General features: G+C 28.9%; 6 protein-coding genes across 9 annotated transcripts; 3 read left to right on the forward strand and 3 right to left on the reverse strand.

The window, feature by feature from the left end:
* The first annotated feature begins 10590 nt into the window (after nt 1-10590).
* Nucleotides 10591-16718, forward strand: LOC110626794 (rust resistance kinase Lr10). Of its 3 annotated transcripts, XM_043962040.1 has the most exons (6): nt 10591-10607; nt 13745-13847; nt 13938-13994; nt 14133-14171; nt 14271-14300; nt 14507-16718. In XM_043962040.1, the coding sequence occupies exon 6, from the start codon at nt 14641-14643 to the stop codon at nt 15631-15633; it is 993 nt and encodes a 330-aa protein (XP_043817975.1). In that variant the 5' UTR covers nt 10591-10607; nt 13745-13847; nt 13938-13994; nt 14133-14171; nt 14271-14300; nt 14507-14640; the 3' UTR covers nt 15634-16718. The 3 variants fall into 3 exon arrangements, with proteins under 3 accessions (XP_043817975.1, XP_021628575.1, XP_043817974.1); XM_021772883.2 differs by lacking the exon at nt 10591-10607 and having other exon boundaries at nt 12969-13847; XM_043962039.1 differs by lacking the exons at nt 10591-10607; nt 14133-14171; nt 14271-14300 and having other exon boundaries at nt 12969-13847.
* LOC110626796 (rust resistance kinase Lr10) lies at nt 10637-12863 on the reverse strand. The gene is made up of 3 exons (XM_021772885.2): nt 12095-12863; nt 11964-11990; nt 10637-11882 (listed from the first exon to the last, which is right to left on the reverse strand). Exons 1-3 carry the CDS (start codon nt 12861-12863, stop codon nt 10762-10764), a joined length of 1917 nt encoding a protein of 638 aa, XP_021628577.1. The 3' UTR covers nt 10637-10761.
* A 13203-nt stretch (nt 16719-29921) lies between the features above and the next one.
* Nucleotides 29922-32314, reverse strand: LOC110625888 (rust resistance kinase Lr10). Its single transcript, XM_021771576.2, has 3 exons — nt 31430-32314; nt 31258-31284; nt 29922-31171 (listed from the first exon to the last, which is right to left on the reverse strand). Exons 1-3 carry the CDS (start codon nt 32151-32153, stop codon nt 30057-30059), a joined length of 1866 nt encoding a protein of 621 aa, XP_021627268.1. The 5' UTR covers nt 32154-32314; the 3' UTR covers nt 29922-30056.
* A 5319-nt stretch (nt 32315-37633) lies between these two features.
* Nucleotides 37634-44168, forward strand: LOC110627132 (rust resistance kinase Lr10). Of its 2 annotated transcripts, none has more exons than XM_021773378.2 (5): nt 37634-38799; nt 39415-39486; nt 42117-42155; nt 42253-42282; nt 42470-44168. In XM_021773378.2, the coding sequence occupies exons 1-5, from the start codon at nt 37947-37949 to the stop codon at nt 43594-43596; spliced, it is 2121 nt and encodes a 706-aa protein (XP_021629070.1). In that variant the 5' UTR covers nt 37634-37946; the 3' UTR covers nt 43597-44168. The 2 variants fall into 2 exon arrangements, with proteins under 2 accessions (XP_021629070.1, XP_021629071.1); XM_021773379.2 differs by having other exon boundaries at nt 42120-42155.
* Nucleotides 44169-45899: 1731 nt separating this feature from the next.
* LOC110625667 (LEAF RUST 10 DISEASE-RESISTANCE LOCUS RECEPTOR-LIKE PROTEIN KINASE-like 2.2) lies at nt 45900-49135 on the reverse strand. The gene is made up of 4 exons (XM_021771304.2): nt 48317-49135; nt 47918-47989; nt 47665-47787; nt 45900-47513 (listed from the first exon to the last, which is right to left on the reverse strand). The coding sequence occupies exons 1-4, from the start codon at nt 49113-49115 to the stop codon at nt 46381-46383; spliced, it is 2127 nt and encodes a 708-aa protein (XP_021626996.2). The 5' UTR covers nt 49116-49135; the 3' UTR covers nt 45900-46380.
* A 17625-nt stretch (nt 49136-66760) lies between these two features.
* On the forward strand, nt 66761-69889 carry LOC110627161 (cytochrome P450 71B10). Its single transcript, XM_021773422.2, has 2 exons — nt 66761-67715; nt 69190-69889. Exons 1-2 carry the CDS (start codon nt 66795-66797, stop codon nt 69802-69804), a joined length of 1536 nt encoding a protein of 511 aa, XP_021629114.1. The 5' UTR covers nt 66761-66794; the 3' UTR covers nt 69805-69889.
* The last annotated feature ends 2200 nt before the right edge of the window (nt 69890-72089 follow it).

The raw sequence follows: 72089 nt of genomic DNA on the forward strand, positions 1-72089 counted from the left end.
TTCTGGAAGCATCGCTTCCTTTTATACCAGACAACATCATATGCACATCACATGCATATAAAACTCAGCTCATAACAACAATACGACATAGTTTAGATATTCAGTATAAAATAATAACAACAAGCAGTAAAACGATATAGTTTTAACAGAGGCCTTTCGTTAATGTGGAAGAGTCATGGGTCTATTTCTGTGGTTAACTTTTCTTCAAATTTTATTGATTCGGTTGTTTCGGAAGGTAATGTTCAATGGAGGTTTACTAGTTATTATGGGCTTTCGGAATTACAATGACGACATTAGTCTTAGAACATTATTCGAGACTCTCTTTCGTGGTTTTGTTCGGAAAATTTTAATGATTTATACTCGAGAGATGAGAAAGAATGAGTAGTATTTTTGCCAAATTATCTTATACAGGGGTTTAGACAGACACTTGAGGAGCATTTTTGCCAAATTATCTTATGTAGGGATTTGATTTTGAATGATTATAAATCTTTGTTATATTAGATGAATTCGACGTAATACTACTCTAACTGCTAATATTTTGACTAGAGAATCAATCAGATATAATTGTATCTCTTTTAAAATAATATTTCTCTTTATTTAATAAAATTTTATTAATACAATCATTAATTTTATTTTAAAAAAATATAAATATCATACATTTATCTAAATATAAAATAATTAATAATGACAAAAATAAAATTTAATAACAGTATTTAGTGTTTTAATTAAATCTAAACACTATTTTTATTATTTATTATTTAGCGACTACTTCTCTACATTAGTGTTTAAAAATTATCTAAGTGATTATTGAAAAGTTATATTTTTTATAATTAATTATATTTTTTTAACACTTATATTATTTTTTTATAAATTTATAATAGTAATTTTTAATATATATATACTTACTTATTATAATTTTTTTATTATTTTATATTTTTTTATTATTTTATATTTAATGGCTAATCTAATAATTTTGTTTACAGGACATTCTGTTTTATTTTCCAACTAAAGACATGGCTGTATTGTCGGGGCCATGCTTGTTAATTCAGCCTAACACGTCTAAGGGCTTTCCAGCGCTTTTACTTTAATTGTTATATGTGGTGATAAATGATGCATATTGAATTTAAATATTTAATAAATTTTTAAAAAATAATTAATAATTAATATTCAATATATATAATATTTATTAACAGTATTTTATTTATTAATTATAATTAATTATTAATCATCAATTATCCAATATCGATTATGAATTATATAGTAAGGAAGAAACGAATCTATCCTAAAACAGTAAAAGGTAAGTTTCATTTTGATTAATCTTTTATGTTTTGCATGAAAGCCATGTAGCTTTCTTTGTATAAAAAGAAAATGCCAGCTGTATACGGTTTGTTTCAAATCTCTTTATTGTATTCTGCCCAATTCATTAATCTCCGCCCATTACTAATAACTTTATTAATTACAAACATCTTATTATTTTTAAATTTTTATAATTATATTTTATATTAATTTAATTATTAATTAAATTTTAACTTTTATATATTATTTTAAATATATTCTATTATTATTTTTGTTATGTTATTTATCACGTCATTATTATATTAATAAATTTTAGAACACAATAGATAAAAATTTAAAATTGCTCGGCCATAACATCTGTTCTATATCTCCTACTCAGATCGCCATTTCTACTTCTATCACTTCACTCCCTTGGACTACCATATTCACTTATATCAACTTATTATCTATTATAACTTTTTTTGAAATTCAATTAAAAAATATAATAGAAAACTCATTTAATTAAAATAAGATTTTTAATTCATAATTTTAAATAAAATTTTATCTATGGAATAGATTTGAAATTTAAATTTAAATGAAAAACTTATTTAATAAATTAAATTTAAGATTTTAATATTATTTTTTAAAACCAATCACAATAAAGAAAAAATATATAATTATCTAATTTAACTAAGAATTTTAGGTAATCTCAGTATTCTGTCTTTCTAGTTTTATATATAATATAAAAGCGGTGATAGACGCAAGGCGCGAATATATTTTATGAGGTAATTTGAGAGTTCAAAATATTGTTTTAAATAAAAAAATTATCGAATCGAATTAATTTAAAATTTTAATTTTTTTTTATTTATTTTAATTTAATTTAATTTAATTTTTAATTTTAAAAATTTTGATTATTTTAATTCAGTTCGATTTTAATTAAAAAAAATTTAAAAAAATTAAATTAAATCGATTAGTGATTATAATATATTATTTTCAATAATATAGAAATTAAATTCTATTAAAATTAAAATATTTTAATTAAATTTTAAAATATTAAAAATAAAGTATAAAAAATAAAAAAATTATTAAAAATTTAAATCGATCAAATCGAATTGAATCAAATTAAATCAGATCAGTTCAGTTCGATTTGATTTCTGATTAAAATCAATTTGATTCAATTTTTATAAATACACGATTCAATTTTAAACTAAACCAACTGACTGATGAACTCTAATTAATACTAATATTATTTAACATGAGTTGGATATTTAATATTTATTATAATACTGCAAATTATATATATATATATATATATATATATAATTATTTAATAATTTTATAGTCACTTCTTATTTTTTAATATTATTTAATGTTTACTTTTGTTATTTTAATAATTTTATACTATAAATTTAACTTTTTATTATTTATATATAATTCACAATTTAAATTTTTATTAATGATAAATTAATTTAAATAATGAAATTATTATATGTTTGAAAAATTAATTTCAATTATAAAATTACCATTCATTTATAAATTTACATATATATAAATTTAAATTTTATTAATTTTCATAAAATCATTATCTACTTAAATTTTAATTATATATTTATAACTAATTAGATAAACATAGATTACATAATATATAAAATTTTTAAATGTTAATATTTATTAAATTTAATAAACTATTTTTAGTATAATAGGTAATTTAATTTTACTAAACTTAAAATTAATAACAGTAAAAATTAAATTCACTTGTATGATACTATAAATATTTTTTATTCTAAATAAAAATTATAATAAAAAATTGCTATGAATATTAAATAAATTAATTTTATAATTATTAAATATCATATATTATAGAATAAATAATACAAAACTTATAATAATTATTAATTGTAGCTACATTAATATTTATATTATTTTTAATTTATTTAAAAAAATATTTTTTAATCGATATAATAAAAAAAATTTAAATAAAAATTAAAAAAATAATATTAATTCATACCTTTTGCCTACCTGACATAATGGTCAAAAGCAAATCATCAGTTCCTCCACCAATATAAGAGTAAAGATTCTTTAGAGAAACTGTTCAGCTATCATCACATTCTGATTCAATTATAGAAAATGCAACAGGTAGCACACCTCTATTTCTATCCGGTATAACTGCAGCTAAGAAAATTTCTTTATATGGACCCTTTAAGTGACAACCATCTAATCTTATAAAGTGTGTGCAACTATTCTCAAATCTATACTTTATAACATCAAACATAATCCATATTCTTTGAAAAACAAAAATATCATCTTTATTAACCCTTGGAGCTAACTGAATTTTTACAACTATATCTGGGCTATATATTTGCAAATGATGGACATATTTCTTAAGTGTTTTGAAACTTTCACAATATATGCTCATATTTTCATCTCTAGCTTTGCACCTAGCTCTATATAATTGTCACATAGGAACTTCCACACCCTATTTTTCCATCAACTCATATTGCATGAGTTCATAACTCATGTTAGGGTCTACTCTCAGCTTTCTCCTAAGTTTTTCTACTATCTACTTGGTGTTTGAATTCAAATTTTGATTTCTTAATAGACTTATGCATGTGTATTCATTATGCAGAGTCTTAACCATGAATGTGACTTAGTCAAATAAAACCGATGCTTGAAACCTCCAGGGATGTACTGGAACACTTAGCCATTAATCTAGTAAAATCATTTTTAACTCTTGCAATATTATATCCACTTAATAGCATAATCTCTCATAACATTCCTCAAAGTTACAATATCCTTAGAAACTTGGTCGTCTTTAAACAATATCTCTTCCCCTTCATTGTGTTGAAATGGATCATTATATATGCCATAATAGAGATTAATATATTTTTTCTTTCTATTATTGGGATTATAACATCTTCAGGTAAATCATCTCCATCCTTACTCTCATTGAATGATACATCATTTTTAGAATCAATTTGTGGTGATTCATTAGTCCCTCTTCCTAAGAGCCCACTTTCACTATCCCCTTCTTGTCTTATCCCTCTACCTCTTATAAAAGAGCATATTCCTCAGTCCCTCTTCCTAAGAGCCCACTTTCTTATCTTATCCCTCTACCTCTTATAAAAGAGCATATTCCTCAGTCCCTCTTCATAACTGCCCACTTTCTTGTCTTATCCCTCTACCTCTTATAAAAGAGCATATTCCTCAGTCCCTCTTCATAAGAGCCCACTTTCTTATCTTATCCCTCTACCTCTTATAAAAGAGCATATTCCTCAGTCCCTCTTCATAACTGCCCACTTTCACTATCCCCTTCTTGTCTTATCCCTCTACCTCTTATAAAACTGCATCTTCCTCCCTTTCCTCCCCTCTACCTCTTATAAAAGAGCATATTTCACTATCCCCTTCTTGTCTTATCCCTCTACCTCTTATAAAACTGCATCTTCCTCCCTTTCCTCCCCTCTACCTCTTATAAAAGAGCATATTCCTCAGTCCCTCTTCATAACTGCCCACTTTCACTATCCCCTTCTTGTCTTATCCCTCTACCTCTTATAAAACTGCATCTTCCTCCCTTTCCCCTTAATAGCATACTCCTGCCCTACCTCTTGTGGACCCATCCCTTTTTTTTTTTTTTTGAAATGGGGATTAGGGATTGGGGGAGTAGAACTTGAGACCTCTCAGATTTACTCAAATGCACTTATCACCATGCTAAGCCTGCAAGTGTGGACCCATCCCTACTTAATAAGTGAGTGTTTCTACCTAATGCATCATCAAGGTTAATATCCTCACCAATATTATCACCCTCACCAATATTATCACCCTCACTAGTATGACTGCCCTCACCAATATTACTACCCTCTTGATCATCATCAAGCATTTTAGTATTTAGAGGGATCCCCTTTAAATGTACCGTCAAAGACAATCTATGAGTAGGTTTGTATAACTCAAAAGCCAACATTAAATTATAATCATTTTCTACTCTCATCCCATTATCAGCAACAAAAATAATAAATGATGCAGTTATGTTAAACATCTTATAAACATCAAACAACAAAGATATGTATGAATACCTTGCAATGGGGATATTAAATATTTCATCAGTTTTACTTTCATATGTCAACACCACTGTAAATCTCTTATCCACAGCCATATCTACAGATTTATACACATGAATCGTGCATTATTTTATTCGTCAAAACCGAAAAAAATACCACTAAAATCATCGGTAACAGTAAGTGGTACCCACATGCTTTAATAAAATAGAAACGTTATGGTCACACATTCATAAAAAAAATAAATAAATAAAGAAAACTCGATAAATTACTTTTCCCCACTTGTTCGACAGAAACTAATAAAATAGGGACCACAACTTCTCTTCAAGTTTGATAACTCTTGTCAGTCTTAACCTTATATATATAGACACAAAAATATAAAAGCTTTCGATAACTCTATTTCGAAATGGGAAGAATCAAATAGGATGAACTTCTGCTGCGTTATCGACAAAATGAAGAAGGGAGGATTTAGGGAAAAAAGAGAGTTTATTGATTTAGGGAAAAGAGAGAAATTAGGGATTTGAGTAGAAATGTTATCGATTTAAGAAGAGAGGTTATCGATTTGGGAAAAAGGTAACTGTGATTTAATTTACACTAAGGTTATTTTAGTCTTTTCATCTTATTTTTAATGGAAAAGAGGATTATAATGGATATAAGGACTGATTTGTTAACAGTTTGATTATATAAGAACGTTTTAATACGTTTTTTAAAATCGAGAGATTGAGTTGTTAATAATGACAAAATTTAGAGACTAAATAATAAATCTTCCTTAATTAAATTAATTGATTTATTTGAATTTGATCAATCGATCATATTGAATTTAATTAATCAATCAGTTTAATTTAATTTGATCAATTGATTAAATTGACATTCATGAGTAAAATATAAGTAAATATATTATTTACCTACGAAACAAAATTAAAGTTACAAATATAAATTAATTGACATATGCAAGCATATTATTTTTTGAAATTTGTAATACTTAATAGATGAGAAGAAAATTTGTTATTTATATTTTAAAATCTGCAAATAATTTTAGAAAAATCTTGGGTAATAATGTAAAACCACAAAATAAAATTACACAAATGACCCAATTGATTTATATTTATTATGAATCAAATTCATCCCTAAAATTTTATCCTTGAATAAATATAGAAAATAATATATTCCAACTATTTTTTCAGGACAATAATTAAATGATCAAGTTAGATCCACATTTAATATAGATTGATGAAGTTTTTTTTTTATTTTTTACTAACTAAAAAAAACTTTGATCCAAATCAATGAGGACATTAAAATAATTTCAAAATATTTTTTTATTATATTACCCTTTTAAAATTTTTCTTATAATATATAAAATTTAAAATGCAATCCTTCTCATTAATTAAAGATTACAAGTTTCAAAAAAAGTTTACCCTTCATGTACATACTAATTAATTAATCTACACATACCATTTTAATTGTTCTCTATATAATTAAATTTTTTTATATTAATTTAAAAAATTATGGATATAAAATTTAAATCGTAACACTCAATTTGAATTAGACTAATCGATTAAATTAAACTGACTGGCTGAATCAGAATAGTTGATTAATTTGAACTTTTTTCTTAAATTAGAACCACCAACTATACTATATTGTGTTTTCAAATTGAACCGATATATCAAATCAAACTGATATAATGTATTGAGTAGTGGTCTGGAGTAGTGGTCTCGAGTAGGGGGAGCAGTATTCGGTTCAAACCAAAAAAACCGATCGAACCGATTTAAAAATTTTGTTCGATTTTTTATATATTTCGGTTCGGTTCGGTTTTTAATTTTAGAAATTTCGGTTACTTCGGTTTGGTTCGTTTTTGATAAAAAAAAACTGAAAAAATTGAACCAAACCGATTAGTGATAATAATATGTTTTTTTAATAATATAGAGAAATTAAATCATATTTAGATTAAAATATTTTAATTAAATTTTAAAATATTAAAAATAAAGTGTAAAAATAAAAAAATTATTAAAAATCGAAACCGATCAAATCGAACCGAATGAATCAGACCGGTTCGATTCGATTCGATTTCTGATCAAAATTGATTCGGTTCGATTTTCATAAACACTTAAATTTTGATTTTCGGTTTATTCAGTTGGTTCGATTTTAAACCGAACCGACCGAATGCTCACCTCTAGTCTCGAGTCAGATCGAACTAGTATCTTGAATCATACTGCTATATTAAATCGAATTGAGATATCGAATCAAATCAGTCAATTAAATTATATTGTCCTCTCAAATCATGTTGATCGGTCAAATTAATTAAATTATTGATTCAAAATTAAAATTTAATATGATAAATTGCTATAAATTATACATATCATATTTATATATACAAACTTAATATATGATTAAGTAACATAAACTCTTAAATTAAATTAATTTTATGAATTTATACTATATACAAGACTTTAAATATAATTTATTTTTATTTCATATATTTTTAAATTAAATTAACTCTACAAATTATATAATTAAATTACTCGTATATATTATATGTTTAACTTAATTTATAACTTTTTTTTTGTTACACTCAAATTAAATAATATGAAACAATATAGATGGTAATTAATTTATGATCACATTACATTTATTTCAAAATTTTCTGCCAATTTGAATTTTGTTCATATTTATTTACAAAAATGCTTGAAGTTAGAAATGTAATTTTGAATTGTTTGAAGCATCCTCCTCAATTCTTTAAGAGAATTACGTTGATTTATCGAGAAATAGAGAAAAATAATATTGTGATGCAAATTTTTTTAATTTTAATTAAATTTAATTGCATGTAGCAAATATAAAATAATTTTAATATTAATTCGCAATGTGTACTGAAAGAATGGAAAATGTGTATCTGAGAATAAAGTTTGTAAAATTATGTTTTAAAAATGATTAAATAATTTATTATTGTTTGTTAAGAAAATAAGATATATTGTTATAGAGAAATTAATATAGAAAAGAGAGTAATTTAGAGGAAATTTTATCTAAAAACAATTAAGGGCAAATTAGACATTTGACAGAAAAGAAAAATATTTAATGAAATATTAAACTCATAAGACACCACTTATTTTAAAAAAAATTTTATTAAAAAAAATCCCAGCGAGTAGGTAACAAGACGGAAGGAAACGTTAGTGACAGCTGGCCGTGGTTGCTGTCATTTTTAATGTGAGAGAACTCTCTGTCTGACTGTCTGTTCATTCAATTGATTTGCAGGGAAACAGCTAATTCTCCGCGTTATGGGGATGGTGCCTAAGCATCCTATGAGCCAACGTGTTCGATGTGCTTCCTGAGTTGATTAGATGTTTTCGGTGGTCATATTATGAGCGCATGGGTTTAGAATTAAAAATTTTATGAGAATTTAATTTAATTAATTTTTTATTTGAAATAATAAAATTTAATTTTTTAATTAAAAATAAATTAAAATTTTATAAAATTTATTTATTTATTTATTTATTTTTATGTAATGAATCACGCCAAATAAAGATTTAGACATTCAATTGCTTTAAAGCTGTGATAAGGATGTTTTTTTTTTCTTTTGTTAAAATACAACTCATTTGTCCTCTCCAATTATTAAGGAAGCATAGCCTGAAAATCTAACTCATCTCATTTCGCGTGTGTCTTCTTTGATGAACGCTGTATTTCTTTACTCTGAGCTCTGATTTGTCACATCGGGATGGTTCGCGATTTGGAGGCCTCAAGGCTTCCTGACTGAGTCCGGTCCACTCCACTTAGCTTCGAGACCAGACTCCTACTAAACCCCTCAGTTAGACCGGCCCAACCCATTCGGCCCTGAGACCAGGCATTTCCTGGGATTGGCCTCTTTCTCTCTAACCCTGTCATGGAAAGAAAGGACAATAAACCCGGTCACTGCAACCCTGTCCGCTCGCGCGCCAGAGAGAATTAAATGACCGCATGACATAGAAAGAGTCACTGCATTATTCGTACATACGAGTCCATACAGAAGAAAAGATGGACCTGTACCAGAAAGGGCGTGACACGCCACGGAAAAAGTAAGATAAAGGGAGAGAAACACTCCCCTCTCGGATTAAATTTTTCAGAATACTTTGTAAACCCTATTTTCTGAATTTCAGATTATATTGATCAAAATAATAACTTTGTAATACTTATTTTTATTATAGTATTTTGTTATACTTAGGCTATTAAATATTCAAATTAAATAAAAAAATAAAAGTGAATTGTATTAAAATAAAAAAAATTAATATTATAGAAATTTTTAAATAGTATTTTATTTATTTTATAAAATTAATAAAATTACTCTATTTATTTATAACAATATAAATTAATATGGCCTGGTCCATTTCAAAAAAAAAAAAAACTATTTATAAACTAAATTATTCAAATGTAATATTAAGATTATTTATTTAAGAGTGTAAATAATTACTGTAATATTTATTGAAAATTTTATTTTTTTAATGAAAATTTAGCGGGGTTAAATTTTAAATTTTTTTGTGTTAATTTTAATAATTTAAGAGGTGAAAGAATAATTTTATTTTATCGAGACTTAAATAAATTTTGACAAATTCTTTTGCTACACCGATTGGAAGAATCTTAATTTGCCTTTTTTTAAAAAAAAAAAGGTAATGCTATACATAATTAAAAACCTTTTTAATTTCGCAACTTGTTGAATTGCAGCAGTTCTATGGTTTTTCCAAGCAGGTTTGGAATAGCTGTTGTTGTGAAATCTCCATCAACTGCAAAATGAATTATTCTAAAATTAAGAAAGTAAAAATATAATTATGATTTTTCACGAGCAAAAGGTGAATAATTTTTATCGTTAATATTAATATTATGAAACGATTCGTAAACAATAAATAATTTAAGTCAAGAACCCATTTTTTATAATTTAATTAATAAATTTCATTGTTTTTTAGTAATTTTACATAAATATAATTAAAAATATGAAATCTAATTGATTAAATTGAATTTTCAATGAATTTAAGTTGAATTAAATTAAAATATGAAATTATTTCAAAAAAATTAAAATATAAAATAAATAAAAATAAACCTCTAAATTAAATTGATTTGATCACTTTTTTCATTTATTTTTATTTCTATTTTTATTTTTCTTTTTTATAGTTTGAATTGAATTCTTGTCGCCCTTATCTAATATAGTGCAGCTTCATTTTTTAACCAGCTTCTGAGTTCCATTACCCATTAGGATCCAACTTTAGTCCTCTCAAGTCTCAGCTCAAGTAGGAAGAACATGGTCATAGAGAGCTTTCATGGAAGGTAGTCTATCTTGAACGTGCAAATTTTCAGAAATAAAAATTACTTACTTTTATTTTCAATTTTGATTTGTGTGTGAAATGGACAACAATTTTCCAATGTTGAGTAAATTCATAAAACTACTTAGGATTTCTGTATAGAACTTTACTAGTAACAATTACTCTGTTTCTCTGATGACCTCCAAGGCTTGATGAAAATTTCTGCCTGGAATTTTAAAGTGCATTCTCTCAGCAGGAGCTGCACTGCTAAATGGATTAGAAGGGGTTGTTAAATGGCTTCCATCTCCTTCCAACATTTGCACAACAGTTTTCATGGAAGGACGATCAACTGGGTTCCACTGAATGCACCAAAGACCCACAATTGCAAGTTTCTTTGCAATTCCAGCATCTTCCTCTGCATCAATTTCCAACCTTAGATCTTCTCCTCCTTCCAAAATATTATAAATCCAATCTGGAAAGTCTATTTGATCATTTGTTTTTTCTTTATCATCAACACTAATCTTCCTTCCTCCAACCATTTCTAACACCAACATTCCAAAACTATAAACATCTGACTTGTAAGAAACATTCCCAAAGTTCCTTGAGAACACTTCAGGAGCAATGTAGCCAATGGTTCCTCTTGCTGTTGTCATTGACACTGTACTTTGATCTTTAGAACACAACTTTGCCAGGCCAAAATCGGAGATCCTGGGGTTGAAGTTCTCGTCGAGCAAGATATTACGCGGTTTTATGTCGAAATGGAGGATTCTTTGATTGCATCCTTGGTGAAGATATTCAATCCCTTTGGCTATTCCAAGAGCAATATCTTGTAGCCTTTTCCATCCAAGGAAATGGTTGTTATCATATGGTAGTGATATAAATTTCTCAAGTGAGTCATTTGGTAAGTACTCATAAACTAGAGCTTGTCGAAATCCATCAGCACAAAATCCAATCAAGCGAACCACATTAACATGGTGGATTTTGCCTATTGTTCTCACTTCATTTACAAATTCCTCTCCATTTCTTTTGGAACTGTTGAGAACCTTAACAGCTATAAGAACTTCATCAGAAAGTTTTCCTTTGAACACAGTTCCATAAGCTCCTTGGCCTAATTCCTCCTTGAAATTATTTGTCATCCTCTTGATGACTGCATAGGAATATCTTCCAGGCTTGAATGCTCTATAATCATCTAAAAACTTTTCAATCTTGGATTGATATTCTCTTTCAATTCTATTGAAGCTATAGACACGGTAAATAGCAACCCCTACTACGACTAGAAGAATCAAAACCAGGACAATACCTGCAGATGGAATTTTTCAAGTCAAGAACACCCATTTAAAAAATAAGTAGAGAATCGAGTTTGAAGTTGAAGACAACTAACCTGTGGCCAGAAATTTTGGAGATGACCCTGCAAAAAGGAAAATAAATTTATCTTTAACAGGTTAGCTTTTAGCATTAATACTATTGCAAGTCTTATATTGATTGATATATGGTTGTGGCATAGAAACATACATTTGATGTGCATGAGCTTGCCATAACATTCAGTTTCCGGTTCAGTGGTGTTAGCCTTCAATCTGCAAAATTTACCTTGTGCTGCACAAGATCCACAGCTTGGATTGGACCAATTCAAATGAAGAATATTGTCATTTCCATCGATCATGTCATCTGGAACTAGTGAAACATCATACATCTTGGTACAATGCAAAAGGGCAATGTTGTCCGTGGAAACTGACGAACCAAACACAGCAACTTGGTAGCCAGGGGCACTGAGGCAAGGCATCTGAAAGAATGAATCTCCTCTTCTTCCTGAACAGTTGAACAACGACACATCGTTAAAGATGCCCACATCCCTGAACCGGAATGAAGAAGCAGATAAATTTAAGTTGGAAAACTGTCTTGGAAGGCAATCTTGTGGATCACTTGTATAGATCACTTGAGCTACGTAATCTATCTTTTTGACAAAGAGTTTCACTGAATTTGGCAGCTCCAGCACCGTCTCATTTGTCTCTGAGCAAGATAGATCAAACCCAGTTTCTGGGTAGCCACAGTGGTCAGGTTGCTGGCCTTTGATTCCGAAAGGGAATCGGACTACTGGACCATGAGTTCCACATTTAGATTCTTTGCACTCATCCGTGTTAAGCCCTAATCCATGGTCTATAAGGACCAGAATCAAGAAGTAGAAGAGACACAAATTCATCATCAGGCCTTTAACTGTTTTCTCAAGGACTCTGGTCAGATAAGTATCTTGCCTAATGGAGCTTATACTGTGATTCAACCACATAGCTATTTCTCAATAAAAAAAGGAGATGAAGACTGGGGTTTGAATGATGACTTCTATGCTTTGAAAATTTCAGTGTCTTTGACCAGTCACCATTTTTTTTTCTTCTATTATAGGAGATTAATTTGACTGATCTGCTACATCAATAAATGCCTGCACCAAACTTTTGACTTTTCAGTGTTTATTTTTGAAGGTCGTAGACAATAGAAAACATTACAGAAGAAGTGATCTTCCTTGATGAATGCAGAAACAGTACAATGGTCTTCTTTACTGGTTATACAGCCTTCCTTTTTCTGCTAGTCCTCCAAACTTGCAATGGCAAGGATAATAGTCTTTGTGCCTCTTCTTCCTGTGGCAACATCCTTAACATTAGCTACCCTTTTCGACTTGAAACTGACCCCAAAAACTGCGGAGATCAGAGATATACTTTGTCCTGTGAGGGTAATTTCACAGTTTTATATCTCTATACAGGCAAGTACTATGTGCGGGAAATCAACTATGATAACTTCACAATCAGACTTGTGGATGCTGGTATTCATGATCATGATGATTGCTCTTCCATCCCTCTTTCTCCTTTAACTGAGCTTAACTTCAGTTTAGAAGATCCATATACTGTCTCTAAATCCAGACAGACACCGTTAGATTGGGATGCTAAATTATCAACAACAATTACTTTCATAAACTGTGTCCACCCAGTAAACCCGGTGTATTTGAACTCTTCTATTTATGTGGAAACTGCTTCTTGTACTGTTGGTGGGTTAGATAATTCTTATGTGAATGTTGGGGGCATGGAAGGCAAGGATTTGATGAGCATGTGCAGCATAGAAATGGTGGCTTTGTTACCTGTGAAAGATTATAACAACATGTCTTTTGTTGAAATTCAGAAAGAGTTGGCATATGGGTTTGAGCTTTCATGGCACTCCATCTACTGCGGGCGCTGCAGAGGCTGCTATTTCGATGAGACAAATGAGGTTCAGTGCATAAGTGGTAAGTTGTATTTGCCTTAACTACACTGAGATTTGCTTCAATTCTCTGTTTCTCAAATGCATAAGCTCATCTTGTTCTCTCTTGTTAAAGGGTATTTCAGAAGGGTTTGCTACCTGAATTTTGGAATTCAGTGCACATACATATATGGTGAGTAATTACAACACTTTTAGTTCTTTCAAGGAGTTAATAGGTTATTCTAAGACATACATGCATGAGACACATATATTTGCCAATGATCAAGTTATGTTCTTGATGCTGATTTTATCTTTTATACTGTCAATGTAGATTCTTCCAAAACAGATGCTTTTTTCTTCCGAATTAAAAGTGAGGGTGTCTCTGTCTCAATTTTTTTATGCTAATATCTCATTTCAATTATGAATTGACACATTTGTTTTTGTTTTTTTTGTTTTTTTTTTTTTGTAGAATCATTCCTAACTGTACTTGTTCTACTTGGTAAGTGTTAAACGCTTTTCTTTAAATTATGAATCTTGAGGTGTAGCTCATTGGTAGAACATGAGCCTTTTCTGATATACATGTACCGGCGATGTCAGGATAATTGTTAGAAATTTGGGACTGAAGTTAATAACTTGACCATATCTTCATTCAAGCATAATTCTGATAGGCACTAATGTTTCTCTTGTTTTGATGTGCATTCATAGGAATACTCCATTGCATCACAAAAACTTTATGTGGGACTCCTTTTGTGATTGCATTTTTTATCTATAAATGGAGAAGGAGACATTTATCAGGCTATGACACAGTTGAAGAATTTCTACAAAATCAAAATAATTTAATGCCAATAAGGTATTCTTACAAAGACATTAGGAAAATGACCGGAGGCTTTAAGGATAAGTTGGGTGAAGGAGGCTTTGGTTCCGTGTATAAAGGAACACTTCGTAGCGGCCACTTTGCTGCCATAAAGATGCTGAGCAAGTCTAATACTAACGGGCAAGACTTTATCAATGAAGTTGCTACCATTGGAAGGATTCACCACACTAATGTGGTTCAACTAATTGGCTTTTGTGCTGAGGGATCAAAGCGTGCTCTTATATATGATTTCATGCCTAATGGATCTCTTGACAAGTATATGTGTTCTCATCAAGGATCTATCTCCTTAAGCTGGGATAAATTATATGAAATCTCTCTTGGAGTGGCTCATGGAATTGAATATTTACATCAAGGTTGTGACGTGCAAATCTTACATTTTGATATCAAGCCACATAATGTTCTTCTTGATGAGAATTTCATTCCAAAGATTTCTGACTTTGGACTTGCTAGACTATATGCAACAAATGATAGCATTAAGTCTCTCACGGAGGCAAGAGGAACAATAGGATACATGGCACCAGAGTTATTCTATAGAAACATCGGTCATGTCTCATACAAAGCAGATGTCTATAGTTTTGGAATGCTGTTACTTGAGATGGCAGGTAAAAGGAATGGTTCAAATGCCATGGCGGAACATTCAAGTGAAAATTACTTTCCGTTTTGGGTTTATGATGAAGTCTCCAAAGGGAAAGTTGTAACAACGGGCGATGAATCAGAGTCGAATAGAATAGCCAAGAAGATGGTTATGGTAGGCCTGTTATGCATACAAATGAAACCAAGCAATCGCCCTCCAATGAACAAAGTCATAGAGATGCTTGAAGGAGATGTAGAAAGTCTACAATTGCCTCCAAGGCCAGCTCTATATCCTGAAGAAACTCCAATAAGAGATGCAGAACAATCGTTATCTATGTCACTTAACTTCTCGGAATCAAGCAGTTTGATTGAAAATACATTCTAAATTATATGAGGGAGGTGTTCTGGTAAAGTGCATGGGAAACTAGGCCGCATCTGCATTCAGCTTAGACGCTAACCATAAATATGACAGCAGAAATTTCTCTCCTGTTTTGTTCAGAACTGAATAAAGATTATGATATGTGAGACTCTATTTGTTTTTCTTGCACTTGACTTTAAGGTTCAATATGTCAAATACAACACTAGAAAGAATCTTAATAAACTTCTAACAGTGTCTTCAAAATCTGCCTCTTCTGTTGTACCAAATGATTATAACGCACTGGGGAATGTTTTCCTTTTTTGGTATAATTGGCTCTGATTGCAGTTTGAACTCGAGATCTCCCAGGCCTATAGACGTCCCCATTACCAATGAGTTAAAGCCCATTGGTGCAATCTGCATCGATGGATGATTTCGCATTAGCTTCAGATGTTTAATAAGCCTTCATTTATGCATTGAAGCTCCCAGAACAGTATCATTTGGCAAAAACATTTTAAAAGATGTTCTTGAAAGAAACTATTGATAGTCATTTTAATGAAATGAAATGAAAGAAACTAATTAGTATTTACTTTGTTTCTGAGATGGCCCTCCAACTCATGGTCAGGTTGTCTTCTAGGAATTCTTGCATTCATTCTTTTAAGAATATCTGAGCTGAAAGGATTAGAGGTATTGATAGATTCTTTTCTTCTCCTTCCAACGTTTGAACAACAATTTTTCATGCAAGGACATTCCACAATTACAGGCATCATTCTCTGAATCAACCTCTAGCAGCATGAAAGCCAATCATTGATATTACAATTCAGATTGCAAACCTTCCTATTCTTGGAACTGTTGAGGTGCTTAAACATAGTTGCTGGGAGCATTTTGGCAAGGTAGCAGAGGTGTCACAGACCATTGTTTCTCTGTAAACTGTAAAAACAATTATGCAATTGGACAAGTAATTGAACTGATTAAACTTTGAAGGGAAAATCAGATTTTAATTGAAGTTTAGGATCTCTTTTTAACACTCTTTTCTAAGAAACTTTGTAATGTCAATGTAATAGTATAAGGATTTGCATCTAATTTAATATAATTTTATAGTTTTATGTGTTTAATATTTTGTGAAAATATATAGCATATGATGTGATACTTATCTCAGGTAACATATATCAACTCTTTTTTACTAAATTAAGTTTATAATGAATACTTCAATTAATTAAAATAATTATGTTTATCTAACTTAGACTCCGTTTATTTCATGAAAAATATTTATAAGAAAATATCTTTCATGTTTTCTAATCGTGTGGAGTATTTAAAAAAATTAGTTAATGAAAAATATTTTATCAGTAAAAAAAATTATTTTAAAGAAAATGATTTCCTCCTTCAAAAAAAAGTCATTTTACACTTTAAAAATTTTATTAACATCTATCTATATATATATATATATATATTTTTTTTTTTTTCATTTTTAGTTAATTTTAAATAATAAAAAATAAATTATTTTATTAAAAAATATTTTTCATGAAAATTATTTTTTATAAAAAATATTTTTCACATACAAATTATTTTATTATTATTTAAATAAATGGGGTCTTAAAGTAAAAAAAAAATGAAATAAAACATCCAAATAGTTGAGATAAAATTAAAAAAAATATATAGCTTTAATCAATTAAAATTATTATTTTACAAAATAGGCATATACAAGAATTGAAATTTTTAGTATTGAGAAAATTATCTGAAAAACCAAAAACTAATACTAATAACTGAAAAAAAAAAGTTTTTAATTATAAAACTAGCTTTAACCAATTAAAATTATTATTTACAATATTAAATCCATATAAGACTGAAAAATTAATACTATGTAGAACTTAAAAAATAAATATTAGAGGGATTATCTGAAAATCAAATATTAATATTAATAATTTAAATAAAATAAACTTAGTAATTTATTGTTATAATAAAATCTCATTCCTAGTTGTATATAATATTATAGATTAAAAATAAATTATAATCGCATTATATCAATAAAATTAATAATTTAAATTACATACAAAATTACAGTATGTTAAAATCTAACTGCTATAATTTTTTTTAATTAAAAATTAAAAATTAAAAAAATAAAATTTGAAATTTTTCAAATTTTATCAAATGCACTTACATAACATTACGAGCTTAGGATTTATTTTTGTATTGGGTTTAGAAAAAAAAAAAAAATTTATGAAGAAAGGGAGAGAGAAAACAATATTTGTGAAATAGGAGTTGTAAATCGGCGCACTCCTTTGGCTGTTATACTTTTTCCCAAGAGATCTGAGCCAAGAGGCTAGAGTTAGCATTACCTCCCTAGATAAATTTTTGGTAGAGTTTGTCAATTTCATCACACACGACACTGGGTAGAGCCGTTTGCATAGTGTAAACAGGAACGACAGAGAGAATCGATTGTGCAAAAGTTACTCAACCGGTCAAAGAAAGGCGTTTTGTGTCTCAATTAGCAAGCTTTCTTCTGATTTTATCAATGGTGAACTAGTAAGTTCTTCTGGTAACACAGGAATAGATTAAAAGAGAACCAAGGTAATTCCCTAAATCATCCATTTTCAAAACTCTAAGACTTTGGCTAAGCTGTCTCCGAGCTCCAGCAGGAACATTCCTAGAGAAAAAGACTCGAGTCTTCTCCCTGTTGATCTTCTGGCCAGAATTGGAGCGCAATGGGTCTGTAGTGGCCTTGTGTATCACAGAATAGAGCGCAATGGGTCTGAAGTGCTTAAAGGACACTGGGGCCTGAATTTTGGGAATGAGAGAGATGAGCGTGCTATAGGAGGTTCCCCAACCGCACCACCCTGTAGCACACTCTAATCACTTCTTTACAAATAGTTTTACCGACAAGAGTCCTTTGATTCTGGAAAAAGCCCGCTTGAAAATCGTCCAAACCTGGCGCTTTCGAAGGCTTCATATCAAAGAGAGTTGTTCAAATTTATGTCTCGGAAGCAGTACCTGTCAAAGAAGAGAGCAGCTCCAGAGGGAAGGTAGGAAACATACCTCGAATCTTGTAATGGATAGTAGTCCTCGAGTCATCATTGTAATACCCGGCTTGAGTCCGGCATCGGAATTCCTGTAGATCGGCGGAATCTCGAGTGTCGGAACCCTCGAGAAGGGTAATGCATATGTTTTTATGTGTTTTTAAGAGTTTTGAATGGTTTTAAAGTGTTAAAGGAAATGAGTTTTGAAAGAAAAGCAATAAGGGAGAAATGCAAAGATTCGGCCGCCGAACATTGCATGGTTTCGGCTTCACGTTCGGCTGCCGAAGGTGGTCTGGTCAGCCACCTATAAAAGGGCCAAGGGTCGGTGGAAGGAGGCTATTCCTCCTCCACTTGCAGCCAGAGGTGAGTTCCAGCCCCTCTCACGTTGACTTTCATGGTTTTCATGATTTCCTTCAAATCTTTCCAAGTTTTTAAGAGTTTTGGTGATTTTTGAAGGTTTTAAGCAAAAAGAACAAAGTTTGAAGCTTGGAGAGTTTGAGAGCGGATTTCTCTATATCTCCACGTTAGGATCGTGTAATCTCTTGTTTAGAAGAGGTAAGTACAGATCCTGAAGTTCCTATGTTGATTTTTGAAGGTTTTATGAAGTTTGTATGGGTAGTATGCATGTTTAGGTTTAGGTGAGGTTTTTGGTGATCTTTAGTGTTCAAGCATGTTTAAGTGTTATGTGCTATGTTTGTTTGGGGTTTTAGGATGGTTTGAGACCCCTTTGTGCATATATATGTGTATGTGCTAGTTGGGAGTAGTTGTTATGCATGTTGTAGGTTTTTGGGCAAAGTTTGCATGAAACAGAGCAGGGTTCTGCCCTTCGGGCAAAACCAGGTTCGGCCGCCGAACCCCTTGTGGAGGCAGTTTCGGCTGCCAAAGGTTGCCCCCGAAAGCTAGGCTTTCGGTTTAGAAAAGGACTTTCGGCCGCCGAAAGAGGGAGTTCGGCCGCCGAAAGTGTGTGAGTTTCGTCTCTGGACGAGACCTTCGGCCGCCGAAGGTGCCGCCGAACATGCATGAGTTTCGTCTCTGGAGAGGGGTTTCGGCCGCCGAACCTGCCGCCGAAAGTGCCCTGTCCAGCCTTCTTTTGCATGCTTTATGTGATCTTTTGAGGATGTCTTAGGGGGTTTCTTGGAGAGTTATCAGAGATGTTTTGAGTAAGTTTGGTCCCTCATTTTAAGTCCACCTGTGTAGGTTCGGACCAGAGGAACCCAAGAGATCAGCAGAGATAGCTGTCCAGTGGTTGTTCAGAGTCGTTCTAAGGTGAGTAGAAAAAGGATTTAACTCTCAAAGCACGTTCATGCATCATGATCATATGTAGTAGGTTGATTGCACTAGTTCACGAATATGCTGCATTGCATTATTCTATGTTCATGTGATCAAGAGAAATCCGTGGGAGAAAGGACGCTTGCGTGAACTCCCTGAGGAAGGACGCTTGCGTGAACTCACTGGGGAAGGACGCATGCGTGAACCCAAAACGGATAATATACAGTGATGTGAGATGGTTGTGTTGTGATGCATTCCATGAGAGCATGTATGATCATGTATGGGATGTCACAGGTACACAGAGTTCACAGTAGGCTTACTACTGGTCCCGGCAGCCTTAAGCCGATCTGGATCCTAGTGCCGGTAATAGTTCGGTTTTCGGGCTGTTACAATCATGGTAGAGATTTATGAAGAAATCACAAGCCAACATTTTAAGAGCTTCCTGGTCATCAATCCACTCGCCGTTTCCATTTTGGAGCATCTCAATCCTATTTTTCTTTCTTCTTGCTATGGTTTTAGCATGGAAGTAAGCGGTATTCCTATCACCCAAATGAAACCAATTCATTTTAGATTTCTGAAACCAGATTAATTCTTCCCTGTGTAAAATTGTGTCCAACTCCTTCCTGAGCTCCACCTCAAGGTTTTGGAGCTCGCTAGAGAAGCGATTATCCAAGAGATTTTTAGAGCGCTCGAAGCGTGCCATGAGTTTCCTTTTCTGTTGAAACAACATTTTTAAAGATGTCTTTATTCCACACCTGAAGCTTTTTAGAGAGAATGAAGAGATTCCATGATAGGTAGGTTATAGTCCCAAATTTCCTGCATAAGAGAGACAAAAATAGAATGAGAAATCCAAGCTGCTTGAATTTTGAAAAGGAAGGGGGTTGAAAAGTATCAAGCTAGATGAGGAGAGACCTGTGATCTGAGTTGATGCAGGGCAGATGATAGACCACCACTCCTGGGAGACTCAACTTCCACATGTCATTGCAAAAAAGCCCTGTCAAGCCTCTCAAACAAATTTCCTCATTGTCAAGTGAACCTAAGGCCTTTAAAGCCCAAGTCAACCAAAGGGATTGCGAGAACCAGTGTACAAATTCCCCGGAGACCCCTATTCGAATGGAGGTGTCTCCACGTATTTCATTAGCTATAAGTAAGGCGTTGAAATCTCCTGCTAAGAGACATTTGTCTTCCGGTTGGATGTTGAGAGAGAGGAGGTTATTCCATAAGTTTTTCCTGCAACTAGAGACTAGATTGCCATAGATAGCTGTAAAAACATACCAGTATAGCCATTTTCGAAAATATATGTATGTGTAAACTGTTTGTTATTTACCAAAACTCTGACCTCCCAATCCAAATTCTAGAGTAGCCAAATGCCTTCTGAGGAACCATCTACCTCAATTCGATGAGATCTAGCAAACTTCAGCTTTTTCACAAAATTATCTGCTTTCTTGCTACTAATTCGTGGTTCCTGGAGGACAATTAAATCAGAGAATATGAGGGCATTCATAAAAGCAAGACTACCAGCCCCTTGACATTTCCAGACTAAGACATAATCATAAAAAGAAAAAAAGGAGGCAACACTACAAAAATTTTCAAGATTACCAACGGATTTTTCCATTGGTAATCCTGTAAAAATCCGTTGGTAATTCATTTACCAACGGATTACTAACGGATTATGATCCGTTGTTAAAAAGCTTGTTGGTAAATTTTTACCAACGGCTTTGAAGTCCGTTAGTATTACTAACGGATTTACTAACGGAATTTCCGTTAGTAATACTAACGGATTTACTAACGGATTTTAAATCCGTTAGTAAATTGAGAGAAAAATAATTTACTAACCGATTTTAAATCCGTTGGTAAATCCGTTAGTAAATTTATTAAAAATTTAAATACTTTTAAAATAATTATTATTTCAATTAAATAATAAATTTCATTATTAATATTATTTTTTTTATTATTTCAATTAAATAATAAATTTCATTATTAATATTATTTTTTATTAATTCAATAAGATTTAAAATTATATTATTATTGTTACTAAATTTGTAATTTATGTCCAATATTTATTAGAAATATATAGAAAGTAGAAATAAGAGAAAAGTAGATGAGAGAAAATGATAAAAAAAAAAGAAAGAAAAAGAGAAAAGAAAAAATGATAGAAAAATAAAAATTATGAAAAAGAAGGAAGAATGAGAGTAGAGTAAAAAGATGATAGAAAAATGAGAAAAAAAGAGGAAATGATTAGAGAAGAAAATAATAGAAAAAGTATAGATAAAAAGAAAATGATAGAAGAAAATAATATGAGGAAATAATATGAATGATAATTATAGAGAAAATTAAGAATAAGAGAAGAAAAGGAAGAAAATAATGGAAAGAAAATAGAGAAAGTGAAAGGAAAATTATGGAGGAAAATAAAGAAAATAATTAAAGAGGGAAGAGAATGAGATAAAAAAGGATAAGAAATGAAAGGAAAATAATAGAAAAAAAAAGAGATAAGAAAGTGAAATGAAAGAAAGTAATAGAAAAAGAAAGAAAATGAGGGAAAGGGAAAGAAAATGAAAGAAGTAAAAATGATAAAATGAATGAATGATAAAAGGAGAAAAGTTGGTATTATATTTATAAAAGTAGATCACTAATGGATTTATTAACGGATTTAAATCCGTTAGTAAATTCTGAAAAAAAAAAGCGGGCTTTTTCTCTTCAAAAATTATTAACGGAATTTCAAATTCGTTTTTAAATTCTGAAGAAAAAAAAAAGCGGGCTTTTTCCCTCAAAAAATTACTAACGGATTTTCAAATCTGTTAGCAAATCCGTTAGTATTACTAACGGATATTTATCCGTTAGTAATCCGTTAGTATTACTAACGGTTTACCAACGGATTTGAAATCAGTTGGGAAATTTTTATATAAAATTTTTAATATTAAAATTTATCAACGGATTTTCAAATCCGTTAGTAAATTCATTGAAATTACTAACCGATATTCATCGGTTAGTAATCCGTTAGTATTATTAACGGTTTACCAACGGATTTTAAATCCGTTGGTAAATTTTTACATAAAATTTTTTATATTAAGATTTATCAACGGATTTTTAAATCGATTAATAAATCCATTAAAATTATTAATGGATTTTCATCCGTCAGTTAAATTCGTTGGTAAATCACTTATTGTAGTGCAAGGAACAAACACACCTTAGTCTTTGAGATATGGATCCACAAAGGGTTCCTCCTCGAACATGCTATCAGTATCTGCATCGCTGTAATCATGATCACCTCCTCCCTACCCCATGATCATATCCTCATCGGAGTAAGGGATGGGTATGCCTGGGAGGCTTTTGTTGCTTTGGAAGAGGTTGTTCTCTAGATCAAGACCTTTCGAAGAAGTAGAAATGGACACCTCATCAATGAGAGCAGGGTTAGTAGGGCTGCTATGATTCTCCAAAATGAGACTTGCGACACTTTTTCTGTCTGAACTATTCTGAGCATCAGTGGCTTTAGGATTGGTCCTTTGTTGAGTCTCAACACTCACGACTGTATGAGACTTGGGGTCCAAGGATGAGGGAACGTAATTACAGGATTGCACGGGAATTCTGCATGAGAGAGGGATCAAGTGGAACAAAGTCTTTTCTAGTTCGTGTGCCAGAAGAATCTCCAATCATGATGCCCATAGATTTCGCAAAAATTTTTTTCCTAATTAGGTTTGGGTCTTGCAGAATAACGCCTATGGGTAGTTTTGGGTCTTTCCTTTTACTCCGCGTGGTCACTCTTGACTTTGGGATCTCAGCAGAAACAATAGCTTCAGATTTTTTTGCATGTGTTTTCCCAGTTACGCCCGTTCTGCTGTGAAGATTCATATCCTTTCCTAGAATGTCAAGACGTGACCTGCTATTAGCTCCTTGATTGGCTTCTTCAACAACTTTCCTTGTCTGTCTGGTCACCACTATCCATTCTCCATAGGGGTATCCGGCTAAGGGAAAGGACTCTGATCTTGGCTCTTGTTTGAGCTCTCACCGCCATTGTTGCTTAGATTCACAAGAGCCTGTGGAGTGACCAACCTTACCACACGTGAAATAAATGTTGGGCAGATTCTCATATTCTATAAGTTAAACCCTCCCTTTAATATCCACCTTAGAAACTAGAGGTCCATTTAGATTGATTAAGATAGCCATGCGCGTATACTTACTACGTAAGTTACTTGTGTGTTCTCATGAATCATCACCGGCTTACCAACCGAATTACCAACATGTTTCAACATCTTTTTATTATAGAGGTGCAAGAGGAATCCCGACAGCCTAACCCAGACAACAGCAGTATCCATTAAGTTTGTTGCAACATCGAAGGTCGGGGTCTAGGGTTGTAACTGGAGATAGCTTCTCAGAATAACCCAGGGCCCTTCAAGGACAGCTCGAAGATAGCCCTCATTATCTGCAAAGTTAGCAATGAAAAAATGTTTAACAAGGTCCAATAAACTGAATTTCACCGAGCTCTTCATCTCCTATAACCGTGTTTGTGGCTCTTTGAACCAATTTTCCAGCCCGAAAAACCTACAACTTTATTACGAAATGAGATCTCAGAGTGGATAAAATGAGGGCTTCAGGCTCTTGTGAATGTAACTGAAGCAACAATGGCGGTGAGAGCTCCTTGTCCTCAGCGAGAGAGATAGACGAGAGCATTCTACTTTCTTATAAAATTAGAGTTTTGCTATTTCATTCTTATAATTTTCACCTTTTATATATTTTATAATTTAATTCTGTAACAAGTATTAAAATTGTAATATTATAATATTATATATGAAAATTTTAATTATATATAACTCAATCAATATAAATTAATTTATAACAATGAAATTCAAAAATATATAAATAAAACTAGAGAAAAATAATCATATTCACTCCAAACCCTAGAAAAAAATAACCAATAAAAATTTAATGTTAAAATTGAATTAACATATGAAATATATATATAAATAGAAATATTTTTCATGATTTTATATAGCTATATATAACTATTTTCTTTTTTTTTTTGAATTATTTTTTATGGTGAGTTTACTTTTGAAAATAGTAAATTTATTTATTATTTTTTAATCAATCAAAATAAAAAAATATAAATATGAGTATTTTAAATAATCTTATTATTTGTTATTTCTTTCACTTTGGTATATAGTATAAATTATATGTAAATTGAAAAAATACTAAAAAATTATATGAATTTATTATAGATAATAATTCAATTAATTAATTGATTAAATAATTTTTAATTTATTTTGAAATGTACTTTTTCTTAATATATTAAAATACATTTCTTTTTATTAATATTTCAAACATAATATAAAATTATATCATTAAAAACTACTTTCATGTTTATTTTTTCATTATAAAGCTCATAATATATTTTATAATTTAGTTATGTAGTAATGTATTAAAATTATAATATTATAATATTACATACAAAAATTCGAAATAAATAATTAACTCAATCAATTTCTAATTTATTATTTTGTATATATAAATCAATTTATAATAATAAAAATTTTAAAAATAGAGAAAAATATTTCAAATATAATATAAAATTATATTATAAAAAACACTTTAATGTTTATTTTTTTTATAAACATCATAACATATATTTTATAATTTAGTTTTATAGAAAGATATTAAAATTATAATATTATATATGGAAAATCTAAATATATAGTTAACTCAATAATCTTTAATTTATTATTTGTATATATATAAATTAATTTATAACGATAAAATTTAAAAAAATATAAATCAAAATAGAAAATAATAATAATATTTTTACCTAACTCCTCAAAAAAAAGGTCAATAATAAAAATGTAATATTACAATTAATATATGAGGTTAATACATAATAAAAAAATTATATGAATTTATAATAGATAATAATCCAATTAAATTAATAGTTGATTAAATAATTTTTATTTTATTTGTAAATGTAAGATATTATAAAATTTTATTTTTTTAAATATTAAATCACAATATTTTAATACTTTTTACAAAATATGTTTAATTAAAAGAAAAAAATAATTTTTTCCTATGAAACAGTTATAGTTTTAATAAATTAAAATTACATTTTTTTGAAAAATTTTGAATCATAATAAAAATAATTATAAAAATTTAAACAGAAAAAGATTAAGAATTTAAAATTTTTACAAACTCTAAAATTAGTTTAATTAATAAAATATAAATTAAATTATTTTGAATTTTTTTAAAGTTTTAAATTATCTATAAATAAAATTATTAATTTTTAATCTATATAGAATTTTAACTAAAATTATTTATTAAAATAATCCCATCAATAAAAATATTAAAAAATATTGAAATAACATGATATAATAATTATTTTAAATATTTTATTTAGTTTTTTAATATTAAATAATATTAAAATAATAATAATTTTTAAAATTAAAATAATTTTTCTTGATATTATTTTAAACTCATAAATAAAATTAAAACAATATCATCAATAAAGCTATGAAGACATTTCAGTAAACTTTGAGTGTTTCCCTCCTCTTCACATATTTGTATATATTATAAATAAGTAATTTTAAAATAAATCCATAATAAAATTTTAAAAAAATAATAAAAAAGTCTCCAATAATTTTATAGATTTTTCACTTTAAAATTTATATTTCAATTTGAGTTAATATAGTATCCACTAATTTTTAAATGCATCAAAAATATTAATATAAAAATTATATTATAAAATATTAATTTAATATAAATTAAATTATAAATTTTAAAATAAAAATAAACAAAAATACATAATATTTTATTATATTTTTTAATTAATATTTATATTTTATTTATTATGTCGATATTTTTTAACGATATTAAAAAATTATCTCTATTAATGATATGATATTATAAATATTATTTCAATATAAATTAAATTACACACTATTTTAATATAAATTAAATTATAAATTTTAAAGTAAACTCTAAACTAAAAATAAATAAAATTATAATGCACTTTTTTATATTTTTCTCAAAAATTTGTCTCAACCCCTCGGGTGGCTTTTTGGAAAAATGACAATGGGTCGTGGAGGGGCAAAAGGCCAAAGGGCAAGTTTCTCCAATGGGTTTCAAGGGTAGGGGTATAAATGAATCGAGCTGAGTCGAGTTTTGAAAAGCTCAAGCTTGGCTCGTTAAAATTTTTTCGAGCTCGAGCCGAATTCGAGCTTTACTCATATCGAATTCAAGCCGAGTATTAAGAAGTTCAAGTTTGGCTCGTTTAGCAAACGAGCTTAGACGAGTCGAGCTTTTATCGAGCTGAGTTGAGATTTTATCGAGCTGAATCTCAAATAGTTCACGAGTATTTTAATTTATTTACATGTATAATGAATTTTAGTTTAAAACTAAAATAATTTTAGTATATCTATAAATTAGTATGTAAACTTATAAAGATGAGTTTTTAAATCTTAATGATCTAAATATATGCAAGTTTAAGAGTGTAACTAAATTATATAGAGCTGAATTTTAAAAAATTCAGATTTGACTCATGAAAGTATATGCAGGGTTTGAGCTTATTTCTCTTATGATAGTAATTTCAGTTTACTTAACCAGATTGTTCACGAGTCTATTCGCGAGCCTGCTCATGAACTCAGAAATGAGCCGAGCTCACGAGCCTTAACGAGCCGAATACTATAGAGCTCAAGTTTGGCTCGTTTATCAAACGAGCCTAAAAATTAAGTTCGAGCTTGGCTCGTTTAGAAATCGAGTCGAGCTCGGTCAAGCTTTTATCGAATCGAACATTGAATAACTCACGAACAGTTTGATTCATTTACACCCCTACTGGAGAAAAAAATATACATTTTAAAATTTTTAAATTAAGAGCGAATTGCTATAAAACTGCATTTTATAAATTTTGTAATAAGATTTTAGTTAATATTTTATTATTTTTCAAATAATACCCCTACTGAATGTCAAGGATTGTTGTTTTATATTATAGTTATTATTTATTATTAAAAAATTTATTAATTTATTTTTATTTTAAAATTATTTAATTAAATTAAATATTATTATATTTTGTAAAATCGAACTTTCTAATTTTTTATGTTAAAGAAATTATTAATTAATTTATTTTATATTTAATTAATGAAACAAGTAATATAAATATTTAAAATTATAAACACTAAATAAATATTACATATAATTAAAATGATAAAAACTAAATAATATAAGTATTTAAAATAATTAATAGTTTTTATCAGAATCACTTTTAGTTGAATTTTACAAGAAATAGCAATATTTCATTTGAGAAATTTTAAATAGGAATAAGTTAGAAAATTTTCTAAAAACTCAAGAATTTAATAGTAATTCACTTTAAATAATAATAATTTAAAAAGTAAAATAATTTTTAAAAACAATCTCACCCCTTCTAAAAAGATGATATTTTTAAAATATAAAATTAAAGAAATAAAAGCAGCATATTAACCCCAAATATTTAAATTAAATTACTGCTATAAAAAATTGATACAAATTGAAATTTAAGTAATTTCAGACTAATGCAATTCTAATTAGTATGCTTCTTTAAAATATCAGCGAATATTTTAATATATTTTTTAAAATTGAGTACAATTAATTAATTTTTTGATATCACATGAATAAAATATTAAATAAGTTAACGATTAAAATTAATAAATAGACTAATTATTAAAATTTTTAAATTTTATGAATGATTTAATATATATTTATAAGATTAAAATACCAATTAATAAATTTTTCCACATCTCCTTCCATTTCCTTGTGAGACTAAGATATTGTACATTTACCATTATTGAAGCCATCTCATGTGTTTTAGAATAGGGGATGGTTCTTCCTTTCTATATCTAGTGTGGGTTTCTCTCTCCACTTGGTGTGGAGAAATAAATAATTTTTTTTTTTTTTTTTATCTTTCTGTTACTACATTTTGTGATATTTACAGATTATGATTAAAATCGAGAGAGATCTACTGTGATGCCTGCATTTTTTGGAGAGCTTGATTTGCAAATCATTGTTTATTGATGTTAATAATAGCGACATGGTTGATGGGAACTCATTGGATTGAAGTTGAAAAAAGTAAGGCACGAGAGCTCTCCCTTCCTTACATGTTGGCTGCTTGATGTTTTTTCTTCTACTCCTATTTTAAACCTTGATTGCATGTGCATCGGAGGAGAGCGATTTCTTCCTTGGTTAGAGCTCAAGTATGTTGCAATCTTCCTTGGTTAAAGCTCAAGTGTGTTTGCAACATGCAAGACTTCTTTGGTGCAATACATTCTCTTGTTGCGCTTTGATTGATTCTTAGATATGATGGATTCCTAGTCTTTTTTTGGTGGATTGGTGCATTCTTAGCAAGCTAGAGCTCCCTCCATCTACCTTTTAGGTCACGTATCTTCTGGGTCAAACAACCCATTGTCTAGCTAGGATCCTTGTATAAGCTTGGGCCTTATTTGTCATGCTTTGGTGGTGGGTTGTTTGTTATGCTTCATGTCTTTTGGGCTCTGTACGTGTTTTATACCCTATAAGTTTTATATTTTTGAGGTTCTTTAATGAAGTTTACCTTTCCGACAAAAAATAAAATTAGGAAAATGAGCTTCAAAGTACAAATCTTCATAGCAGACATGCATGTTGCTGCAATAAAGGTGCTGAGTAAGTCTAAAATTACTAGACAAGATGTTACTAATGAACTTGCTACCATTTGAAGGGTTTATCATACTACTGTAGTTCAAAGAATCAGCTCTTGTTTATATATTTCTATTTTCATGACGAATCTGTCTCCTCAAATTAAGCTTTTTGCCTAAGTTAATAAATAATAATAAAAAAAAACTTCCTAAACTCGAGTTTGAAAAATTCTAAACTAGCGGATTTTGGTACAAAAATGCATCATATAGAAGCAGTAACACTTACAGCATCTTTTCTACACACATATATATATGTATATATATAATTCTGCAGTCTGTATAGATGAATGATTTTCCTATTAGCTTCAGATTTTTAATGAGTATCATCATAGAGGTTTGGCAAAACACTTTACCAACTGTTCTTGAAAGAAACTAATTAATCAATTGCTTAGTAGCATGTTTCTCATAATAGTTTCAGGAATTACATGAAGATCCTACTCTATATGATTACAACTTAACTGGTTACTGCACACAATCTGCAACTAATTAAGATTTACTCTGTTTCTGAGATGGCTTCCAACTCATGATGAAGTTGTCTTCCTGGGATTCTTGCATTTGTTCTTGTAGGATTAGTGGAGCTGAAAGGATTAGCGGGTATTGGTAGATTGTCTCCTTCACCTTCCAACATTTGAACTGCAATTTTCATGGAAGGACGATCCACTGGATTCCACTGAATGCACCAGAGTCCCACAATTGCAAGTTTCTTTGCAATTTTGGCATCTTCCTCTGCATCAATCTCTAACCTTAGATCTTCACCTCCTTCCAAAAGATTATAAATCCATTCTGGGAAGTATATTTGCTCATCATTTCCTTGATTAACATCAACATTCTTCCTTCCTCCAACCATTTCCAATACCAACATTCCAAAACTATAAACATCTGACTTATAAGAAACATTCCCAAAGTTCCTTGAAAAGACTTCAGGAGCCATATAGCCAATGGTTCCTCTAGCTGTCGTCATGGACACTGCACTTTGATCCTGCAAACAAAGCTTAGCCAGCCCAAAATCAGAGATTTTAGGATTGAAGTTGTGGTCCAGCAGGATATTATGTGGATTTATGTCAAAATGAAGGATCCTTTGATTGCACCCCTGGTGGAGATATTCAATTCCTTTGGCAACTCCAAGAGCAATATCTTGCATCCTTTTCCATCCAAGAAAATGGTTCTTGGCATCTGCTGGAGATATAAATCTTGCTAGTGACCCATTTGGTAAGTACTCATAAATCAATGCTCGCCTGAATCCATCAGCACAAAACCCAACCAAACGAACCACATTGACATGGTGAATTTTTCCTATTATTCTAACTTCATTTACAAATTCCTCCCCATTACCTTTGGAATTTTTGAGGACCTTAATAGCCACCAGAATTTCTTCAGAGATCTTTCCTTTATAGACAGTTCCATATGCTCCTTCGCCAAGTTCTTCCTTGAATTGATTTGTGATCCTCTTGATATCATTATAGGAATATCTTGTAGGTTTGAAAGCTTTGTAGTCCTCCAAAAACTTCTCAATCTTGGACTGATATTCTTTTTCTTTTTTGTTGAAGCCATAGATATAAAAAACTGCAATCACTGTTACAATTAGAAGAAACAGCCCCAACGCTATACCTGTAAATACAACATTTCAAGTCAAGAAGTCCAAAATAATTTTATATTTTCTTTTGTATAAAATTTTATTTCAGTAGACGACTAACCTGCAGCCAGAAACTTATTCAATGACCCTGCAAAACACATTCATATTACTAAATTATAGAAGCAATCTCTGCGCTGAAAGAGGAACTCTACCCAGATTATGTGCAGCAAATTTTGCTAATAAGATGATTTCAAAGCCATAGTTTTAAAGAACTACATGAACAGAAAACATACTCTTTCTTTCTAGATTGCCATAGCAATCAATAACAGGTTGAGTGCTGTCAGCCTTCAATTTGCAATATTTGTATTGTTCTTCACAAGAGCTACACCTTGGATACGACCAGTTCAAATGGACAATCCTATTATTCCCATTGCACAGTTCATATGGAATATTAATAATTTCATACATCTTTGTGCAATTAAATACTTTATTGACATCGTCTCCTGAATTTGATGGATTGGAATAAACATAGTAGTTAGGAGCACTTTGGCAAGAAACCTGCGTTGCCGCAGACCATTGGGTCCTCTTTAAACAGTGGAAAATTGTGCAATTCTCCCAGTATCCCAACTCATAATGATGAAATTGAAAGGGGGAAGCAGATAAATTCAAGTTTGGAAGCTGTTTTAGAAGACAACCTTGTGGATCACTTACAGTAACCACTTGAGAAAAATAATCTATCTTTTTGACCAAGAGTTTCACTGAATTTGGCAACTCCAGTAGCGTCTCCTTCCTCTCCGAGCAAGATAGATCGAACCCAAGTTGAGGATAGCCACAGTGATCAGGGTGCCGGCCTTTGATTCGGAACGGGAAACGAACGGCTGGACCACTCCCACATTTGGATTCCTTGCAGTCGTTCACAGCAACGCCTAATGCTCCATGATCTACAAGAACAAGTAGCAGGATCCAGAAGGAAAACAAATATAAATAATAAACATTGCTGACCAATAAATTTATCATATCTCTAGTGTATATGCTTCCAGGACTTCAGCTCTGTGTTGCCTGGAATTCTGACGCGAAAAAATCTGATGCTTAAAAATGGCAACCGTAGGGATTGGGTAGTGTATTTTTTTTTTTTTTTTACTCTCTTAGGACCAGGACAGAATCTTTAGTCCAACCCTTCGAATCGGGTACAAGATTAAAGATAAGTTTGTGGAATCCTTAGCAACCGAAAAACTTTTTTTTTTTTTGACCTTTCAACTTTTTCAATTAGCTCTTATTTGCATTTAAAAAAAATCTAAATTTTTTTATTATTTTACTATTTAATTTAAAATTAATACAATTTTTTAAAATTATAAACTTCATTGTAATTATATATAATTTTAAATTTTAAATTTTAAATTAAAAAATATATTTTACCTGATTTTTTTATTATATGCCAAACTAATAATATAAAAAAATTCAAAATTTTTATTATTTTATAATTTAATTTAAATATTTAAAAATTTTCATCTTAATGTTTTATTTAATTGTTATAATTGTATGCGCTACTCTTGGATCTAGTTGCTTTGTACTTGAATTTATATTGACCTTAGTAAATTCTTTCGTGATATGATTGATCTAAAATTATATTTTTTATCATGATTGGTCTAATCATTCGCAATTGTCTTTGTAATTTAGAATAAATTTAAACTAAATTTAATATATATATTTAAATTTAATATATATATATTTAAAAGCTAAAACTTAAGTGTTAAATTAATTAAAATTAAAATTATTCTTTTTTAATAATAAAAATTCATGTAATACCAAAAGTTATTTAATTAGTTTTATTTAGAGAATCACGATCGCATATTTATAGATATATAAATACTCTATTTATTAATGATTAAATTCAACGATCGTATATTTATAGATGTATAAATACTCTATTTATTATTGATTAAATTCAATTTTTTTGCTTTCTTCGAATATTATAGTTATTATAATTGCTATTACAACTTTTCATTCTCAACTATTTACCATCTCATTTGAGACGAAATAATAGAGTTGCTGGTAAAGCAGTTAAATTTTATATAAGCAATACTTTACCTTTTTAACTAGTTTGCGGCTGATCCTTAATTGTATTCTAGAACTTTTGTTGTGTTGTTTGACAACCATGCATATGATAAAAACAAAACTATTATGTTTTTTAATCACGAAATAAATATTTAACTGTCAATTTACTGAATACAATTAAAAAAAAGAAAGAAAGATGCTTTAAGACAAATGAATGCATTTGCAAAACACACTGAAACATGCACTAGAATGAAGATTCTATGTTCAAGAGATGTCTATTCCCTTTTTTTTTTTAAAAAAAAAATTAGAGAGATTTATTATTTAATTTTTAAGTATTATTGTTATTAATAAATCAATTTTATATTTTTAAAAATTTATTAAAACACTTTTATATTTTTTTTATCAACGAAATAGACTTTTTATCTAATTTTATTAATTTTTACCGTTAAAAATATATTAAAAAATTAAATTATTTTATTTTTTTTCTCTTTCTTCATAAAAAATTAAATTTTAAAAATTAAATTATTGAAAAAGAAGAAAAAAAGAAAAAATTAAGTTTTAAAATTGAGTTATTAAATAACAAAAAATAAATATTTATCAATAAATAAAGTATTTTTAATAAATATTTATTATATATATAAAAATTAAAAAAATCAACCTCATTTTAAATGAGAGTATTGAATCATTAATTTTAATATTATTTTCATTTTAAATTCATACAAATGGAGCCATGTGTTGTAATAAATATTATCTACATCTATAGTGGCCTTCATTCTTTGACTCATAGCATTATAGAAAAAGCTTAACGGAACATTAAATATTTCCTACACCTAAGTAGAAGCCTTCACTTTTGTATTCATAGCAATATTCAATATGTAAAGCCAATGTGAAATTTCATAAAATAATAAATAAAATTTACAGTTTAAATTATAAATAACTCATTATTTATGAATTATTTTGAGTTTTTAAAAAAATATAATAATTTATCTAAAATATATTTTAAATAGTTATAATTTTTTTTACATAAATTAAATAACTTAAAAACAATAAAAATATATATAAAAAATAAAAATTAATATCATTTTAAAAATTTTTAAAAAATAAAAATTTAATAAAATCAGACACTCATATATTTAATTTAATAATAAGTATATATAAATAAATTTAAAATATTTTATATTGTAATCGTCTAATCTCTAATCGCCTTTAAAAAAAAAAAAAATTCAATAAAACGGGAGTCGCAATAAGCCAGCCCGGAATATTTCGAATTCGGGGCCATCATCTGAAATGACGTGCGAATGATGAGTCATGGTCCAAACAATTAAAGTAATAGCGTTCACCGGCAATAGCGACAGAAGCCTACAGTGCTGCCACCCTCATTTAATAATGGAAAAATAAAATTATATTTTATTACTTTATATATATATATATATATATATATATATATATATCCACTTTTTCTATGAGATTTTTTATAATAATTAAGCAAGTAATTTAATTATTTAAATTGTAATAAAATATTTTTTATTTTGATTAAATTATTTTTTTTATCTCACCTAATTATTTTAACTTCAATACTTCTATTTCACTAGTACGCTATTAAAAAAGAGATAATTAAAAAAAAAAAAAGGAAAGAGAGATAATAAGATAAATTTTAGAAAAATTATGAAAAGAGTTACTTTATTTAATAGAGATAAAGATAAAATTTTAAAAACTTAATTAATAATTCTTAATTTTCTCAAATCAATAAATAATTTTGGATAAAACATAATGGAAATTACCCTTTTTGTCCTAAAAAATAAATTTTAAGAAAATATAAATAGTATAGTTAAAATCTGTTATAATTTTACTCATATTTAATTTATGAATTATGCCTAAAAATAATAAATTTTATTTTTATTACATATTATTCTTTTGCAGAATAATATTTGACGATGTATAGCAATACAAATATTTTACAGATTGTGCATAATTTGCACTTGTTCCATAGATTTCCCAAAGAAAATTCCATTAGTTAGCAAAAGAAGAGAAATCCACTACATTAGGGTTACAAGTAGGATCCACCTTGATTCCCTTTCTTTATCCAGATTCTCCTTAACTAGAAGGGCATTTAATTGCTTTTCCAAGAAAAACTTTAACTTTATGTTGAATCTCAAGCTTCTAAGTTTTAGAAATTATGAGTATGTTTGATTTAAATATTGTTGTATATAATCGATAATGGATAGCTAATTATAATTGATACTTAATAATTGATTATAATAAGTATATTTATTGTTTCATTATATTAATGAAATAAATAAAAATATATTAATTTATTATATAATATATATAATAATTAAAAGGATATTTTTAAAATATAATTATTTTTTATACACATATATAATTTTTTATTATATAATAATGAATATTATAATTATTTTAATATATGTATTATGCATTATAATTTTAAATAATTTATTAATATAAAGATTTTAATTTTAAAAATTATAATTAATGAATGGTGAAAGAGTAATATGTTATAAATGAAAAATAAAATAAAAACAACTAAAAAAATAACTCTCAAATTAAATTTTTTAAAGAGTTATCAAATAGTTGGTTAGTTATTTGAATATTTATCAACTATCAGCTATATTCAATAACTAAATTAAACATTCTTAATATTTAATTCCATAACTGCCTCCGATTTGAAGATATAACCCTCTCACTCTCCTTTCTCAACAAGCTCTCACTTTCCTCTCACCCCTTTCTTTCTTCGTTCAATGAAAAAGTATTAAAAAAAAAAATCCCATATGGTAGTTCTTTTAATTTTAGGAGAATAGTTTCATCCGTTAATATCTTCAAATTTAGATGTATCATCGAAAGTTGTCTATCTTTACTACTTTGTTTAAAGTCATATGCAACTTTATTGAGTGTGGAGGTGCACCTACAAGACATATGATGAAAAGAACACATCATTTTCCCTCATTTGGTCCTCCTACCTACTTTTATTTTTAATACTTCAGCAATATGTGATCTTTTCTAGGGAAACATAATGTTTTTCTATCCCAATATTTGGTCTGAGAGGAGGGTGTTCCTCTCCTTTTATTCCTCTCCTTTTATTCCTTTCCTTTACTTGTCAGTGACGTGTAACGGTCTTATTGCCATTGGGCCACCTGTCTCTGACATACTGATACGGGCGTACGAGAATATCAGATCTTTGTTCCATGTGTAACGGTCATTTAATTCTCTTCTGGCGCACATGCAGAGGGACCCACCAGGCAGATGGGCTAGCCAAATTCCTTTTTCCGGACTGGGCTGGAAGATGAGATTAAGGCTGAGTCTAGAGGAGGTCTGATCATTGGGCCGAAAAGGCCGGGCCGACCTGATTGAGAAATCTAGGTGGAATCCGGTCCTAAGGCTGAGCGGGCTGGACCTGGTTCATGCGGGAAACTTAAAAGCTTTCAGATCATGAGCTGTCATTTTGGGTCTGACCTTATATCGGAATAGTGAAATCCAGCGGTCATCAAAGCAGAATATCCTCTATAGAAGACCATAGACTTCATTAGATTTATAGTGGCATTAACCCATCTAGTATAAGTTGTTAGAGCTTTGGAAATGCCTCAACCACACTCTTGGTAATAATCTTTCCTACAAATACTAACTTGTAGTTTAGTTTCCTTTAGATTACTAGATAAGTTGCTTGTTGAATATTACCATGCCATGGAAACAACCTAAGCTTACCCTTTAGAATTCTTCTCCTGCTTAGTATCCAATGTTGAAGATGATAACATCTACACTTTTATACATGTTAGATGATCTCCCTAGTATATCAAGCTGAAGAGTCTCCTTATGTTGGAAGAATAAATTGAAATAGTGATGTCTATTAGTTATATTTGTTTAGTAAATTAAGTTAATCTAATTAAGTATGATACATGTATGTGTTTATGTAAATTATTGATAATGTGTGCTTAGGTTTATGAACTATAAGATTGAAGAGTTACATTATCTACTATATATATTGATATATACAAGTGTGATAATCAAGAGTAGAGTGTAATCCATTATTTTTTTTCCCTTTTCCTAGTATTTCCTTTAAGTGATATCTCTCTCCTTTCCAACAAAGTGGTATTAAAGTAATTCAACAAAGTGGTAGCAGAGGCAGGTGTGAAGGAATTTAGAGCCAAGGCCAATGTCTATTTATACTTTCACTTTCTTATAGGTAAAACTAATTAAGATATCTATTTATTTTAAAAATTACATTACAATGTCCTGTAATTTAGTTCTATTGATTATAGGGGACAACCTTATTTTTGAAGTCCTTTTACCTTACTCCTTTCAAAGGGGAGAGTGTCAATGACAAAATTATCCTCCCTTAAATGTACAAATTATTCTGCATCTCTTTTCCTCTGCTCATCCATGGAGGTCTAAATACTATCCTCTCTCCTCGACATTTAGCTATTTAGCTACCCGCATTTCCCAACATTCTTTAACATCAAATACCAGTCAACTCCATGCTCAACTATGCATTCTCCTTCCTCAACCTCTCATTCTCTTCAAGAAGCTCTGGCGTGTCGTGGTAATGCTTGTTGTTTGGGGAATCGGAGTAGCAATCTATGTCATCGCCAGCAATGAAATTTGATGGAATTACTTGTTGCACAGCCGAATTTGCAAGAGTCACAGCAGTTATACTAGATATTTTCCAGGATCCTAAGACGGTGGATGCAAATCTCCTACTGAGTATTGATTCATTGTTCGAATTTATGCTTTTTAACGGATATGTTGGATGAACTGCAAGAGCATGTTGAATCTATTGACATTGCAAATGGTAAATTTTCCAATTTCCATGAAATTCTCCTGTTTTCCAGAAACGCTATCCGTCTCATGTTTCAGAGAAGTCTTCTCTTTGGTGGCCAAATAGCCTTTATTTTGCTGCTACTTCTCCAAATTTGTCATGCTAAGAATGATCCTTGTGCTCCTTCCTCGTGTGGTAATATCCTTAATATCAGCTACCCTTTCCGACTACAAACTGATCCAAAGCACTGCGGAGACCGTAGATATTCACTATCATGTGAGAAAAATAGCACAGTATTGCATCTGTTTCCTGGAAAATTCTACTACGTTCAGGCAATTAATTATAACAACTACACAATCCGACTGTTGGATCCTGGTGTAGTTAAAGATGATTGCTCCTCCATGCCTCGTTTTCCTTTAACTCGTCCCAATTTTCCTGATGGAGGTCCATATATACCGAATAAGTATTTGTCGACTTCTTCGTTGACGACATTTTCTGCAGAAATTATTTTCATGAACTGTGTACAGCCAATAAATTCTCCTGATTACATTGACGCTACTTCTTGCATTACTAATGGATCAAAGCATTATTATGTGCGAATTGACACGTTCGGCGGCATATCAGGGATGGATTGGATGAGCACGTGCACCATAGTAACGGCGGCCTTCGTACCTGCCGAAAGGAATTATACCAGCATGTCGTTTGTTGAAGTTCACAGAGAGCTGGCTTATGGGTTCGAAATTTCATGGCTGAATCTGTACTGCGAAAGGTGCGAATCCAATCAGTGCTTCTTCAATGAAACGGAAAATAGGATTCGTTGCTTTGAGGAATTTCCAGGTGAGTAGGATTCACCCATTGATCGATTTCGTTATAATCTTGTTACTGATTAATTTAGAAAATTTTACCTGTTTACTTATAATTGTGAGTTATTGGAAACCAACGTAAATTATTGTCTAAATCCGTTCACTATAAACTCTATGTATATGAGTGTCAGGTGTTTGTATTTTTCAGTATAAACCAAAAGCAAGTTTTTTTTTTTTCAATTAAATGCACTTGGGCTGTTAATGTAATAGTAGCAGAATTTTGGGAGATTAATTAGAGAGAATATTGTTAATTTTCATAGGTGTCCATTCTGAAAGTTTGTACAGCTCTGTTATTTGAAGGCTAGCCCATATTGGAAAGAATGAGATCAAGTTTTTCAGTTCACTCTTCTTGCCCTCCACATGTTTGATAAATTTTCTATCAGAGTTTCTTTTATCAACCGACTTATACTCTTTATTTCTAACAAATCTTTTAATTATTTTTTAACTGTTCAAGTTGTTACAACCTTTTATTAGGCTTTCAAATTATTATTATTATTCTCTTTTTTTTTTTTGGTGTTTATTTCACTTCTATAAAATTCATTCAAGTTAAACATCCTAATACCTACATACCCCTTTCTTTTATTTCTAGATTATTTCAAAGAAGTTTGCTACCTCAGTTCCAGTCTTTTCAGACATGTAGTGGAGTGCTCCTTCTATAATGGTACGTAATGTCATTGCTTTGTCTTTCTCTTGTTCAAACAATATCTTCTTATAGAACAGGTATGTACTAGACGAAAACACTAGATAAGTGGCATCTATGTGTAAATGAATATCATAGAACCAGATCCAGTTACATTGGTAAAAGCTTATCTAATAGGTGTACAGTTGATTAGTTTGGCTCAAAACCGAAGCAAACTTAAAAATTTAAAAAATAAATATAAAAATCAAACAAATCGTAACTAATAAGAGCACTGAAATGAATCCAACCGAATAGTTTTGTTGGTTCAATATAATTCAGTTTTGAGCTCCTCAATAATTTCCTCTATCTACTTTGTTCTTCAGTTTAATAACAGAGTAACATCAAATTGGTGTTCAATGAAATGCACAACAACTTTCATTTAGAACAAGGAAAATAAATACCCAAAAATTCTCAAACTATTTACATCAACTTAAAACTTAATGCAAAACATCAATACATCAACAAAATAAATACCTAGTAATCCTCAAACTTAACCTATAATATCAATGCATTAAATAACAAGAAAAAGCAACAGAACCACAAGCTAAACCTCTTGGGCTAGTGGCAATTAAATTCTCTAGAGGTGAATTCGGAAATTTTGGAACTGGAGCACAATCTGCTGAACCAACAAGCTTTCCCTCATAAACGAGCAGCAGCGAGGATTGAAGGCTAAGTGAGGGAAAGAAAGGAGAAGAAATACAAAGGCTTGAAGGAATGGAGATGGCAGTGGGAAGGAAGGGAGAAGTTTGTAGGCTCACTGTATTTGATGAGGAGAATCAACAGGAGATTCAAGTAAAGGGAGAGAAAGAAACTAAGAGTAGAGAGCTGAGACAGGTAGATAGGCTAAAAGTAGAAAGCAGTGACAAACTAAGAGGCTGAGAGAAAAAGAAGAAATTGGAGGCCGGGGTTTTGATAAACTTATGTATATTGTGATATGGATGGCTAAGATCATGTAAGTTGGACGGCTACAATCAAACCAAGTTGAACGTTAAAAGGTAGAAAAAAAGATCCAGTGTAGATGTTGAACACATGATGTGCATGCTATTACTGCCTTTCTACCATTAAGCTTTAGATGCCTTAGATGCTATACATTTTTTTCTTGGTAACAAGAAGCTATACATGTTTTTGAATTTTATTCTCATTGTTTTTTTGAATTTTTTTAATCAAAACTGAACAGAAATAACTGATTTATTTTAAAATTTCAAAACAAACTGAAACAAATTTCCTACTAAACCAAAATTGAAATTTTGAATTAGATTAGTTCTTCTTTTTTCCCCCTAATTTGAATAGAATAATACTCATCCCTGCATCTGAATTCTCAACCTTTTATTCTTGAAAAACTTAACTAAATACATACATTCTGTTGGAAAGAAATTTTTAAAGATAACATGTGAACTTGTAGAGTAATGGGAATATAAATGACTTATTTAATAGCACAATTATTTCAGGAAGTTAAAGTTTTTGAGGATTTTGGAGGTTCCCAAAATCTCCAAATTAATGTCCAAAATTAATTTTACTTTAATCTGTTTGAGTTACATGAAAATTAAGTTAATAAAAAATTAATTCCTTTAATAGAATTAATTTCTTAAATTCACTTGGTTGTCCCTTGAATTAAGTCAAATTAAAACTGTTGAAGGAAATAGAGGAGGAAGAATGAAACACATAATTCAATTTAAAGAGGTTTGATTATCCTAAGCTTATGTCTTGTGCTCTGGGCTTTCTTTGAGAGTTAACTCCACTATCTGTGTTCTTTGGATAAAGATTAAGCTCTTTACAATCCTTGAGAACTAACTTTTACCATCTTACTATTATTTTCATGCAAAGAGCACTTACACTCTAGAAGTTACTCAACAATAAATTCACTCAATACAAATAAATTCACTTAACAACCTTACTTTATTTATTTTTTTTTTCTTTTTTCTGAACAATACAATAATTACAACTCAAGTAGAATCCAAAGATTGAAATTCTGTGGAAAGGTGAAAGAAAATGCTTTTGGCAAAGTAGATTCACAACAATTTTTTGTTGAATTTCAACTAGATTATAAACACATTTTTGTATAATTTTAGCTTAAAGTTGATTGTCAGAATGCATTTAATGCAATTAGTGACTTTCAACCACTTAAATCACCGCTGTAATGTCTCCTGAAAATCTCGATCTGGCAGAAGAAACTCCAAAGTTCTGCAGCTGAACTCCTTGGAGCCAAAGAAAACCCCTTTTTGCAAACTGACATCAGCTGAACATTCAGTTTTGGCAGTTGAAGTTTAGTGAGTTTCGCCATGCCATTTCGGATTCCAATAAGTGTGGGCCAATTTGAACCATTTTAATTCAAAATATTTCTTTATGATAGTTCAATAGTTTAGTAATCCAAAATAATCCAAACCACCTAATAAGTTTTCTCCCTCTAATACCCATTCTTTATACATGAACCTAGTAGTAAATATGTTAAAATACATGTAGCACGAGCCATTTATATATTATATATATATATATTTTCGTGTGAAGTCAACATACCGACTTTGTGCGTTGAAGCTTACTATTTTCTCTAATTATATCAAACTATATTATTATATTTCTTGTTACTGATTTTATTGTTCATGTGCTCTGTGAAGCAACTTCTAGCACATTCGGCTTATCCAACAAAATTAAAAGTGAGTCGTCTCTTTGTCTCCATTTTATTGATGCTAATATTTCTTTCCAGTCAAGAATATATAGTGACCTTTTTAATTATGTTTGCATCTACTGCAGGGTCATTGCCAGCTGTACTTGCTTACGTTGGTAAGTTCTTACCCTTTTTTCTTTAAGCATTTCTTCGAAGGGCATTAGCTATTAGACTAAATCTAGATGCATAGATAAATTCATAAGGACTACATATAATCAAAAAGACCATTTATAATTGCTCTATGGATGATTCTTTCATATATCAACTAATATTCCATCCTTTGAATGTATGTTGCCCACACAGGGTTGTCGTTTGCAACAAAAACTTTATGTGGGACTCCATTTGTAATTGCGTTTTTGGTCTATAAATGGCGAAAGAGACATATATCAGGATATTACACAATTGAAGAATTTCTACAAAGTCAAAATAATATGGCACCTATAAGATATTCATACTTGAGTATTAGGAGAATAACTGGAGGCTTTAAGGAAAAGTTGGGTGAAGGAGGCTTTGGTTGTGTGTATAAAGGGAAACTGCGCAGTGGTCGTATTGCAGCAGTAAAGATGTTGGTTAAATCTAAAACTGATGGACAGTATTTTATTAATGAAGTTGCTACACTTGGAAGGATTCACCATACCAATGTAGTCCAACTAATTGGTTTTTGTGCCGAGGGATCAAAGTATGCTCTTGTCTATGATTTCATGCATAATGGATCTCTTGATAAGTATCTATCTTCTCGGGAAGGATCTATCTCCTTAAGTTGGGACAAATTATATGAAATCTCTCTTGGAGTAGCTCGTGGTATTGCATATTTACACCAAGGCTGTGACATGCAGATCTTACATTTTGATATCAAGCCACACAATATTCTTCTTGATGAGAGTTTCACTCCAAAGATTTCTGACTTTGGGCTTTCTAAACTATATGGGACAAATGAAAGCATTAAAACTCTCACTGCTGCAAGAGGAACAATAGGATACATGGCACCCGAGTTATTTTATAGAAACATTGGACGTGTTTCACAGAAAGCAGATGTCTATAGCTTTGGAATGTTGTTACTAGAAATGGCAGGTAAAAGGAAGAATTTGAATACACTGCTAGAAAACTCAAGCGAAACGTATTTTCCACTTTGGGTTTATGATGAAGCCTCTAGTGGGAATGTCGTAGAAATCAATGATGCCATAGAGGAGCCAAACAAAATAGCTAAGATGATGGTTGTGGTAGGACTATGGTGCATACAAATGAAACCGAGTGATCGTCCTCCAATGAACAAAGTCATAGAAATGCTTGAAGGAGATCTTGAAAGTCTTCAGTTGCCTTCCAGGTTTGCTCTATTTCCCGAAGAAACTATAATAAGAGATGGAGATGAGTCTTCATCTATGTCAACCGACTTCTCAGAAACACTTAGTTTGATTGAAAATGCATCTTAAACTTATTTGAGGGAGTTATTTTGATAATATACATTGGAAATTAACTTGTCATCCAGACTTGGCAAAATAGCTAATGAAAAATAAATGTTGCAGCAAAAGTGCTTTTGTTATATATATGTGTGTGTAAAGAGAATGATCGTCTTTATACATTGTATATTCTGGGTAATAGACCTGGTTATTGTTCATGAGATCTGTATTGATCAATGATTTTACTATTTTAGCTTCAGATTTTTAATGGCCAGCATTTGTGTGCTGAAGCACCAGAAACAATATCATCAAAAAGTGTTTGGTTAATATTTGTGCAATTGAAAGAAATTTGGTTGTGGGACCATAACTGAGTTGTTCTCATGTTTGTAGTGATTGTATTGACAGTACAGAACAAGAAAAAGAAGAAACTAAGTGGTTAGCAACATGTTCATACTCGTTTAAGGCCACTTGACAATCCTTCTCTATATGCTTACTACATCATTGGTTATTACAGATGCTCTCTATTCAAGATTTACTATGTTTCTGAAAGATTTCTTGCATGTTTCATTCTTATTGGTTAGTAAAAAGCTGAAAGGATTTGCAGTTATTGACAAATTGTTTCCTTCCTCTTCCCGCATTTGAACAACAATGTTCATGGAAGTATTACACTGAATTCACCAAGCTTCTTGAGATTTTGGCATGTTCCCCTGCATCAATCTTAAGCCCTCAGTTCCTTATAAAAGATCATAATTACATTAATTACATCGGAAGTATATTTGATCATCATTTTCTCGTTTCAAGTCAACATTCTTCCTCCTTCTGCCATTTGTAACTCAACATTCCAAAACTATATGCAACCGACTTGTAGAAAACGTTCCCAAAGTTCCTTGAGAACAATTTGTAGCCAATGGTTGCTCCAGCACGCTCTGGTTGAGCAGTATTTTACGTGGATTTCAATTCGGACTAGGAGCACTTTGGCAAGAAAACTCTGTTGCATCAGACCATTGGGTCCTGTGTAAACAGTAGAAGATTGTGCAATTCTCCAATTGATAATGATGAAACTGAAAGGGAGAAGCAGATAAATTCAAGTTTGGAAGCTGTTTTAGAAGACAACCTTGTAAATCATTTGCAGAATCACTTGAGATAAAGAATCTCTCTTTTTGACCAAGAGTTTCACTGGATTTGGTAACTCCAGCAGCGTCTCCTTCCTCTCCGAGCATGATAGATCAAATCAAACTTCAGGGAAACGAACGGCTGGACCGTGGCTCCCACATTTGGATTCCTTGCATTCATTCTCAGAAAAGCCTAATAATCCATGATCTACAAGGACAAGCAGCAGGATCCAGAAGGAAAACAATTAACATTTCTGACTAATAAATTCATCATACCTCTAGTGCTTCGAGGACTTTAGCTCCGTGTTGGAATTCTAAAGGTAAAAAAATCTGCCAAATTATTAAGTGCACCCGTGTATGTATACTTTCACTCACAAGAGATGAATTTTACACTATAAGAAAAGTAAAAAAGACACCAATAAAATTTACTGATTAAATTATAAAAAAAATAAAAAAAATAATTATTAAAGTGAATTATCTATTATTTACTGATATTTAAAATATCGATGATTGAATTATCGATAAAATGTCAGCTATGTTTTTATTATTTTGTAGCGCTACCATCAATAATTTAATGAAAAACTGAATTTTGTTGAGTGAAAATATATAGCGATGTGGTACACCGAGTGTACTACATAATTTGTCAAAAAATATGATGCTTCAAAATGGCAACAGTAGGGACAGAGTAGTGTTTTTTATTAGCTGGACAGAATCATTGGTCCAACCATTTGGACCGGATACAAGATTAAAGGAAAGTTTGTTGAATCCTAAGCAACAGAAGAATATTAGTTTTCTTTTAATTTTTTTTTTTCAATTTTATCCCAGAAACTTCTTAAGAGAAATCTTTTAACACAAATTTTAATCAATAATAATATTAACTTCATCTTTAAACTATTACTTACAATTCTAATTAAATTTTAAATAAATTAAATTTTCATCTTAATATTTATTTTAATATTTATATTAATATATGTTAATTATACATTTATATAGCCCTTAATTTAAATATATAAAATTTCATATAAATTTCACAGTAATTTTACATTACGAGTCTACGTAGACTCGATTTAAGTATTTTCCTTCTGAACTTCACATATATGCAAATTTGTATCTGATGTCACTGTAATTCCAAAGGCACAAAAACAAAACCTTCAGTAAATAGTTTACTATTCATCACGCCTGAATAGTCAAAGGAGAGAGAGATTAAGAGAGAAAACTGTAGTAGTAGTTGTAGCTGAATAGTCAAAGTGGAGAAGGATAGAAAGGTGAAAATGGTTGTTGAAATTACTTCGAGGATTCAAAGTCCATCCAACAAATGAGGAGCCTGTGATGCTTCACCTCTATTTCAAATGTTCGTCTTAATGTATTGATGTCTTAATAATCACCTTTGAATTTCATTAAGCTTAATTTTGATGCTGGAGTCGACCATAGCAAATGAATGTGTTCAGTTGCAACAGTTGCTTGAGATTGCATGGAGAATATCTCGGCTTGGAGTTGTAAGAGGCAGCCTAACATTTCTTAAGCTTTAATTCTGGAGACATTAGAGAAGGCATCTTACTTGCAAAAGCCAGAGGTTTAACTACTATCATCATGGAGGACGATTCTCAATATACTTTTCAAGCCATTGGTAGCCTCTCCCCTCCCATTCAAGTTCAGGGCATTATTAATGATTAGAAGCTTTCAATCAAACTGACAAATAGTAAATTTAAGATGCATTTTCAATCAAACTGATTGATTCTGAAATGTCAAATGACATAGATGTGGAAGAAGAATCCTCTTCATCTTGTGTTGTAGTTTCTTCTGGAAATAGAGCAAGCCTCGAAGGCAATTGTAGACTTTCGATATCTCCTTCAAGCATTTCTATAACTTTATTCATTGAAGGACGATCACTTGGTTTCATTTGTATACACCATAGGCCAACCACAGCCATCATCTTAGTTATTTTATTTGACTCCTCCATGGCATCACTTATTTCTTCAACCTTCTCGCTAGAGGCTTCATCATAAACCCAAAGTGGAAAATAAGTTTCGCTTGAGTTTTCTATCAATGTATTCAAATTCTTCCTTTTACCTGCCATTTCTAGTAACAGCATTCCAAAACTATAGACATCTGCTTTATGTGATACACGTCCGATATTTCTATAGAATAGCTCAGGTGCCATATATCCTATTGTTCCTCTTGCGGCAGTGAGAGTGTTGATGCTATCATTTGTCCCATATAATTTAGAAAGCCCAAAGTCAGAAATCTTTGGAGTGAAACTCTCATCAAGAAGAATATTGTGTGGCTTGATATCAAAATGTAAGATCTGCATGTCACAGCCTTGGTGTAAATATGCAATACCACGAGCTACTCCAAGAGAGATTTCATATAATTTATCCCAACTTAAGGACATAGATCCTTCACGAGAAGATAAATACTTGTCAAGAGATCCATTAGCCATAAAATCATATACAAGAGCATACTTTGATCCCTCTGCACAAAACCCAATTAATTGAACTATATGGGCATGGTGAATTCTTCCAATTGTAGCAACTTCATTAATAAAATCTTGTCCATCAGTTTTTGATTTACTCAACATTTTTACTGCTGCAATACGGCCACTGCGAAGTTTTCCTTTATATACACAACCAAATCCTCCTTCACCCAACTTTTCCTTAAAGCCTCCTGTCATTTTCTTAAGGTCTGAGTATGAATATCTTATAGGTGCCAAATTATTTTGACTTTGTAGAAACTCTTCAATTGTGTTATATCCTGATAAATGTCTCCTTCGCCATTTATAGATTAAGAACACAATTACAAATGGAGTTCCACATAAGCTTCTTGCTGCAACAAATAGTCCTGTATGGGCAACATGCAAATGATGGAATATTAGTTGTAGTAGAATCTATGTAGTCCTCTTGATTATTTGTTGTCAATGCTTAGAATTCACAATTTGAAGAATAAGAAGCATTAGAACGTACCAATATAAGCAAGTATAGCCGGCATTGACCCTGCAAGAGACATGAGCATAAGTTTGTTCTTAACTTGAAAGAAATATTAGCATCAACAAGATGAAGATAGAGACATAACTCACTTATAATTTTGTAGGATTGACCAGGTGCTCTAGAAGAAGCTTCATTGAGTACATGAAAAATTAAAATTAGCAAAAAAAAAAAAAAAGTGAAGTATATATATGACAGACCCATTTAATTGATTTTTGAGAAATCCACGGACCCAAATTAATCCTTAAGAAAATTACGTACCATTATAGTAGGAGCACTGCCGTACATTTTTGAAGTGACTGAAACCAAGGTAGCAAACTTCACCGACATAATCTAGAAAGAAAGAAATTAAAAAGACACCAAGGTTAATTGTACTTTTAATTTTGTATACGACTCGATTATGTTACAATTTTAAATAAAAACATTTCATAGAATAATCATAAAGAAAATTAATATATTTATAATATTATAAAATAAAACAATTAACTAAGATCTAACTTTAAACGTCAGCTAATTATTTTAAAAAACTGAAATATCAAATAAAACTTTTTTTTTAAATTAGATAAACTAAATAATAAATTTTCCCAATAAGAAACATGTTCCGTCTCATTGAACATAACGAGATTATGAAGAAATCAATCAAAAGGGAAGAATACGCACCCGGCATATCCTCAAAGCAATAAATTTTATTTTCTGTTTCATCGAATAAGCACTGTTTGGATTTGCACATTTTGCATCGGTGATTCAGCCATGAAATCTCAAACCCATAAGCCAGCTCTCTGTGAATTTCAACGTAAGACATGTTCTTATAATTCCTTTCAGCAGGTAACAATGCCGCCGTCACGATTGTGCACGTGTCCATCCAATCCCCAGCTGTTAGGCCGCCGAACATTTCAATCTTCACGTAAGAATGCTTCGCTCCATTGTTAATGCAAGAAGTAGCGTCCACGTAGTAAGTAGAATTTACTGGCTGCACACAGTTCATGAAAACAATTTCTCTCGAAAATCTAGTCGACGTATAAGTAGATCCGTACTTCACCAGCGTATATGGAAACCCATCAGTGAAGAAGCTGGCAGAAGTTAAAGGAAAACGAGGCATGGAGGAGCAATCACCTTTAACAACACCAGGATCCACCAATCTGATTGTGTAGTTGTTGTAGTTAATTGCCTGAACGTAGTAGAATTTTCCGGGGAACAGATGCAGTACTGTGGTATTTTTCTCACAGGAAAGTGAATATCTATGGTCTCCGCAGCGTTTTGGATCAGTTTGTAGTCGGAAAGGGTAACTAATTTTGAGGATATTACCACATGAGGAAGGAGCACAAGGATTATTCTTGCCATGGCAAATTTGGAGAAGCAGCAGGAAGATAAAGGCTCGTTGGCCAACAGAGAGAAGACTTCTCTCAAACATGAGATGGATAGTGTTTCTAGTAAACAAGAGAAGAGAGGAAAGAATCATTTTTCTAAGTTAACAATTGGTCTTCGTTCCATAAAAATTATTTATCATTTTGAAAAATTAAAGATTATTAATTAATTTTCTGAATTTTATTTTTAACTTCTACGTAATATAGTTTCTGAATTAATGATATTTCTCTCATTTTTTTAAAAAAATAATTTTAATTTTCTATTATTAAATTAGCAGGGGTGTGAAACTAAAGGTTCTTGTCACTATTGCCCCACTAATGGCAAGGCCTTTGCTTTATGAACATTTTTATGGACTTTCACATTGGCTTCACATGTTGAATAATGCTATGAATTAAAAAAAAAAAAAAACAAAAAGAAAGAAAGATTGCTTTAATCCTCCATTAAGCTTCTTCTGAGTCAAAGAATGAAGGCCACCATAGGTGTGGAAAATATTTATTATAAATATTAAAACTATAAATACTATATTATTATAGATTATTAAAAGTAAAAAATAAAGTATTATAAAAAATAAAATTTAAAGAATTAAATTATTATTATTGAATAGGAAATTTTATTAAAATATGAAATTTTAAAATTAAATTATAGATTTTGATAAATATAATGTACAATGTTATAAATTACCGTTTAAATTACTAGGATATTAATTGAGTAAACAAGGGTTTAATTGCTGTCCCTGACAGTTGTCGTTAAAATATTTAAAAAAAAAAAAAAAAAAAAACCACAAAGGCATCTCTGGAATATAAGTTCTTTATTCATGTGTACGTTTCTCTATGTGTTTTCACATTCATGTCTTAAAGCATCTTTTGATGCAAACAGAGTAATGGTTTAGTGGGGCTAAAGATAAAACGCATGATTCTGATGTATCTCGACTGTCAATTTCCTCTTTTTCAATGTAATCTGCTTTATAGGACTTTATGCTTTGCTTGGATATACAGAAAAGGAGATGTTAGAAAATAAATTGAGAGAAATAAACAATAAGAATATATATTAATTTTGAATTTATTTTCTTGCCTTTTTTTTTTGAAATGTTTGCTTCATGTTTTGTGATTTCTTAAATTATGATAAGTTAGATTATGGTAAGAAAGTTTGAAGAAAGAAAGAAGACACCCCTCTCAATTTTCTTACATTAGTTGTAGCTCATGTAATTCTTAGTATACAAACCTCTTCTTTGTTGGACCTGTGAAGTATATAATGGAAGTCTATTTAGACATGGAGGCCCATTGGAGTGTTTTGAAGGCCCTTTGCAAAGGATGATGAGCCTAAAAGTCTTGTAATTATTTTGGTTAGTTAATTTCTTTTAGTTAGTTATTTTTTTTTTTTAGGTTTGTAACTAATTTCTTTCTTCTCCATCCTTTTCTTAGTGCCATTGGTTTAATTTTTTTCTCCTCTCTCTTTTTTTAGTTTAGGACTTGGATTTTTTTTTTTGTTATTTCTTTTTCTTTCCTTTCTTTATTCACTTTATGCACTTGATCTAATATGCATATAAGTAAATTAGTAAATTAAATAACTCACTCGATAATCTAAAAGCAATTTTAATATGATAGAGATATGGTTATATATGCTTAGGATGTGATTTACACTTTTGACATGAAAAATAACTAAATAGTAATGACTTTATGGTAAAATGACTATAAAATTAGACTTTAAAAATATATGCTACAAATTTAGTGAGACCTTTTTTACTATGTGCTAAATATGGACTTAAAAATCATGCATGATTAAGTTTTTCTCTTTGATGCAAATTGATCAATAGTATAAATTAAATTTATAAACCTAATTAATTAGCGGAACTTGATAATTTCTTTACCTTAAGTCAAGTAAAAATTTTGAATGCTAAGCTAATAGATACATATGAAATGGATGTTTTGTATGATTCAAAATATGTATAACAATTAAATTGCATATTATCAGAAATAGATTTTCTAATATATATTTTGAGATAAGAAATAAAAATTAATGTATAGGACTGATGATTCTCATATAAAATTTAGGAAAAAAAAGTGTATAACTAAGAATAAGTCGCATAACCACGTCCTCCTGTTTATAGTTTGATTATTTTATGGGTTGACTTGTCCTCTCATTTAACTTGGACTTGGCACGTGTTGTAGTTCGGATCTTTTAATGCAAATATATCTGTTGCATGTTAAAAAAAGAAAAACTACCCATGATTTATCATGATGAGGATATCTTTTGTATATTCAAATATTTTTGCATTTTAAATTAGTTAATTAAGGTAATACTTATCAATTTGTTTATCACTCCATATGTGTGTGAAAATATTGGGTAATTCATCGAAAAAATTCGAGGTTTATTTTAATATGAACTTTTGGATTAATTAAGTCAATATTGGGATTTGCATGTGTTTTTTATTAATTTTTTAAAAATAAAATATGAAAATTTAAAAAATATGATATGTAATATTTTATTATTTTTAATATAAATTAATTCAACATTAAAAATAATATTAATTCTTATTTAATTATAATTAATTAATATATTTAATTTTAAAGATAAATAATTTAATTATTAAATATACTATACATATTTTAATTATTTATAATTTTACAGTAAATATGGAATCAAAAGTTTAAATTAAAATATAAAATAATGGGAAGATTTAGGCGAAGAGATACAGTCTTTTTCGGTATATAATATTTCATTCAGTACTAAAAACTAAACTACATTTAATCCGAAATTTGACCATTGGTGAACACAAAATTTAAAATTAAATTAAATTAAATAAATTAAAAATTAAAATTTTAATATTTATAAAAATTAAATTAACTTTAAATAAAAATTAAATCAAATCAAATTAATTTAATTCGATTTGATTAATTTAATTTTTTAATAAATTTTTATTATAGTTTTTATTAAAGTAATTTAAAATGATATAAAAATTTTTTATATGGATTTGACATGGGTGAATTTAACATATATATATATGCGCCAAATTTTAAAAGTGGGTTCTTAAGAATTAGCCACCTACATTAACAATGGTGGTTAACAAAAGCACGACATAATAATTTTTTTTATTCTTATTTTGTATTTTTATTATATAAAAAAATTAACTTATCAACTGTTTTTGAAAAAAATTGTATCTAACATTACAGCATAATAAAAGTAGTTTACCTGCTCTTCATATCGATTCTGTTTAATGCAAGTTTCTTGTGGATATAAAATCCTTTTACTACAAATATATATAAAATTACATAAAATTCTATATAAAAATTATTAACTAAAATTATTTATTATTATTTGAAATTAAAATTAAAAATTTTATTTTAATAAAATTTTATAGTATTAATTTTTAAAATGATTAAATTACTCTAAAAGTATTAAAACTAAATAGCTTAAACTATTATAAAATCTAAGATTTAAATAATTAAATTATTATAGTTTAAAAAAAATATTATTTAATTAACAAAGTAAAATTTTAAACAATTTAATCTTTGGGTATTACCATTATTAACAAGTCAGTCTCTACATTTTCAGAAACTTATTAAAACGTTCTTATTTTTTCTCTGCATTAACAAAATAGTTATTCCGTTTATTTCTACCCTTAAAAATATAATAAAAGACCAAATTACCCTCTCTTTTTTTTTCTCCTCCTTCTTCATTGATTCTTTCTCTTCTTCTTCTTTTTTTTTCTTATTCTTCTTATTTGATTCTACTTTGATTTTTCTTTTTATTGTTTTTTATTTTTCTTCTTTACGAAGAAGGAGAAGGTGATTCTTCTTCTTTTTCATCATCATCATCCTCTTCTTCTTCTCCTCCTTCTTCTTTTTCTTCTTCATCATCATCTTCTTCTTGTTTTTATTTTTTTTTTGAGGAGGAGGACTATTTCATTGATGGAAAGAAATGTTAAATATGTTTTAATAGATGTGAGAAAAAATAGAAATTATTTCGTTGACGGAAAGAAATAATAAGGACATTTTAATAGATATGAGAAAAGATAAGGACGTTTTAATAAATTTCTAAAAATATAAGGAGAGACTATTTCGTTGACGGAAAAAAATGACGAGAATGGACTATTTTGTTAACGGAAAAAATAATAAGAACGTTTTAATAGATATGAAAAAAGATAAGAACTATTTTATTGACGGAAAGAAACGATAAGAACGTTTTAATAGATATGAGAAAAGATAAGAATGTTTTAATAGATTTCAAAAAATATAGGGACTGATTTATTAATAATAACAATATTCAAGTACTAAATAAAAGATTTTATTTGAAAGTGAAACTAAATTTTAAAAATTTTTTCGCTTATACTTTATTTATTTTTAATGAAAAAGAGGTTGAAAGAATTATTTTGTAGAAACTAACTTATTAACGACGATAATATCTAGAAATTAAATTATAAATCTCCCCTCTAAAAATTAAATTAAATATTTTCTTACTTCATATTAATATATTTTTTTGACATTTTAATTTATTATATTGCTTTATTGATAAGGCCTGCCAAAAGTATTTTTAAAGCATAGAATAAAACCTACGCATTTTATTTTTTAATTGATTGAATAATTGACTGTCTAATCTTATGTACAAATACTCCATCTTTATTTTCAATTATTTTTTATATTTTAAATCATTTTAATGTTTTTTATGTGCCGTTGTTTTGACAACAACGTCACACAGACTCTCTCTCTATGTATATATAGATTGAATTTCTATTCAATGCATCGGATGAATTCTCCGTCGCTGTCGTCAGAGGCGAGGGCTACTACGGGACAGAGGAAAAAATAATGAGGGACTATAAATTATTACTTAAATAATTTTTTTTAGAGTAGTTGGAATGAAATCGTATAACAATCGTTGTAGTATTGCACAGCGTCAGCAGTATTCAGTTTGACCAGAAATAATTGATTTCAGTTTGGTTTTATTTATTTATAGAATTTTAATAATTTTAATTAAATAAAATTATAATGATCATGAGTTATTATAATATAAAAAAATAAATAATAATATTAAAATAATTAAAAAAATAAATAAAAATTATGAAACAAGTAAATATATTTTTAAAATTTTAATATTTTTAACGTTTATGAAGTAAAATTAAAACAGATAGGAATACAAAACTAACCATAACTGCAAAAACTCAAAGGAATTAATTTTAATTGAATTTTAATAATATAAATTTTTTTAATTAAAAATTAAAAATTAAAAAAATAAAATCTAAAATCTCTCAAATTTTTTTAAATATATTTATTATCAAATTAAAATTACGACTATTAATAATATAAATTATTTAGTGTATTATTAAAAATATAAATATTAATTAATTAATTTTAAAATACCACAAAAAGCTAAATAATAATTTCTATTATATTTAATTACTCTCCACTTATATAAATGAAGAAATTATTCATTTAAAGACATGACATCAGTTCCACATATTAAATTAATTTTCAATTAAAAATGTTACATTAGTCTAACATTAACCTTATCTAAAACGAAAAAAAGCTTATTAATGTGATATAACAGGTGTGCGTTGGATGAAGATAATTTAAAGATTGAAAATTTTTATAGATCTTTGTAAGTTTCCGCTGTAGTCATTGTCATTACTAATTATTAATTAGTCAACGCAATTTATAAAATGTAGGCCAGTGAAATTATAAATTAATTTTAGCATTCGTTGTTTGAAAAATATTTTTTATTTTTTTTATATGTAGAAATCTTAATAAAATTTTTATAAAGAAAAAATAATATAATTTTTTTTCTTAATATATTTTTCATTAATTAATTTTTTCAATATTTAAATATTAAAAAATATAAAAAATATTTTTTCTCAAAAGAATGGAGCTCACTTATTTATGCACTAAGTCTTCGTATATTTTATAAAAAGTAATTTATATTTATAAAATATTTTTAATGGAGTTCATTTATTTACATATTTTATTCCATTTATTTTAAAACAATCATTTATATTTAAAAAATATTTTCCATGGAAAATATTTTTTATTCAAAATAATTAATTTTTTATTACTTAATTTTAATTTAAGGTTTTATTTATTTCAAAAAAATATTTTATAGAAAAATATTTTTTATATTTTTTGAAATTTGAAAAATTTAGAAAATTTAATTAATAAAAAATATTTTTTTGTTAAAAAATAAGTCATTTTAAGAAAATTGAGCTTCTCTTTTTTTTACATTTTGAAATTTTTATTAAAGTATTTATATACAAATTTATTTAAAAAATTTATTTTTTAAATTAAAATTAAATAATGAAAATAAGCTATTTTATTGAAAAATATTTTCTATAACAAATATTTTCTACATAAAATATTTTTTATCGAGTATATTTTTTAAATATAAGTTATTTTTTCAAATAAATAAAAATTAAAAAATAAAATTTATTAATAAATTTATATATAAGTATTAATAAGGATTTTAAGACAAAGATAAAATTTTTTTTCTTTAATATGACTATTTTTTTTATTAAAAAATTATTTTTTATAAATTAAATTTTCTGAATGGTTCTGACAATATGAAAAGTTTTTTCTTAAAAAATATATTTTATGAAATAAATAAAAACTTAAAATAATATCAAAGAAATGAAAAATTAAATTAAAATTTTAAATTAATTTAATTTATTAAATTTTTTAATTTGAAATGAATACCACTCACTTTTATTTCTCGTTATATCAAAATAATATGATTATTAAAAGTCAAAACATAATTAAACACAATGAATAAAATTAATAATGCAATTATTTTAAAATAATTTAATCTAATAAGTGTATTCAATTAAATCTGAAAGGTTTGTGATTTTATTTTTTATTTTTCAATCTCTATTTTAAAAATAAAAAATATTTGTGGACTGCTAAAATTATTTAAAGCATATAATTAAACCTAAACATTGCATCATTCAAATTAAACCTAAAATATTTTATTTATTTTTATTTTAATTTTGTGAAGTTTGGCTTTGAATATTAATTAAAAAAAAAATCCAAAATTGAATGGAACGAATTGACCGTCTTCTCTTTTCTGTATATATATATATATATTTATTATACGTATTATTTTCTTATACGGCATTGTTATGATAACATCACTGAAAATATATTTATTTTATAAAAAAATAATACGAATTAATGTGAGATAATAATTTGTTAATTAAACGATATTAAATTATGGATATTAAAATCAAATAAATCAAACTCCTCACTTTGTTTAATTTGTTTTCATATTCATAAAGTCCACACCTCAATTATTAATTTTAATTTTAATTTTATTAGTTACCTTTTTTTAATTGATACGATTTTAGCTTGAAATTTCAGTCAAAATTTATTAAAAAATATTTTCTTTAATAGAGACATGGAAGGAAGAAGGTCGTGGACTCATTAATAAATTTAAATTTTAATAATTAATGTCTAACACGTTATTATTTATAGGAAAACAAATTCAGTAACTGATCGTTTGACTAATTTAATTATTAGTGATGATTTTAATTTGAAAACTTATTAATAGCCTCCTGTTACTATTAAATTTTTACTGGATACTGATAAATGGGTTTTCATGGTCTAAATTAATAAAATAAGGGCTCTATCTTTTTTTTAAAAGAAAAATTTTAAATATATTTTTAATAAGACTTATTAGAAAATTCTCAGATGTTTTGAAAAATTAATATTCATTTAAAAAAATTCAAATGAATTATAATTATATTAGCTATTTGTATGATCGATTATGTTTAATTTATTATATATACCTCTCAAATTCAAAATTAAACAGTTAAAATTATTATAAAAATTTTTTCAAAAAAAATGAAATCTTATATCCTCAAAAAAATAAAAATAAAAATGATAATAATTTAAAGGAAATATTATAATTAATAGAAAAAATTACTATTTAATCCCTATAATATGGTAAAACTCACTAATTGATTTCTCTATTTTGAAAAATATATTAAAACGTTTCTAATATTTTAAAAAATCTACTAATTAGTCTCTTTATTAATTTTAACTGTTAATATTTTACAGTTTAGTCTCTATAATTTTCAAAAATTTATTAATTAGTCTCTCAAATTTTTAAAAAGACTACTAATTAGTCCTTTCATATAAAAAGTATTTTAAATTTTTTTATAATACTTAACGATAAAAATTAATAGATAGACTGAATAATATATATTTTTTTTAATAATAGACTTTTTAAAATGTCAAAAATGATTCAATACATTTTTCAAAATAGAGAAATCAATTAGTGAGTTTTATCATATTATAGAGACTAAATAGTTAATTTTTTTAATTAATATTATAATATTGTATAATGATAGAATTTTTACTTCAATATTATAGATTTTAATTACTCAATTTGTATTACGATTTTTTTTGGTAATTTCTATTATATATCCATATATAATTTATGTTTTTGAGAAAAAAATTTTGTATTGTAATTACAAATATTTTTTGTTAAAATTTTATAAATCGTGCTGCACTTTTGTATATTTAATTAAGTACTCTACAATTATGATTAATTAAAGACATCACGTCGATTCCACAAAATTAATTTCAATTGAAAATGTTAAATCAGTCTAACATTAACCTTATACAAAAAGAAAAGATTTACAGAGAGGTTTAGAAAGAATAACATTGGTTCACATATATATAAATTACATAGACAAATCTCCCTCATGTTTTAAGAAAATTATTTTATTTCAGTTTACTTCACCTGTCTAAAAATACTATGAAATGAATTAGGACCAATAGAAATTTTACCTCCATGTTTATGTGAAGTGTCCAAGGCTATTGATGATATGAACAATAGGAATAGTGCTTGATAGGACTAAATAAGAATTTTGATTCTGTGAAGAATTAAGTTTTAGTTATGAATCCGTTATCTCTGATAAATAGAGCATACTCTGTAGCCCTTAAGCATGAATCTCAAAAGGAGGTTCTGAGCAAAACAAACTATGAGTTCATTGAAATTTTGATGTTGTTTAATCAGTCATAGGGACATTTACAGAAAAGTAAACAAAAAAAAAAAAGATCCAAAGGAGAGCACTATAGTCATTGCAACATGAATGGTCATGTTAGGGATATCTATTTCAAACTAATAGGATATCCATACTGGTTTAAGAACAAAACCAAGATTGGAGGGCAATATGCAATTGTGATAATAAGGCGGCTCAAATTGTAACTAATTTGGTTTTCCATGAAAGGACGAAACATATTGATATTGACTGTTATATTATGCGAGAACAGTTTTAGAATGATTCTTTAATTACTTCACATGTATCAAGTCAAGACCAGGTCGCAGACTTATTTACTGAACCTTTGTCAGCAACTTTATACCAGCATTTTTGCTCCAAGTTGTCTCTGGTGCCTATCCTAACTCCAACTTGAAGGGGAGGGATGAATGATGATTTGCCGACTTGCCGACTGACGATAGAATTGACCTGCCGGCTGATGATAGAATATGAATGATGACTTGCTGAGTGACGACTTGATGATCTAATGACCTGATGACCTAATGATTGGCTGACAACCTGATGACCTAACGACCAACTTGACGATCTGACAATCTGATTAATTGAATTATATTATTTTAAATACTATGACGACTTGATGATCTAATGACCTGATGACCTAATGATTGGCTGACAACCTGACGACCTAACGACCAACTTGACGATCTGACAATCTGATTAATTGAATTATATTATTTTAAATGCTATTTTGTAGATGGGCTTTGTTAGGACCATATTGTTTTAGCTTGAATTCTTTAAGAACTCTTATATTACTTTCTTTTTTGGATCGTGCATTGCACGTGAGATAGATTTATAGATTTAGTATAAATAATCTCTCTTATGTTTTTATCAATATCTTCTTACATCATAGCTCATTAAGTCAAGTCTTGATTCTAGTTTTTACTATCCTTATTAAACCAGAAACTGAAAAGTTCTCCAGGCCTTCGATCAGAAGGGTGTCAATATATAAATGGAGTTGTCATCACACTAACACAAGGTAGCATGGTTATTATAGTCAAAACACTCAAAACTTAAACGGAACGAATAACATTAATAATGCATTTATCATACGACTTTATGGATTATTTTTGCCTTTCCGTATTTAAATGGGAAACATCTCCAACTATTATTCAACTATTTTTATAGGTTTTTTCCTTCCTCATTTTCACATAATTTTTTATAGCTTAATTTTTTACATGTGGGCTGCCAAAGTTATTTTTAAAGCATATAATTAAATCTTAATATTTTCATTTATTTTTTAAATTAGAGATGTTTCTAATCCAACACACTGAAATTAAATTCTAGTGACATTAAATCGACTCATTAAAGAGTAAAATTTTTTTAAAATTATTTACTTCATTCATTCATGTGTATAAAACTTTTCAATTTTATTTAAAATAAAAAAATATTTAACCACTTATTATAATACTATTCAATAAATATTTTATTTTTAAAGCAAAAGTTTGGCTTTCAATATCAATTATAAAAAAATTCCAATTTTCAATGGAGTAATTGACGTTCTCTTTTCTGCATTTTAATATATATTCCCATCTGTATTTTCAAATCTCTTTTATATTTCAAATTATTGTAATGTTTTTCGTGTCATTGTTTTTCACTACAATATCACTGAAAATATATAGTTCATTTCATGAAAAAATAAAAAAAAATACGATTTATTGTGAGATAGGCATTCGCGATATGTTGAAGATAGACTTAATTAAACGATATTATGTATGCACTTGCGTAAGAAGATGCTCTAATTTGTTTAATTAAACGATATGAAATTTGTTGATATTAAGATCAAAGAAATCAACAATAAATCCTCATCACTTGCTTTTATTTTTTTTTTCATATTTATGAAATTCGCAGCTTATTATTTTTAATTTTAGTTTATTAGTTACTTTTTTGTTTTAATTTATATGATTTTGAGTTGAAATTTCAGTCAAAATTTTCTTTTTTAAAAATTATTTTTAATAGAGAACACGGGAAATTAAGAAGGGGCCTTATTGGAGGTACACTATCATAAATTTAAATTTTAACAATATGCCTAACACATCAATGAAAATTTAAAAATATGTTTCTAATAAAAATTATTAGTAAATGATGTTGCTAAAAATAATTTGTATGTGACTTGATAATCTACAAAAAAGAAAGATGAGGTAGTTGGGTTTAGAAGTAGCCACTCCGATATTCAAGTTAATAATTTTTCTAAATGGGCGAGTATAAATGATAAGTTTGAGTAAGTAGAATTGAATATTAAAATATTTACTTTTATATTGTACTAAGATGGGGCTAGTTAATAATTTTCTTAAAAATTCGACTAGTGGATAAGGGATTATGTGATAGTAGTTGTTTTGTAGATTTACTTTATAACGTCTTTTAACAGTAACAAGACATTTTGAGAGGCTCAACCAACTCAATGAGCAAAGCCTTTACTTAACCGGGCATCTCACATATGATCGACCTTGTCTCCATGTTATAAGTGGTTAAGTCTAAGTATCGGAGTACCGTGGTTGTAAGAGCGAAGCCTTTACTTAACCGGGCATCTCACATATGATCGACCATGTCTCCACGTTATAAGTGGTTAAGTCTAAGTGTCGGAGTACCGTGGTTGTAAGGGTTATGTTACATGGTGCAATCATATATTGACAACACGTTATAGATTTTGGGCGAATACCAAGTCATATAAGAAGTTCCTCCAAAGGTCTTTGATTCTTCAAATTTGAAGGTTTACAGCTGATTTTTACAGTTGGGTCATGCGGCATGACCAAATTGGCTCCTTGTATCACATTCATACGCCTGCCTGATGCCAATTGATGTTGCTTTGCTTATCGAACCGCATTAAACCCAGCAGTCATATCAATAGTATAAAAATTCTCCCTTTCTCCAATCATTACCACTTTTGCTCAAAAAATCTTCTTTCTTTATAAAAAAGCTTGATCACTCGGTACTTCCCTTTACGTTCTTCTCAAAGGTAACTCCCTTTTTGTTGCTTTTTCTATCCTAGAAATGAATAAGCCTTCTTCTTCTTCTTTTTCTTCTAGAGGTAGTTACTCTTTATCTCTTCATCTAGTGGCCCCATCTGTGCTCCAACCCTTATAGTTTCTTTAAGGGCAATTCATAGTTTCTTTAAGGGCAATTCACGACAATGAAGCCCTACTTGTAAATGACAACCCATTTATGCTGTCTGAGAGGGATGTAAATAGTCTAGTAGTTTTAATCATTATCCAATCATGATAATAATATCAACCCGGAACAGTTGGAGACCTTACTTAAATGCAATAGAAATTTTATAATTATAACTACATAGTCTCATAAACTTTATATTTACTTGAAATTCAATTAAATTAACACTAAAGATAAATACCTGTCTTTATAAAATTATATTTAAATACTTAAAATACACGAATAATAATATCTAACTACAATCAACAAATTGGCTGTATGATACATTACTAACAATTTTTTCTATTATAATCTAAATATTTTTCTCCACTTCAATACACTATAGTAAATAACCCAAAGAAGGAGATGGTGAGGCCAAATAGGTGATGCATTGTGACTAGAAAATGGTGCTTACAGTAGGCAGAGGATCTAAGTTGGTGTTGATGATCATGAGCTTTTGTTGGTGGTTAAGAGGTGATATAGGTAATGCCTATAGTTATAGATCCTTAAGGATTTAGGTGTTCGGTTTTGATTTTGATATGGTTACAGATAAAAATTAGAATCAAAATCAAAACTTAAGTTTTTTAATTTTAGGAACCATAGTTGAAACAAACTTCAACTTTTATTCAATTCTAAGCAATTTTAGTAATGATTTAGTTAGATCTAATTCTTATATGGCTCTATTTTACCTTCAAGTTTCCAATTTCGTCGTGATGTTTAAACCTAATTTAAATGGAGATTATGAAAAGCAAAGGGAGAGAAGTTCATCCAAAGATGATATTATCTAGTACATATCCCATATTACACAAAGGGAGAAAGGAAATGCAGGTTGCGATGGGAAGTAGGGGAATTTAATGATACCGAGTGCAGGTGAGATAGAAAGTTGAGTGTAAGGGCAGGAATTTTAAATTTATTCAGTTAAAATGTCTCAGTGGGACATAATTCACCTATCTTCACCTTCCCTGTGTGGCCATTTTGTCTTCTACTCCCATATATTTTTATCTTGAAAGGACAACTTTGGGATAAAGAGACAGAGCAAGTACCTCCGACCGTGCTCTTATTCTTTATTCCTTATCAACTTTTAAAAAGATTCCTTAACTTTTAGAAGACATCTTCTTTGGTAATCCAATTAATTTAATTTGTCTTTTTCTATACGGACTTTATTAAATATTTCTAGTATAATTTGACAATAGAAAGAAAACAAAAGGGGATTTTGTCCTATCATTTGATCAATTCTAATTACGTTGATGTTCTTGTCGCTTTGATTTTCGAAGAAATTCTTAAATCTGTTAAAAATCTTATACTTTTGATCTTTCTCGGCGTATATTCAAAGTCTGTTTTATGTAGTCATTAATAAAACAAAAAAAAAAAAATGAAGTATGTGTTTATTGACGGAAAGTGTCCTCATTTGATTGCATATATCAATATCAACTAGAAATGAGCAGTGGAATTGAATTAATTAAAAAATTTGATTTGATTTTTATTATTTTAGTTTAGTTTCATTTTTATTTTTAAAATTTTTTTGTTTAGTTTGATTTAATAAAAAATATTGATAAAATCAAATCAATTAGTGAAAATATTTTAATTAAATTTAAAATATTAAAAAATAAGATGTAAAAAATAAAAAATCCATTAAAAAGTCTAACCGATCAAACCCAAGCTATTGAATATTCATTTTTAATATGAATCAACTTTAAGGCTACGTTATTAAAAGATAAAAAAATATAACATAAAAGCTTACAAAGACATTTTGGACTAGAGCAAGTGATGGATGTCGAAATTATCTAAAAATAATTTATTTAAATTTAATAAATATAAATTACGTATAAGGTGAATTAGATCGAGTAACAAGAAATTGACAATAAAAATCTTTGATTAATAACTAATAAAATAAACAAACAAATAAAAATGGTGTTTTGATGAAAAGTGAAATTAAAATATAAATAAAGACAATTAAAGAGAATAATAATTAAAAGAAAATTAAATTAATATAAATAAAATTTAATTGAAAATTAGAATTTATTTCAGTTATGGGAATTGATTATAGAAATAAAAATATATTTATTCATTTCAATAAATTAGTTCTACTTATAGAAGACACTCCACATAATCAATTTCTTCTTAGATATAAATTAATTAGAAAATGTAAATTAACTCTAATCAATAAATAATCCAAAAAACGTTTATTTGATTTAATTTATCAACAGCCTTAAGATTTAGAGTGATTCAATTCTAAACGAGAACTCAAACCACATTGTGAGTTTAAACTAAATTATACAATTCCTTAGTGGGTTACACTAATTGTTATTTTTTATTCAATAACTCAAATAATTATGGATTTCAAACATCCAAACTAATAATATACTACCTTAAAAATATGAATAATGAGCCTTATTAGTCAATTAACAAGACAATTTAATAATAATAAATGAAATTATATAAATATTAGAAGAATAAAAGATGAATAATAATATTTAGATTTCACAATTCATGAAAAAACTGAAATTTCAACCTATCTCTAATTAGAAATAAAAAAATTAGCCACACATAACTTACAAGAAAACAGGAAAAGGAAGAAGAGAATTCGGCGGGAAGAGAGATCTGTTGTTGTCGCCAAATAGGATATGTATAGCTGAACCCTAGTAGAACTCTTGCTACACTTTCCTAAAGATTTTGATTTAAGATTTCCTTCTGATTTGTTTCCTTGGAGAGGTTGGGAGAGATCATACCACACTTAAAAAAGAGTGATATCGAGTGAGAGATTCTGCTGCTTTAAATAAGGAGATCTGATTTTTCTTGTAAATCTTGAGTCAATCACACTTTCTATTGAGGATTGGCATGGATTGATAGTTTGATTTGCTCGGAGGTTTGAGCAAGTCTCTAGTCCAATACTGACTGGTCATCAACGGTTTCTGTTGAGCTGCTGGACAAATTTTGAATTTGATGATGCAAGATCAACTTGCAGGTTCAACTAGCAGGTCAAGTCTTGTTCAGCAAATGTCTCCATAGTTTTTATTAAACCAGTTGTTTCTATGCATTTTTATAAAAGTATCGTCAAAAAAGTGCAAGATTGATCATAAAAGACTCAAATTAGTGCTAAAGGAGAGCATAACGTATGCTAAAATTATGCCTTAACAGCAAGCACCTCGAATTTGAAACCATAAGATTGATATTTGCTTGACAACTTTATTGAAAGTCCTAATAAACCATCATTCTATATTAAGGTATGAAATCCAAAAAATTTCTTACGGAGAAGTTCAAGAAATCTATAATGTACAAATATGAAATGCTTGGCCTTGTGACCATAAAACTAAAGTGAAGCAAGAGAATCTATAATGTACAAATATGAAATGCTTGGCCTTGTGACCATAGAACTAAAGTGAAGCAAGAGCAAGTCTAAAAAAAGCAAAAAAAATCTAATCAAGAAGCTCAACATAGCAAATGCAAATCATTAATAACATGTCGTGATAATCATCTATGAATAATAAAAGAAATGAACAACACTAGTTCAGCTTCTCAATATAGGGCTACATCCATAGCCATCTGTCTTCTACTGTTAAATAATAAAATCATAAATTACAAGCTCAAAAATCTAATTTAATATATTTACTATAATTGCAATGTATCACAAAAGAGTGTCTTCAACTGCATACTTCATGATCATAGGCCAAAACCCCTCTCTCTCTCCCTTCATGGGACTACACTAATCACAATGGGCAAAATCTCTTTTCCACGATCCTTACTTGCACAAATCTTCTCACCACAATGGCTAAACCTTCAATTCATGGGATATCAACCATATCCCTATTTATAGTGTTAGACTGTCCAGTCCTAATGAGAATTCCATCTCAATTAGGAATAGCACATAATTAAGATATCTAACCTTCGTAGTCCTCATCTCCTATTCTAATCTAATTAGTAATTTCATTTTATTTATTTAGGAATAATACATAATTAAGATAGCTTTTATAGTCTCTATTTATTGAAAAATAAATCTTTTAAGACTATACAGCTACGAAATATAAATCTCCACAAGTAAAAAGTATGCACTAGAATCATGAGATACACATCAAACAATTTTCAAAAACTAACAGGTCCAAATAAAATCCTGATAAATAAATTAGATATTTGTGTACAAAAATTTTCAATTTTGAGTTTGTTTTAAATATTATCATTCCGATCTTTTTGTAAGAGCATGTTACCAATAGGCTTTATATCTCATCGGTAAATTAATAATCGATTATCAATGGATTTTACAATTAATTGGTAAAATGATTACCCTTTTTTCTTATAATTACTTTCGACACATTTTTATAGAGTATTATAGGGGTTAAATGAATCAAATTATTCATGAGTTACTTGAGATTTGATTCGATAAAAATTCGAGAGATCTCGACTCGATTTTTATAAGAATTAAGCTCGAACTTAATTTTTAAACTCATTTAGTAAACGAGCTAAAATTGAATTTTATAGTATTCGTCTCATTAAGATTCATGAGCTTAACTCGTTTTCGAGTTCATGAGCAAGCTTGCAAACATATTCATGAACAGTCTCATTAAATATGCTGAGATTAATATTATAAAAAATAAATTCAAATTATCTATATACTTTCATGAGTCAAATCTAAATTTTTTAAAATTCAACTCTATATAGTTTAATTATACTATTAAAATTTGCATATATGGGATCGTTAAGATTTAATTGTTCATTCTTTACTAGCTGCGAGCTAATTTATATATATTTTTATTTAATTAAATTATTTAATTTTAAACTTATATTTTTAAATTAAAACTCATTATACATGTAAATCAATTAAACTATTTGTAAAATATTCGAGATTAAACTTAATAAAAACTTGAATCGTCTAAACTTGTTTGCTAAACGAATTAAACTTGGACTTATTAATATTCGGCTTGAGTTCAAAATGAGTGAAATTCAAATTCAGTTCAACCTCGAAAAAATTTTAACGAATCAATATTGAACTCTTCAAAACTCGACTTGGATTCGACTTATTTACACCCGTAAATGTTTATTTTAAATAATTACAAAATGATTAAAATATTTTATAAACTCTAAAAATAAAATCATCTATTTATTTATAATATTTTTATGATTTTTTAAAAAAATTGGTGAAATTAATTTTTATTTTATTATTTATAAATACTAAACTTATAAATTGACTCGAGTAAAAAAAATATATTACCCTGATTCAATTTTAAAATTTCACTATTTATATCTTATTATATATCAATTTTAATAATTTTAATAGTTCCTTAATATATCAATTACTTACAAATAGTTCAATCAAACTCGTAATTATTTAAAATTTTAAATATTTATAAATTTCATGCTAACTTATAAGCACTAAATTAAGTCAAACACATCCTAGTCTCTCCAATTTTAGCAATTTCTAAAATTTAGATAGAAAGAGACTTTTTCATGTAGAAATCTTAAAACCATTTGATCAATAAAAAAATATTAACGCCCCCTAGCTTGTCTATATAATGATTCAGCAGCTGCTCGCCAACAGAATCTAAAGCAACGATTATAGCTACAAACCCGCCGGCCGCCACGTGCAAAATCCAAATGGCTCCTTCCGTCCCTTTCTGGCCACTTCCACTTCTTCTCTTCGTCCCATTACTTTTTATCTGGAAAAGAAAACTTCACGATAAGAGACGACGGAGCAAGAACCTGCCACCAGGCCCTCCAAGACTTCCATTCATAGGTAACTTGCATCAACTCGGAGCAATTCCTCATTACTCTCTATGGCAACTCTCCAAGAAATATGGTCCCGTGATGTTTCTCAAGCTTGGTCGTGTCCCATCAGTTGTCATCTCCTCTGCAGAAGCAGCCAAGGAAGTTTTGAAAACCCATGATCTTTACACTTGCAGTAGACCTTTCTCGGCTAGTACCCAGAAGCTGTCCTATAACTATCTTGATGTAGGCTTCAGTCCCTATGGAGATTACTGGAGGAAGATGAGAAAGATTTGTGTTCTTGAGCTCTTCAGTGCGAAGAGAGTGCAGTCTTTTCAATTTGTGAGAGAAGAAGAGGTTGCTTCACTCATTGACTCCATCACCAAATCTGCTTCCACTGCAACTCCTGTTAATCTCAGTGAGAAGTGTATGGCTCTGACTGCAAATATAACTTGCAGAGCAGCTTTTGGGAGGAGTTTTCAAGAGAGAGGATTTGCGCATGAAAGATTCCATGAAGTGATCCGTGAAGGTATGGCGTTGCTTGGGTGTTTGTCTGCTGCTGAATTCTTCCCTTATGTGGGATGGATTGTTGACAAAATCACAAATCTCCATGGAAGGCTTGAAAGAACCTTTCAAGAATTGGATGGTTTCTATCGAAAGGTTATAGATGATCATGTTGAAAAGGGACGGGACGAGTCCGGACAGGAAGATATTGTTGATGTTTTGCTAGAGTTAGAGAGATCTCCACCCGATTTTGGTATTGCTGATGCTGCCTTTCGATTCTCCAGGGATCACATTAAAGCAATTCTCATGGTAAGTTTCCAAAATTTCAAAGAATTTTCTAAAAATTCAATTAATGAATTAATGTTTTTATTTTGAATATGAAAATTTAACTCTTTTTTCATTAAAAATTTTCATTGTAAAACCAAAGGAAAGGAAAATGATTATTGAAATATTATTTGATTTTATATATACATATTTATAATTTGCTTTTCAGTATTACTGTATTAATTAAAATGCGTTTGATGAACTATTTTACTGACTTTTACATAAGCTTTTCAATGCACCATGTGACATGTAGGCTGTGGTTTAAGCATATAAAAAAACATGGCGCATGAAAGGAAAATTTCAAATGTTTATTCCTTTTAGAAATTTTTTAATCACTTATGTAGGGTGTATTTCAAATCAAACAAAACAACTGTATTATGTAGACCCATTAAGATTTCTAAAATTTTATTATTTAGTATTATTATAAAAAAACTTATTAATTAGTTGATTAAATTTAAAAAATATATAAAATATTATTTAAGTATTTTAATATTTAATCCATGAGATGTAAAAAAAAATTATTAGTTAACTCATTAATTTTGTAAAAATATATATTAATTAGTCACCCTTTATTAAAAATATGTTAAACTATTTTATACTATAATATTTAATCGTTAGACTAATTATTAGATTTTAAAAAATTTTTAAAATATTTTAATATAATTTTTAAATCGGTGAATTTCTCTATAATAAAAACACTAAATAGTAATTATTTTTTAAGATTTTGCCTACTAAATATATGATTTATATATCAGCCAAGTACAATACTACTTAAAACGTAAAATTTTTTCACCCTCCGTTTAGAATAAAGATTTCATAAAAATTAAATTCAATTGATTTTTTTTAATAATTATTTTATTTGGAATGAAAGAATTAAAATTTTTTATTTACTCTCTTAATTTTTGAAAAATATATTAAAACATTCTTAATATTTTAAAAAATTTATTAATTAGTTCTTTTATTAATTTTAATTATTAAATATTCTAATAAAAGTCTAAAATATCCTCGATAAAAAGTGATTAATTAGTAAATTTTCTACCAATCAACTTTTTTCTAAACTACAAAAATTAAATAATAAAAAACTGAATGATTAAAATTAATGAAAAATTTAATTAGTAGAGTTTTTAAAATATCAATGGTATTTTTAATGTATTTTTTAAAAAAAATATTAATTAATGAGTTTTTTCATAATAAAAAATAAATAATAATTTTTATATTTGAATGGTAAATATTTATCGTACTAACCGTCGTGTATGCATCTACATACTAAAATTATAATAAATTTCATTTATAAAAATACAATTTTTGATTGGTTAGTGTATTTATTCATGTCACATGTATAAAAATTTTCCCAATTAGAATTTTTTGTATGCATTTCGTTTTCCACTCTAGAATGATTCTATATCTTTAACCTTGATTTAACTGATCTTGCTACAAAAATTTGTATGTAATATATCAGAACATATTTCTGGGTGGAGTTGACACTGGAGCAATAACTTTGATTTGGGCAATGACAGAGCTCATTAGACATCCAACGGTCATGAGAAAAGCACAAGAAGAAATAAGAACTTGCATGGGAGATAAAACAAAAGTCACTGAAAGTGACATTGACAAGCTTGGGTACCTAAAGATGGTATTGAAGGAAACCTTGAGGCTGCATCCACTGGGACAATTAGTAAGAGAAACCATGTCCAAATTCAGCATCAATGGCTATGTGATTGAACCCAAAACCCTAATCCAAGTGAATGTGTTTGCAATTGGAAGGGATCCAAAGGTGTGGAGGAATCCAGAAGAGTTCATTCCAGAGAGGTTCATAGACAATCAATATGATTTTAATGGGCAGAGTTATGAGTTTTTACCATTTGGTGCTGGGAGGAGAAGCTGTCCAGGGATGGCTATGGGACTGGCTCTGGTGGAGCTTGCACTTGCAAACCTTTTGTTTTGTTTTGATTGGAAGCTGCCTTGTAATATGAAGAAGGAAGATGTTAACATGGATGAGGCTCCTGGTATTGTCACCGGCAAGAAAGAAGCTTTATTGCTTTTACCAGTTAAATATCCACATGCATGTATGTAAAATTAGTATTGCAATACTGTCTTCATGGACCAAAGCTTAAATACAGGGAAATAAATTACAAATAAATTACTTCTTTTATGTTGGCTTCATTATAATTTGGGTAATTATCGTATTGAGGTTTAATAAAATTCAAAATTTATGCACAAATTTTATTCTGTTATTAGTAATAAATAATTTAGTCTTTAAAATCTATTTTATTAATGAAATAATTTTTTTGTTAAAATTTATTGTTATATTATAATAGTATAATTTTTTGAATTTATTTTTTATAATAATTTAATTCTTTTAATTTTAATAATTAATTTATGATAATTTAATTTTTATAATTTTAATATTTATAAAAATTTTATTCTTTAATTTGAATTGATTTTAGGTAAATTTAATAAAATAATTATTTTATTAATAAAATTAAAATTTATAAAATTATAAATTTTAGTAAATATTAGAATCTATATTATAAATTATCATATGATTTTGTGCCTTTGAGTCTGTACTGGTAGAGTGATAGGCTTAGGCAAAGTTTTTTCACTTAATTATGAAGGACAAAGGTGCAAAATGCACTTGAGTGTTATTATAATGTTATAATTAAAAAAAATTATTTCCCTTAATTATTAATCTATTATTATGAAGGGCAAAGGATTAAAAATTATTTTCTTCCATGTTTTTGAAAATATTTCTCTATTTTTGCATGATTTGAAAAAATGCTCTAGACAATGAATCAAAATGTACGTGAGTGTTTTTTAATATTACTATTAAAAAAAACTTAAAAGTTTTTCCTCAATTATTATGGTGGACAATGGATGAAAATGTCCATAATTATTTTTTTCTATTCAAATATTTATGATAATTTATGATGTGGCCGGAAAACAGAGTTGTTTTGAGATTGATTAGACCTGCAAAGAGGAGAATGTGAGGTGGTGGTGGATACCTACAGCAGCCATTCCGTTGCTCAAGTTAGTATACTAGAAAAGAGAGTAAATACAATGAACTGTTTAGAATTTTAGTGTAAGAGAATGACATACATTGACCTCTGTGATCCTTTCCTTTTCATACTGTAAAAAGATGGAGATAAATATAGTATTTTTTGATAATCCAAGCAAAGATGTGTCCGACTACTTTATAAGGGATATTAACAGCTAATAGGTTGGTGATTTCGTGATTACAGACATAATGGGGATAAGCATGACTATGCCTGACAATGGTAATCTTGTATCAAGACCCGTTCTACCAAGGGGAGGGCGAGTTTTGATGGTGAATCGAGTGTTAAAGTGTTCAGGTCTTCTTTTCCTCGAATAGGACCGCATTACTTACTTATTAGACCTGTTCTATAGTGACAGCTCATGGCTTATTTTGGACGATTGTAATATAGCATTAGAGGTCTCCCCAATCTTCGATTCTTCAGGTTCGAAAGTAACAGTTTGTCTTTTTTATTACGTGGCATGATTTTGTTGGCCTTGATTGTTTTCGTCATTTTTTCTACCTTTGGTAACGATGGTTGCCTTATTTCTCGAGTCATATTTAAAACTTTGCTGGCTAAGCTATTGTATAAGAATCCTCCTTTCTCTTCTTTTGTTTACGACTGTTATCTATGGAAAACATAAATGAGATTACTTTCTTTTCTTTCCCTGAGAATAACCAGATCTGTTGAGAGGATATTATCATGGTCTATGAAGAGCAGCTGAAGGCAGGTCTTCATGAAGGTGCAAGCATACTGTTTATGCTTGAGTATTGCAACCAGTCTGACTATAATAGCTTTTTAGCACCATGACCCCAGGGAGAGGGTTGGATTGTGCAAGATTGATTCTGAGGATCAGGCCAAGAAGCAATTGGGGAAGCAGTCTTTCATGCGATTTTTCTTGAACAGATGACATATTCCTAGAGGATGAGGTCAAATGAGAGGCTGAGGAGAACCCCACCAATCGGGTCTCTGCTAATGACATAATAGATGTTTAGAAAATTCTGATGTAATAAAGATTTGCGAGGGATACTGAAGTCCTCCTCCTTGTGATATTTTGTAATGAAAATACATATTTTGCATATCTACTCTTAGGTTTTTTTTTTTTCCGTGCGTGCCCTCGTTACTACCCATAATTTAAATAATGTAGCCAAGGGGCTACTACGCAACCAAACTATAAATCTAGTAACCACCATTTTTTGCCCAAAGAAAGGGGTTAGTGCACATTCACCTTGCAGAACTTAAAGCTCATTTAACAGCCATAAAATAAATTAGAGAATTTTTGCGAAACAAGATTAATACCTGGGCATTTAGCTTAGCAGACTCCCAC

Source organism: Manihot esculenta, chromosome 11 (genome assembly GCF_001659605.2).
Source record: "Manihot esculenta cultivar AM560-2 chromosome 11, M.esculenta_v8, whole genome shotgun sequence".
Classification (NCBI taxonomy): domain Eukaryota; kingdom Viridiplantae; phylum Streptophyta; class Magnoliopsida; order Malpighiales; family Euphorbiaceae; genus Manihot; species Manihot esculenta.

Coding starts and splice junctions, on each gene's coding strand:
- LOC110625888 (XM_021771576.2), bottom strand. CDS start 32,153: ATGATAAATTTATTGGTCAGCAATGTTTATTATTTATATTTGTTTTCC. Junction 31,285..31,429: donor TGGCAATCTAGAAAGAAAGA/GTATGTTTTCTG, acceptor TGTGTTTTGCAG/GGTCATTGAATAAGTTTCTG. Junction 31,172..31,257: donor GAATAAGTTTCTGGCTGCAG/GTTAGTCGTCTA, acceptor TTGTATTTACAG/GTATAGCGTTGGGGCTGTTT.
- LOC110627132 (XM_021773378.2), top strand. CDS start 37,947: ATGTTGGATGAACTGCAAGAGCATGTTGAATCTATTGACATTGCAAAT. Junction 42,156..42,252: donor CTTATCCAACAAAATTAAAA/GTGAGTCGTCTC, acceptor CATCTACTGCAG/GGTCATTGCCAGCTGTACTT. Junction 42,283..42,469: donor AGCTGTACTTGCTTACGTTG/GTAAGTTCTTAC, acceptor TTGCCCACACAG/GGTTGTCGTTTGCAACAAAA.
- LOC110626794 (XM_021772883.2), top strand. CDS start 13,118: ATGGTCTTCTTTACTGGTTATACAGCCTTCCTTTTTCTGCTAGTCCTC. Junction 14,172..14,270: donor TTTTTTCTTCCGAATTAAAA/GTGAGGGTGTCT, acceptor TTTTTTTTGTAG/AATCATTCCTAACTGTACTT. Junction 14,301..14,506: donor AACTGTACTTGTTCTACTTG/GTAAGTGTTAAA, acceptor GTGCATTCATAG/GAATACTCCATTGCATCACA.
- LOC110625667 (XM_021771304.2), bottom strand. CDS start 49,115: ATGATTCTTTCCTCTCTTCTCTTGTTTACTAGAAACACTATCCATCTC. Junction 47,990..48,316: donor TTGCTTTGAGGATATGCCGG/GTGCGTATTCTT, acceptor CTTTCTTTCTAG/ATTATGTCGGTGAAGTTTGC. Junction 47,788..47,917: donor GCAGTGCTCCTACTATAATG/GTACGTAATTTT, acceptor TACTCAATGAAG/CTTCTTCTAGAGCACCTGGT.
- LOC110626796 (XM_021772885.2), bottom strand. CDS start 12,863: ATGTGGTTGAATCACAGTATAAGCTCCATTAGGCAAGATACTTATCTG. Junction 11,991..12,094: donor CAAGCTCATGCACATCAAAT/GTATGTTTCTAT, acceptor TCCTTTTTGCAG/GGTCATCTCCAAAATTTCTG. Junction 11,883..11,963: donor TCCAAAATTTCTGGCCACAG/GTTAGTTGTCTT, acceptor TTCCATCTGCAG/GTATTGTCCTGGTTTTGATT.
- LOC110627161 (XM_021773422.2), top strand. CDS start 66,795: ATGGCTCCTTCCGTCCCTTTCTGGCCACTTCCACTTCTTCTCTTCGTC. Junction 67,716..69,189: donor ACATTAAAGCAATTCTCATG/GTAAGTTTCCAA, acceptor GTAATATATCAG/AACATATTTCTGGGTGGAGT.